Source organism: Zingiber officinale, chromosome 1A (assembly GCF_018446385.1).
Source record: "Zingiber officinale cultivar Zhangliang chromosome 1A, Zo_v1.1, whole genome shotgun sequence".
NCBI lineage: Eukaryota > Viridiplantae > Streptophyta > Magnoliopsida > Zingiberales > Zingiberaceae > Zingiber > Zingiber officinale.
The window spans coordinates 95,810,911-95,882,999 of NC_055987.1; the positions used below are offsets into that span (position 1 = coordinate 95,810,911).

Genomic DNA, 72,089 nt, shown 5'->3' on the forward strand with positions numbered 1-72,089 from the left:
CTTATCTAGCTTAATTAATTTGTTTGCTCCCTCAAAACTTCTACTCTCACTAGAATGATTAACATGACTATCATCATTGTGAAAAATATAACATAAAAAAAAATACAAGCATAAAACATTTGACAATATTATTTTATTTTATTTTGTTTTTACCATTCTACGAGGAATCCTTTGATTCATCGCAGAATTGGCAACGAATTCATGGTTTATCGTAGAATCGTAAAAAAATATTATCAAATATTTGTAGAACAACTTACTCATTCTCAACAAATCTAAATTGATTTACACATCCAAGTCACCCACCTTATTCTCAACATGACTAACTCATTAAACTCATTTGACCTTATTGGCTTGTCTAGCTAGCATACATGATTCCTTTAACCAAGTTAGCTCTTATCAACCTTAATTAATTTGTTTGCTCCCTCAAAACTTCTACTTTCACTAGTATGATCAACACGGCACACATCTTTAGCTTGACTATCCTAAGTAACTTAATTGATCTTTTAAACTCAACCAATGCCTATTTCGAGTAATCTGCGACAAATAAATGGATTTGTTATAAAATCGGCTACGAATTAGTGAATTCATCATAAATTTTTAAAATAATTAAGAATAATTATTACCAAACATTTGAATCTTAGGATGTCTAAAATTTTGCGACAAATCCTTGTATTCATTGATACATTTGCAACGAATTCGATATTCATTGCAAACTCTATGACAAACACTGAATTTGTCTCAAAAGTTTGTGGCAAAAATGATATTCGTCTCAAAATTTACAACGAATCTGAAATTTGTTGTAAATAATACGATGAATTCCTTATTTGTAGCAAAAATCTAAGATGAATGTTATATTCGTTGCAAAAAGCTACGATGAATGTCATATTCGTCGCAAATCTGTGACAAATATTAATTTCATTGTAAATCTGTGACGAATGAATTTGGCACGAATTATACTTTGTTGCTAATATGCGATAAACGTTTTCGTTGCTAATTAGCGACGATTTATTTTTTTGTTATTAAATTTGTTAGAGATTTAGGACAAAAAATTTTTGTTGTTAAATTTCATTCTTAAATCAATGTTTTTTTTTTTTTTTGTAGTGAGCTAGAATAGAAAAGAATGAAAGGAACAGGTTTGAAGGAACCTGACAGGAAGTAATCGAAGTTGAAGGAACCAGAACCGTTGCAATTGTTCATGTCCTATCACATAGAATGATTCAAACTCTATAAAACTCTATTCTGCTCAAACATCCTACACCTACAGAACAGAAATCTTTCTATTTTTGTACTTGCTTTCAAACTACTGTTTGGATATTATGCTACTGCAGAAACAATATACAAACATTCTCAGTATCAAGTTTCAACAAATCCAAAATATTCAGGGTTATTTTCAAGTGTGCACTTTGAAAACAACATTAATGGTATATTATATTCTGGAGAAACTTTTGCTTAGTCCGAATGCATCACCTAGTGGAGTAAATAATTTCTTAAGGAAAACGAATTTAAGAAAAGCCAGCAAGTGATCAGGAAGATAGTGATGCCGGATATCAGGATGATATCGACTTACATTGCATATAAGAAACTATTCAAGATCGGAAATAAAGATGGTGAGGGCGACACCTTACCCAAACCAGCAAGTGATTAGGAAGATAGAGACACCAAGAAAAGTGACGACAAACACTCGTTCATCTTGAACAACATTTACATGACTCATTGTTCTGAGAAGAATACAATCGAAGAACTGATATAGTTATATGAAATGAAAGTAGAAGTTCTAATTACCTTGCTTAATCTAGAAACATATGAGGCAATGGAATTAATACCTCATGTTTTATACAGTTTATTCCCCAAGTTAGACTGCAACAAAAGAGAACAACAGATAAATAGAAACATGGAAGAAGAGCTCAGTTGCTCGAAAACTCAAACACCATGGTGTGCTTGTACTTCTCTCCGGGTTGCACCACAACAGATGGAAAATTCAGTTGGTTGATGGCATTCGGGAACCCCTGCGTCTCCAGGCACAGTCCTGCTTGCTTGCCATACACTGCCCCACCCTTTCCCACAACACCGTCGAGAAAGTTGCCGGTGTAGAACTGCATGCCAGGCGCATCGGTCCACAAGTCAAGCACCCTCATGCTCGAAGGATCCTTCACTCTAGCTGCGTGCTTCAAGCCAGATTTCTCTTCTCCATGGTCCAGTTTGTAGTTGTGATCATAACCGCCAGGTACTTGAAGGATTCTGCTGCCTATCTCGGTTTCTGCTGTGAAATCGAAGGGGGTGCCACTGACTGGTTTGATATTGCCGGTAGGGATTTGGTTGTCATCGACGGGAGTGATATGAGATCCCCATATCTGGATCGAGTGATCAAGGACATTGCCAGAGTTGTGCCCGGCAAGATTCCAGTAAGTGTGTTGAGCAAGACTGACAGGAGTGGCTTTGCTAGCAGGAACAGCTTCCATTTCAAGCTTCAGCGATGTGTTCGAAGGGAGGGAGTACTTGGCAGTGACAGAGAGATCTCCAGGGTAGCCTGTCCAAATATCGATATTAATCTCTGACTAGATGATGAGCAGCACAATGAAACTATTCCTCCTCATCATTTTACCTTCCTCACCATCCTTGCTGTGATACTTCAAGGTGATTGAAGGGAACTGATTATTCTTGTTATATTCAGCAACCTCCCCTAGCACCTTATCAAAACCTGTCTTCCCACCTGAAGAACATGCCGAAGAAGTTCAGTTATTCCAACAACCTGATCAAATCATGGATGAGGTGAAAAAAAAAAGTTGCATGGCTCATACCACATACACAAATCAGCACAATAAGAGTTGCCTTCAAACTGAATATTTGTTCTAGTTGACACTAGCATCGTTGCCCAAATTTTAATAATATAATTCAAGTGAGGAGAAGTTGATAGCATCGGTGCTTGATGACGCTTCAACAATCAAGAGTGGGTTTGCAAACCAAGTTAGATTAATCTGTCCTAACCCTCAGTGCCATAGGACACAGCATGAGATACCATAGTTACATAAGACAAAAGGTCCCAAATATAAAGGATTGTCAGCATGCATCCTTTCAGTATTGCAGTTTAATTTCCACATAAAACTTTAGAGACACAACAGGACAGCTGTAATTGTTAATAAAAGCCAAAAAGTCACAAAGGGTTTGACAACATGTGTCTATTCATATTAATATCCATCTAGATTGGTGCCACACATGAGTTCTGATCATATCGTAATTATTACATCTTTCTAACTTACATTTACACAAGTCACCTAGACCATTTCGTCTTGTTTTATTTGTAATCAGAACTACCCCTCCAAGTAAAAGGTTTTTAACCCATGTCTCCTTAACCAACAGGAAAAACCATTGCATAGGTGCCATGAGTACAATTTAACAAAGATAGTATATAACTACAAACTAAAAAAGCAGCTAATCCAACTCAGGCTAAAGAGTAAGATCATAATCTTTTGAAGTAGTTTATATTTGTTTCACAAGAAAAATAAATGTGATACAGAAACATCACAAATTTGAAATTGACTTCATTTCCAACCATGAAGGCTGTTCGGTCCATTGTTGATAAACAAGGAATGTTCAACGCCGTTGAGAGCAAACTTTCCTTCTTTAATTCTGTTTGCTACCCGCCCAACAATGCATCCAAAGTAAGGAGAAGCGCCTTTCTGATTAGGAACATATGAAAACAACAGACACAAAATAGATAAAGAGCATGCACCGGCAAAGGAAAAGAAAAGATTATCAAGAATGCACCACCAAATGAAAATATGAAAATTCATTCGCAATCCAGGATATTTCAGAACACTCAATAACATAGTAAAAGGAAACAAGATAACAAGGAGAGATTAGATCAATATGGATATTTAAGATTCAAAATCAAGATTAATCGACAATTCTGCAACATATGCATATAAACTATTTTGGGTCAATGCTTATGAGGGACATGGGGCATCTTTATATCAAAATTAGACAGCAACATAAAATTTTAAGAAACAAAAGCAAAATTCTAGATTTATCGTCAGTCATCACAGCATACAGTTCACCAATTAAACAAGGATACCTGTTGTCTTCTCTAGATCTTACCTCTTCATAATTAGGCAGACAAAATCTGGTTCTGAAAGAGACTACTACTCTCGTACCAAATGGAAACAGGCCAACGATTTCTACAGTTCAAGCACAAACCACCTGGCCAGACAAGCTTGAATTTGTACTCGGTGATATTACCGACTCGATGATTCAAATGCTTGTTAATGATTCAATGGTGATAATAACTAAGGTCAGGGAACAAGAAATACAATTTTTACTGAATTTTCTTCCATCTAGGCATAGTCTATAAAATCAAGAAAGCAGGACGCTATTCATTATGAAATTAGCTTCTCAAATAGAAGTATAACCACAAAGAGTATCTTGCTAGCGAAAAACAACAGGTTCGTAGTATTTATAACTAGATGTAAAAATTATAACTCAAGGAAAAAATTCAGACACGTAGAGAAAAAAAATCAGATCTTTTGTTATTACTAATATTGCCCAACAAAAATTATGACTTTAAACAATGATCAAACCCATAGAGAATCTTACCTGATACGGCTCGATGGTATCGAAACCGAGTACTACATCGGCGACATTCCCTGAACCCCATAGCGACAGAGCGGAAAAGAAAACAGACGTAATATTAGGTGAAACCATAAGAAGAAAAAAAACTCGAAAGACCGGCAAAAGATCGAGTACAGAGGAAGGGGGAATCAACTAGGGTACGGAGCAATCACCGTTGGCATCAGGGACGAGGAGCGATGTGATGGTGGCGCCAAAGTTGGATACTTTGACGGTGATGGCGCCGTTGCTGAGTTCGTATATCTCCGCTGCCATTGCTTCGCGTCGTCCGCGACCTCGATCGTGATGCTACGAGCGAGGCGGTAGAATTGTGTTGCTAGGTTCACGTATCGGCGTCCCACGTGCTAGATGGGTTTTTGGAGGCTCCTATGCCAACGGCATCTCAATGAGTGGTTTTTAAAACGGTCATTGTCGAGGCAAAATTTGAGGTTTATAATTTGTTTAATAAGTGTAGTGGAATTTTAAAGTCATTCCAAAATTATCAAGGCAGGTGGTCATTAATTAATGATGAAAGTTATATATAGATATATTAAATAAAAAATAATAAATAAACATATATAATTTAATAATATAGGACATAAAAAAAATTATAGGGACATTTTTTTAATTATAAAGAGGGTGATAGATTTTTTTTATTTTTGACATGATATTAATGTGACATATTAAAAACTATAAAAAAATATTTATACATCTTTAACCATTAAAGATGCTCTTAAGCTTGGACGAGATTATGTAGATTATATATCTTAGCAATACAATTCTAAGGGCATCTCCCAAGCTCTCACAATACCACATCTATGTCATATTAAAAAGTAAAAAAAAACATTACTTTTCTTTCTACTGTAAAAAAAAAAAAAATCAAACTTATAATTAATATATTTATTATATTGTTATTTAGATTTATATATAATTTTTTATAAATAATAATTGATAAAATATGATTAAAATTTTATAAGATTTAAATCCAACATTGAATAACATTAATAATTAAAAAAATAAATTACATAAATATTGCATTATATCAAAGAAAAACATAAATTATAACAACATATATAAAGATCAACTTAAACACATCAAACTATTTTCTCATGTATAAGAAATTATTCTGATGTCATCTTATTAGTATCCTTCATAAGAATTTCATAATCTTTACGAAGAATTTCGACTTCTCGTAAAATCATTTTTTGCATTTGATATTTTTAATATCTTATCAATCTTTGTTGATACTTTATTCCATTATATCACCCTTTCTGATTTTAGATTTTTTTTTTTCCTTTCTCTTCATTGTCTTTTGCCCTGTCAAATAAATGCAAACTTTAGAGTTATCCATATCAACATTCATATCTAGAATTGATGTCGAAGTGTTTCCCTTGATTAAGATGTCCTTGTCTTCTTGTTAGAGTTGGTTTAAATGTTATTTACTTTTTAGTTCAAGTTTGTTTATTGTTTCAAAATTTTATAATTTTAAGCTATTTGATTGATTATTAAGTTTAATAATATGTTTATTTATTTTATTTTATTTTATTTTATGTGCTATTTTTATGAGAGTTTTATTAATAAATATACTCCACAATATTAGGTTATGAATATTAACGAGTTGAATACATATATATTTAAATTTATTTATTTAATTTAACAAGTTATTCAATCCCGCAAAAGGTGATTTCACTTACCTCAAATGGTCCAGTATCACCGGTCCCACGATAATATACAAGCAAGAAAATCATAGTACACAACGACCTCCAGGTAGGAGGGCATAACACAAGGCGATGAAATCCTCAATAATCGACCTGTGCCCAATCTAGTAAATCTGCCATCCAAATATCAATTGCGCTACACCCATGAGAATATTTAACAAACTTTTAACAGGTTTTTACAGAACCATATAAGTAAATTTTTAAAATTACCAAATCGTGTAGGTTATTTTCAAATTACTAAATCACGTACCCACTTTCCGTTTTACTCCTAATTAGTTGACTATTAAAAAAATTAGTCAAATCAATTTCTATTTGAAAATCAATCGATTGAATTTTAACACTAGTTGGATTGATTTATCTTTGTGCCGAAATTTTAAGCAAATCAGTTGACTGATAATGAAAATCAGCCTAATTGCTTCTATATCAAAGTTAATTTTGAACAAAATCAGTTGATGGACCAAACGATTTCGGATAATATGAAACTAGTTCATATGTGCTCAGCTAGTTCTCTTGATTATATCCATGCCCTCAAATTTTAATTTGACCTAATATATTAAGAGCAGTGATTTTTTATCATTTTGAAGTCGTTTGGTCCATCAACTCGATTGATGGACCAAATGACCTCGAATTGACACGAAAGTAGTTCATTTGTATTCATCTACTTCTCTTGATTATATTTATGTTCTCAAGTATCAATTTGACACAATATATTGAGAGTAGTGATTTTTTTTTAATATTAATTGAATTTTTTGAACACATTCATGTTCAAAAAATTACTCATCTTAATATATTGGGTCAAATTAATGTTTAAAGGCATAGATATAATTAGTAGACTTAGCCGAACACATTGGAACTAATTTTATGTTAATCTAAGGTTGTTTGTTCCCCCAATATATTTTTGCCCAAAATCGACTGATGGACCAAACGACTTCGGAATGACATAAAACTATCTTTTATGTGTTCTTCTACTTCTCCTGATTATATCTATACCCTCAAATATCAATTGGACCCAATATTTTGAAAGTAGTGATTTTTTGAATATGAATTAAGTTTTTCAAATACATTTATGTTTAAAAATCACTACTCTCAATATATTGAGTCAAATTGACATTTGAGAACATGAATATAATCAAGAGAAGTAAACGAATACATAGGAGCTAGTTTCATGTCAATCCGAGATCGTTTAGTTCATTAGCCAGTTTTGCTCTTATATATTCGTCTAGTTTTCCTGATTATATTCATGGTCTCAAATATTAATTTGACTTAATATATTGAGAGCAGTGATTTTTTTGAACACGAATACATTTGAAAAATCTAATTTGGGTTTTAAAAAAATCACTACTCTCAATATATTGAGTCAAAATGATGTTTTATGGATATATACAACTCAGAATGACATGAAACTAATTCCTATGTGTCGTCTACTTCTCCTAATTATATTCATGCCCTCAAAGGTTAATTTAACCCAATATATTGAGAGCAATAATTTTTCGGACAAGAATGTATTTGAAAATTTTAATTCATATTCAAAAAATCACTTCTTTAAATATATTCAGTCAAATTGATGTTTGAGGGCATAAATATAATCAAGAGAAATAGGCAAATACATAGGAGCTAGTTTTATGTCAATTCGAAGTTGTTTGGTCCATCAGTCGATTTTAGGCAAAATCAACTAGTGGACCAAACGACCTTAGATTAATATAAAACTAACTCCTATGTGTTGTCTAGTTCTCCTAATTATATCTGATGTGGCGACAGACGAAGGCCCATCTGGCACGGGGTCAACTGCCAAGGAGGAGGCCAAAGTCAAGGTGGTCAACGCTCAGGTGGTAAAAACTCAAATGGAGGACAATTGCAATAGTCGATCGGGTCAGTGGGGGCCAGACCGAAAGGAGACATGTCCAAGCAGACCACCCGTCCAGCTTGGGATGATATATAAGATAGCCAACGCTTAGTACGGAGTAGTAGGACACCAAAGGAAACTAGATAGTTTGTCCGAACGGAGAAGGAGTGCATGTTACTACACAACCATCTCACGAAAGGGCAACTGAGGTCGACGGAGCGGAGGGGTCCCGGCCGAGCGGCTACCCCGGTTGGCCAAGTAACGGGACCTGGCCATAAACAGAGCGAAGGAGTCTCGGCCGAGCAGCTATCCCGCTCGGCCAAGCAACAGGACCACCGTAATCTCTCTTGATATCCTTTTGGGAGATAGTATCGCTGACATGAGGCATGGTCGACAAACAGATTGTACGACGAAAGCTTCTATTGTCTCGTTAGAGATATGCATACCTTGCTAAGGTATGGTGTCAGAGGTACTTTCCTGACAAGTCCTTTCATAAGATCTATTGGAGAATGCACTCATGTCTCGAGAAGCATGCATGTTGCCCATCAAGGCTCTATATAAAGGGGGCCCATCATCGGTGGAGGTACGCACGATTACTATTTGGTGCCTAGTTCTATTGTTGCTCCACTTCTTCTACAAATTTCGACGACTGATTTGAGTATCGGAGGGTCAACACCGGGGACCCCTTCCCTGGCTCGGCACTGATGTTACTTGTTTTGTAGAGCAGAGCAAGGTCCACATCCGGTCAGCGAAGCCGCCACCTCCCCAGCTTTCCACCTTTCTGCTTTCGGATAGGATCATTTTGGCGTCGTCTATGGGAACATAGCCTGCATCTAAACAAGAAGATGGAAGACGCTGGACGATTCACCGTGGTGATGCTGACACAAGAGGAGCTCGACATGCTAGTACAAGCCCGAGCAGCTAAGATAGTGGAGTAGCAACAACAACAGGCGTTGGTCGAACGTCAAGCGCAGGAGCCCGTAGCATCAACCGTTGGTCGAGCTGAGCACGGTGACCGAGTGGACCGAGTATCTGCTCAAGGTAATAGCAAGAAGTCGGCTGGCACGTATTGGGAAGTGCCCAATGCACCTATCTCCTTCCACCGAGCGCTGTTCAAGACCCCGTCAGAGGAACGGGACTGAGCGGATAAGGATCAAGGGTCTTCTTTAGATAATGCGCCCGTTCGGGATGCAAGGAAAGGGAAGACACCAGGGAAGATGATTCGCCTGAGTGAATCAATCAGTAATTTTCGGAAGGGATCCTAAATGACCCTCTGCCAAGGCACTACATCCCATTAGCGATCGAGGAGTATAACGGAACTACCGACCTGGATGACCATTTAGCCAAATTCGACAACATGGTCACACTTCATTAGTACACCGATGGAGTAAAGTGTCGGGAATTTCTCACCACCCTCTGATGTGCGTAGATATTATGATCGTTTATGCATATTTTAATGCACATTCACTTGCTTTATTTGTATATATTCTTCGCACGATCATCTCTCATATTGTTTATTCAGTATTAATTACTCTTTTGTCGGAGGTACTCTTTTGTTTAGTTTTGTGTTGACAGGGATAACTTTTGGAGCAAAAACGGTGATTGTCGACGCGTCGGAGCAAAAGCAGCAAACTTGACACCGGTCGTGCAACCTTATATGACCATGTGGTCATTCCCGAGAGAGAGCAGCATATGGCCGTGCGACCTTGCACGGTCGTGCCTCACGACCAAAGACAAAGGATGACATGGTCGTGCGGATCTCGTACGGTCGTGCCACTCTACTCGAAGAAGGAGAGGAGTTGGTCGTGTGGATCTCACTCAGCCGTGGCACGGGTTGTACGGTGCCCGTGCCCTAGCCTATAAAAGGGCTCTTAACCCTTCCCCTTTGGGAGCCGGAAAAAGGGAGATATACCTTGGTGTCGTTCCACGCCGTCTCGGACCTCTGTTCGACGATCCGAGATCACCTCCATCATCGCATCAACTCCAGAAGCAAAAGATTGGATCTGAAGATCACTTGACGTCATTGAATAAGCATCTCTATTCCATCTCTCTTCTTGTCTGGGGATTGAATGTTTAATTATACTATGTCTTTGGATTTTTCTCCTGCGTCTATGGAGTAGATTCTTTGTTCTAGGATCAGGGAGTAGTTGTGGATAGGTTATGATGTAAGATTCATGCTTATACTTTCACTCTTTGAATGATTTCGCTTGTCTTGTTTCAATTTGATATGCATGAGACTTGTTTGTCATGTCGTATTAATTGATTGTGTTGGGATTGCTAATTTCATAAAGAGAGGATCTTAGATCATATACCCGAGGAGCCCTAGTGACAAGGGTAACCCGTTCACGGACATCTAGGATACTCCCTTGAAAGGAGAGGTAATTCCTCCACAAGGAAGTAAAAAAACCAAACCAAACTCCTATCTCTATCCTTAATGATACCGACCAGGTTTGCATTCTTGTGATTTACCGAGGCGCCCTAGTGACAGGGGTTAACCGTAACAGGATTTCACAGGGATCTTTTCTGTTTAGTGCTTAGGGGTAGTAGCTATAACTTTCGACGAGTACATGTTGATTGACAATGAGGAAAGGATAGAACATGATGCATTAGTTACCACCACAACGAAACTGAACTCCTAGAGCTCTTCCCAAACCAAGTAAAACTCTCTTTCTCTTGCCAGTTCTCACATCTACTTCCCAAGTTCTTTTCTTCTCAAGAAACAGTTCACTTACAACCATCGGTAGTTTAGCTAATTTTACGTGAACAATCACTAGTGCTTATAACCAGTCCTCGTGGGATTGATAATCTTTTATTACTGACGACGTATTCGTGCGCTTGCGGAAGTGTAACACCCTCTCAGATCAGCACAACGTTGGTCAACAGGTTGATAGATAGATCTATCCACGGCTTCAAAGACTTCCGAATGGCGTTCCTACACCACTTTACCAGCAGCCGTCGCCATCAGAAGACGAGTGTGAACTTGTTCTCGCTGAAGCAGGGGCCCAAGGAAGCATTGAGGACTTATATCCAGCGCTTCAATCAAGTGGCCATGGACATCTCAGTGGTCTCCTCAGACATGTTGGTAAATGCCTTCACCCAAGAGCTCACCGAGGGCGAGTTCTTCTAGGGGTGTCAAAAATGAACCCGACCCGATGACCTAACCCGAGTCGACCCGAAAAAAATCAGGTTCGGGTTGGGCATTTTCGGCTTCGGGTCAGGTTCGGGTTGGAGGGTTGGAGAGTAAAAAATTTTCGGGTTGGGTCAGGTCGGGTTCGGGTTGACCTGGGTTGACCCGGGTTGGCTTAAATATAGAGTTTTGTGGATTTTTTTGGGGTTAAATCAAATTTTATTTTAAAATTTTAGATATTTTTATGTATATTTGTATGATAATGATGGAGTATTAAGATAAAAGTGAAGAGTTATAGGGAAAATAGCCCAAAAAAGTCGTTTTGAATCGGATTTTCGGGTTATATGGGTTGGGTTCGGGTTGATCGGGTTGGTCGGGTTCGGGTTCGGGTTTAGGTCTTTTGGGTTGAACTCGGGTTCGGGTCGGGTTCAGGTTGGGTTAAAAAAAAAAAAAAACTCAACCCGACCCAACCCAACCCGACCCGACCCACTCGAATTGACACCCCTAAGTTCTTCAGATCGCTCATTCGAAAGCCGCCAAGGGACTTCAACCACCTATAAAAAAAGGTCACCGAATACATCAACATGAAAGAATCCACACCAAGGAGGAGGGAGATGCCCGCTGAGCGCGCAAACAGAAGCCTCCCCAATTGATCAACTGATAGATTGAGCACTCCCAATCGATCAGCCGATCGATTGGGGGCTATAAATCGCATGTGAAGCGAGAAAGCTGAATCGATCGGTCGATCGATTTAGGCTTTTCCAGCAAAGAGCACAGAGGTGCAGGATGCAAGTTATAGCTACATCAAAAAGAAATAATTTTCAAAAGAAAACATACTGTAGCTACATGATGTATGTATGACATGACATGGTATTTTTATTTTTCATAATAAACATGAATGTAAAATATGATGTAATGACATATGATGGGCAAACAATCATGACACCTTAGCATAAATAAAATATACCTAGATAACCTATCTAAGTATCCTTAATTCTTGCTAAATCTAAAATTGATCCTAGATTTACCCTCATTTTCTTAAGAAAATATCAACCCCCAACTTGGTATTCCTTTTACTCTTGACTTGTTGTGTCAAATAAAATTAAGTTCAATTCCTCAAATTTTGGCACATTTTACTCTTCCAAAGAGTAATTAATATATCCTTTTCATTTTCAAAGGTGAACAAAAACCTTGAAAATGCCTCCAAGTGTCAACTTTATCAAGGTTGGATTAACCACCCTTCTCATTTGGAGTTGACACTCTCTAAACCCATCTAGAGTGTAGAGAATATGCTCTTCAGAACCCAAAATCTATTGATGCTCCTTGGATGTTCTAGGTATTCACTAGAGATAACTTTCCTAGATACCTTCCTAATGACCTTTCTAGGCTTCTTAGGAGCCTTGTTCATTTTCTCTAGGTCAACTCTAGGGATAACTTCCCTTGTGACCTTCTTGGTGACTTTTTTTGACTTCTTAGAAGTCTTAGTCACATTTGTTGTTGCAAAGATACTCCTAGGGATAACTTCCCTTGTATCCTTGACTTAACTCCTAGACCTAGGATTGGTTCCATAGGTACATGGAGCCCTATGATATGAAGCTACATCTTTCTTAGTCTTAGGTTTGCATCCCAAACCTCTATGGTCATTGGATGATTTTTGGTTTCCTAAACCTAGGTTATGCTCTGTTTGCCCCTTAATGATATTTTCCATCCTTTTTGGGTCTTTTCAATTTTGTCAAACCTTGACCTCAAGACTTGATTTTCTTTCTATAAATCCCAAGATTTTGATTTATCATTAAATCCTTGAGCATTTCTATTTCTAGGCTTATAACTAAGGTCCTTAGTATTCTTCCATAGTTTATCTACCTTCCTAATCTTAGGTGAGGTAGTCTTGGCATGAAGAGCTACATATTTTTCTTTAATCCTATCATGCCTTCTATTTTTATGATAAATAGCACTAAAATGATATAAAGTTGAACTAGCATGCTTTTTACCATGATTTAAAGAAATTGGCTCAATAAATGATACCTTGGGTTTGCTCTTACAAGCTCCTCCTTGACTCTTGCTTCCTTCTTTGAGCTTGGTTAGTTTCTTCCCCTTTGAACATTGGCTTCAATAATGTCCATTTTACTTGCACAAGAAACACACAATGTGTTCCTTGCTCTTTCTTATTACGGGGCTAACCTTCTTAGGCTTCTCCTTAGCCTTAGGTGCCACTTGACCATTCTTCTTGATCAATTTGGGGCACTTACTCTTGTAGTGTTCATATTCCCTACACTCAAAGTAAATAATATAATTTTTATTATTAATTGAACTACTTATACCTTCACGTGTAGGGATAACACTTGATCCTCCATTTGATGTCTCTTGATTTTTGGAGGATGCCCCATCTTCTTTTTCTCCACTTGGCCCGGAAGTAGAAGCTTCTCCTTCTTCTTAGTCCGGAGTCACCGGATGTCGCTCCCCCTCAATCCTAGAGGTGGAGACTTCTTCATCTTAATCTTCTACATGGAACAAAGAGTATGCTCCCTCTTTGCCCTTTTCATTGCATTTTGTTAAGGATGAAGCCTCTTCTTCTTCATCCGATGTTGAGCATTTCTCAACTTCGGGCTCCTCTCCTTCTTGATCCAATGAATTGTCCTCTTTGAGTTTTTTTTTAATTGGTACAGTGGAGGATTCCTCATGAACTTTAGCTAATTTGCTTCATAGCTCCTTGGCATCCTTGTATTCTCCAATTTGAGTCAAAATATTGCTCGACAATAAATTAACCAATAGGTTGGTCACTTTATCATTGACCTCACATCTTTGAATTTGCTCTTGACTCCATTTGTTCTTCTTGAGGAGCTTGCCCTTTGAATTTGTTGGAGCTTCAAAGCTTTCCATTAGAGCAAATCATTGCTCTATCTCTATCATGAAGAAGTTTTTGATTCTTGATTTCCAATAATCAAAGATTGTCGATATGTATTGTGGAGGAGGCACCCTTATGTCAAATCCAAGTCCATCTTAGAATTCCATTTAAAATTGAGCCTTTTGATGAAGTCTTTGACTTTTGAAATTTGCTCCAACTTCTTCTCCCTCTAGATCATTGCCCTTTTCGATCGCTCTTCCTTGCTCTGATACCATTTGTTAGGGTCGATTTGTAGCTAGAGGGAGGGGGGTGAATAACTCGTCGCGTTCATTATCTTGATGCTTCGTAATGATGTGCAGCGGAAAAGAACTCAAAGCAAACACTCACAACGCTAACAAGAGGATTTACTTAGTATCCACCTAAAGAAGAGGTGACTAATCCAAGGATCCACACACGACGCTCAGTCCGCTAATAAAACTCTCATTCTTGATAACTACCAGATATGGAGAAACCTTATACAATACTCATACATACAACAACTCAACGCAAGAAGAAAAATACAATGAATACAAATGAAAAACTCTCTTCTTGCTCACTTGTTGCTTGTAGTTGCCTCTTGAACATAAGAAGTGCACCAACACTTGCCCCCAAGAGCTTTCAAGAACTGGCAAGAAGTGTCATAGAAGATCACATGAAGATCAGGAAGCTAAGAAGGATTTGCCACATTTGAAGGCTTCGCCGTCTTTATATCTGCACTTCTAGGGCTTCCAATCGATTGGAGCTCCTCCCAATCGTTTGCTACGTCAGATTCCAGCGATCTTGGTCGTCTAAAACTTACATCCTGCGTAACGGTCGTATCTCATTCGATTGACCAATAGATTGGGGAGGCTTGAATCGATCGGCTGATCGATTCAGAGCGCATCTGTGCTCTTTGCTGGAAAAGCCTGAATCGATTGACCGATCGATTCAACTTTCTTGCGTCTTATGCGATTTCCAACCCTCGAGGCTTCTGTTTGCGTGATAAATGTAGGATCCAAAAGAATTTAGATATCTCCACAATAGCATGATATTGTCCACTTTGGGCCTAAGCCCTCATGGTTTTGCTCTTGGGCTCTACCCAAAAGGCCTCATGCCAATGGAGATATCTTTTCTCTTATAAACCCATGATCTTTCCCATGCGTTTCCAATATGGGACTATGTTTGCAACCTTGCAACCCCAACAATCCCCCCTCAAACAAAGGACCATAGGCTTCCCACGTCTGATCCTCGACCCACCAGGTCTTCCTGCCCCTCGATCCACCCGACCTACTAGGACTTCCTTGCCTAGCCGCAACTAGGACTTCCTGCCTGGTGCACCCACCAGGTCTTCCTGCCCCTCGGTCCACCCGACGTACTAGGACTTCCTTGCCTAGCCGCAACTAGGACTTCCTTGCCTAGCCGCAACTAGGACTTCCTTGCCTAGCCGCAACTAGGACTTCCTGCCTGGTGTCTGGTCCTCTTGATCCGAACATAGGAGCCTCCACTTTCTTTGTTTGAGGTCAATATTGTACCCACATGGTTCAATCAGACCATAGCTCTTGTGCACAGTCGACGGTTAAACCTTCTGGCAGTCAGGGCTCTGATACCAATTGTAGGATCAAAAAGAATTTAGATATTTCCACAATAGCATGATATTGTCCACTTTGGGCCTAAGCCCTCATGATTTTGCTCTTGGGCTCTACCCAAAAGGTCTCATGCCAATGGAGATATCTTTTCTCTTATAAACTCATGATCTTTCCCATGTGTTTCCAATATGGGACTATGTTTGCAACCTTGCAACCCCAACAATAAACACCCCCAATCGATTGACCGATCGATTGGGCTGCTATTTATCGTAGCATTCTCCTAATCGATTAGCTGATCGATTGTGCTTTGATCCAATTGATCGGCTCGATCGATCACCCTTGACTTGCTTAACTCAAGCTCAAGGGTCCCCAAATCCAACATTCGGTCAATCATGACCTGTTAGAACTCCTCGTGCCTAACATCCGGTCAACCTTGATCTGCTGGGACTTCTTCACCAAGTGTCCGGTCAATCCTTTGACCCACTTGGACTTTTCTCCTCATGCCAAGTGTCAGTCGACCTTGACCCACTTGGACTTACCGTCTCATGCCGAGTGTCCGATCCTCCATGACCCACTTGAACTTCCACCAAATGTCCAGTCACCCTTGACCCATCTAGATTTCCTCGTGCTTGGCTTCACTCACTAGGTCTTCCTATCTGCCTAGCTTCACTCACTAGGACTTTCCATCTGCCTGGCTTCACTTATCGGGACTTTCACCTAGTTTCACTCATTAGGATTTTCTCACTGCCCGACTTCACTCACCGGGACTTTCACCTGCTTAGCTTCACTCACTAGGTCTTTCACCTGGCTTCACTCATCAGGATTTTGTAACCGCTTAGCTTCACTCACTAGGTCTTTCACCTGGCTTCACTCATCAGGATTTCCAACCGCCTGGCTTCACTCACCAAGACTTGTCTTTGCCTAACCTCCAGTTAGTGCTTTACCAGTCAAGTATCTGGTCAACATTGACCTACTTGACTTTTCTTTACATCAAACTGGTCAAACCTTTATCAGAGGGGAATTGCACCAAAAAACTCCCCAATCGAATGATTGCACCTGCAATCTTCACATATTGTCAAACATCGAAACCTAAACATCAAGACTTAAGCTTGAGCCAACTTAAGTTTAGTCAACCTGGTCAACCTGACCCAGAGGAAATTGCACTAACATATGTAGGGTCCGATCAGAACCTGGGGAACACATGTAGGGTTTGATCGGTTGCGTAAGACACTGAAGATGATACTTGTCTAGTTAATCAGATTTGCAGCTTCCTTTGACTATACTTGAGAGGGAGACTTATGATACGGTGACTGACGAAGGCCCACCTGGCACGGGGTCAACTATCAAGGTGGAGGTCAAAGTCAAGGTGGTTAACGCTCAAGTGGTTAAGGACTGAATGGAGGACAATTGTAATAGTCGGTCGGGTCAGTGGGGGCCAGACCGGCAGGAGACATGTCCGAGCATACCACTCGTCCAGCTCGAGATGATATATAAGATAGACAACGCTCAGTACGAAGCAGCAGGACGCCAAAAGATACCAGATAGTTTGTTCGAACGGAAGAGGAGTGTATGTTACTACACAACCACCGCACGGAAGGGCAACTAAGGTCGACAGAGCGAAGGGGTCTCGACCGAGCTGCTACCTTGCTTGGCCAAGCAGTGGGACCTAGCCATAGACGAAGCAGAGGAGTCCCGGCCGAGCTGCTATCCCGCTCGGCCAAGCAACAGGACCACCCTAGTCTCTCTTGATATCCTTTTGGGAGATAGTGTCGCTGACACGAGGCATGGTCGACAGGCGGATCGTACGATGAAAACTTCTACTATCTTATTAGGGATATGCATGCCCTGTTAAAGTATTGTGTCAGAGGTACTTTCCTGACAGGTCCTTTCATAGGATGTATTGGAGAACACACTCATTCCTTGAGAAGCGTGCACGCTGCCTATCAGGACTCTATATAAAGGGGGTCCATCACCGACGGAGATACACGTGATTACTATTTGGTGTTAGTTCTATTGTTGCTCCACTTTTTCTACCAATTTCGATGACTGATTTGAGCGTCAGAGGACCAACGCCGAAGGCCCCTTCGCTGGCTCAGCACTGACGTTACTTGTTTTGTAGAGCGGAGTGAGGTCCACATCCGGTCAGCGAAGCTGCCACCTCCCCAGCTTCTGGACTAATCGTACACTTCTTAATTTATCTTGATAGTTAGTGAAAAATTTATACGAGAGTTAGTGAAAAATTTATATGAGATAAAATTAATCATTCAAGAGATAGTCAATTAAATTAATTAAAATTATTATTATTATTTTTATTAACAGCTCAAACATAAGAGAAAAAGTTAAAAACATATGACGTTCGAGGTCTATTTGAACTTTTACCGAACTTTGAACCCATTCGCGTAAGTGTCGGTCCGTTTCCCCCAAAAATACATTTTTTTTTGTTCCTTCGCTTGTTCATCGTCTTTCCATGGCGACTCCCGTTCCCAGGCCTCCTTTCAAGCTCTCCAGGTCCCTTTCCGCATTCCTAAGCCCTCGCAATTCTGCCTCCTTGTCCAAATCTGTACCTTCTTCTTCTTCTTCCTCTTCGATTTCCTCCCATCTCGCCATGGTGGAACTCAACTCGCGTGTCCTCGCTGTGCTCTCCAAACTCTCCGACAGAGACACTCACCAGATCGCCGTCGACGAACTCGAGAAGATCATTCGGACCCTCCCAGATACCGGCGTCCCTATACTCCTCCACGCCCTCATCCACGACCCCGCCGTGCCTTCGCCCGGCCTGCAGGACCTACCCGCGTCCAAGCAGTCTTCATTCCTCGTCGCCCGCCGCGAGTCCCTCCGCCTCCTCACTTTTCTCTGTTCCTGCCATACGGATGCGGCCTCCGCGCACCTCCCCAAGATCATCGCCCACATTGTCCGACGCCTCAAGGACCCTACTTCCGATTCCTTAGTTCGAGAAGCCTGCGGCGACGCCACAGGCTCACTCGCCACGCTGTACCTCCGCCCGTCGGTCGCGGCGGAGACTGCGTCAGAGGACGGCCCTGGCGGAAGTGGAGGAGGAGGATCATCGTCGGTGGTGTGGATGTTCGTGAAACCGTTGTTTGAGGCAATGGCGGAACAGAACAAGGTGGTGCAGGGCGGGGCGGCTATGTGCCTCGCAAAGGTGGTGGAGTGTGGGGGGATAGGAGAAGATGGGAAAATTGCAGCAGCAGGGTCCGCATTCCAGAGGCTGTGCCCGAGGATATTTAAGATGCTTGGTGGCCAGAGCTTTCTAGCCAAAGGAGCATTGCTTTCAGTTGTCTCTAGCCTTGCTCAGGTTTGTCGGCTCCGTAGTTTCCATTAAAACATAAGATCATAAATTTATGTCTGGCTTTGCACACCATGTATCCTTGCATTATGCTTTTAAACATTGCTGACTATGGCATTGAAGAGAATCATATATTGATTTTATGAACTACTGGGATTAGGATACATACCATCTTGCTCTCATCTTCCAGGTCTGTTTCCTTGTCGGAATTATTGAAGCCAACTTATTCTGCCATTTCCCTCCATCTTTTTGTTCTAAATCTTAGAAGTTAACTCGGACATATTTTTTTTGTCTTTATACATCTATTGTTTCATTGAATTTTGTTTTTAAATAGAGACAAAGAATAATCTCTTACATCATATTCATAATTGGTTTTAAAGAACCAAATACTGTTTGTGTGAAACAGACAATTTTATCTTTGATAGTTTGAATAACCTATGCAATTTTGCAACTTCTTATAACTATCTTATCTGATGCTAATTTAGAGTCTTGAAAGGTTGGACCACCATAAATACAAACACATGTCTTGCCTCTTTGAAGTTTAGTTCAAGCATACTTGCTTGGGCTATTGATCTATAACTTTTCAACATTCAATATTCCTGAGGATAGTAATATTTTGCATATGCTTTTATGGTTAATCTGTTCTGTCATTCTTGGTTTTGCTTAGTGCTGATGGTGGACACTGGTGACTGGACATAATTTTATTCTGTCCATGGAGTTAGTTCCATAAACTTCTGAATCAGATTGATTAATGTGGGAAAGACCTCAGTTTGTAAACTTAATGATGAAATCTATCTAGGCATGTTTTCAAACAGAAAATCTGAAGTCTTGAAAGGTTGGACCACCATAAATATAAACACATGTCTTGCTTCTTTGAAGTTAGTTCAAGCACCTGCTTCGGCTATGATCTATGACTTTTCAACATTCAACATTCCCAGAGGATAGTTATATTTTGCATATGCTTTTATGGTTAATCTGTTCTGCCATTCTTGGTTTTGTTTAGTACTAATGGTGGACACAGGTGACTGGACATAATTTTATTGTGTCCGTGGGGTCATAGACTTCTGAATCAGATCTACAATAGGAAAGGCCTCGATTTGTGAACTTAATGATGAAATCTATTTTTGTTTTTCCAATCAGAAAATCATTCTGTCATGTCCTTTTTCAGGTAGGAGCTATTAATCCCGAGAGCATACAACAAATACTGCAAATAATTTGTGAATGCCTTGAGATTAATGACTGGGCTACCCGTAAGGCAGCTGCTGATACATTATGTGTGTTAGCTTCTTACCCAAGTCATTTTCTTGGTGATGGTGCTGCAACAACCATAGCTGCTCTTGAGGCTTGCCGTTTTGACAAGGTAAGCTAGTCAGGTGCCATAACTAATGATGATTTAACATGCAGTGCCTACGTGAATTTCTTTAATTACTAGGTTGATTTTTTTAATCTTGCATTACATTTTCAGGTAAAACCTTGCAGAGATAGCATAACAGAGGCACTACAATTATGGAAGAGGATTAAAGGACAGGATGGAACTTCACCACAAAAAAAAGGTCCGTGACTTTATATTTCCTTCTGAGTTCTGCTATGTATTTGTTGTTCATGACGCTCATCTTACTTTTAAGTATTTAACATTACTGCAGAATCTAGGAAATCCGAATTGGTTGATAACAATGAAAACGAAGATCATGAAGGGTTTGGTCCTATTAAAGTTCAGGATTTATCAAAGATTTCCTATGCTTCTGCTTCATCTGGTGAAACCATGTCTGTATTAAAGGGAAACAGCACTAACATACCAGAGAAAGCAGCTGCACTTATAAAGAAAAAGGCACCTGCTTTGACAGACAAAGAATTGAACCCAGAATTCTTCCAGAAACTCGAGAACAGGAGTTCAGATGACTTACCTATAGAAGTAATGGTACCTCATAGGTGCTTGCAGTCCTCTCATTCACAAATCAAAGGGCAACAAGAAAATTGCAGACATTTGGTAGGAGTGCCAAACTGTGATGGAACGACACTCCCAAAGTTGGATTACTCTGATGGATGTGAAAATTCAAATACATGGGACAAGGGGTCAGAACAAAGGCTGTTGTGGTCGAAAGATTCAAAAGCAAAACTTATTGATGATAGAAGTGAGAGATTTTTGAAGGATTTACCTCCAGGTCATTTAGAGGCCACTAGATCTGATGCCCATACTGAATGGCCATTTATGAGTAATAAAGCTAGTTGGTCAGCCATACAGAGACGATTAGCTCAATTAGAGAGGCAACAAGCCAGTATCACGAATATGTTACAGGTTTATCGATAAACTAAAACTTCTTTTATTATTTCATCATATGTGATTTTCCCCCCTTCCATTCTGTTCATGGCTTTGAATATTGGTGGCTTGTAACTGATTGTTGAAATGTTCTATTTTCCAAATTCCATTAGATTCTCATTCATTTTTTACATCCTAGGTTATGTTTGTTTTTTTTCCTAAAACATATGCTAATATGTCTGCACAGGATATATCTGAAGTTTTTATCAGTTTCTATCTATTGCTGATTTTGCATAACTTTGTCAATTTGTAATTCTCATTTTATTTTGCCTTGTTGTCCCTGAAATACAAGCATCTTCAGTAGCTTTTCCTCTATTATTTTTCATTTCCTTTATGTTGGTTAGTTATGGTTCTATAATAAGCCATGTTTCTTTTATTTTTTTTAATTATAGCAAGTCATATTATCCTAATGTTGTGGGGTCATCTTATGACACCCTCTTTAGATTCATATCTGAAGTGGAAGATTATGGTGGGTTGGAGAACTGGATGTCATAATGTGTATTACTATTACTTATGGCTTATGAATTTTCAGTTGCATGTGTAGGCCTATTAAGTTGGCTTATTTCATTAGTAGTTGAAATATACTGTTCTTTATTGATTATAGAGAATATTATTCAAATATGTTCAAACACCTAAAAGCTCTTATATTCATATGGTTATTATTTTCAACATAATTTCCTTCTAATTGTCTCTGCATCTGGTATTGTCTGAAACTAGTATGCTGGAAATACGTGAAAAGTCCCTAAAGGTTTCTCTACATTTAATCCATGTGAAAAATTCCATGTTTGTAGCATATTTGCAAGCATGATATTGGCATTTGCTGATCATGATCTGAAGAAAATATAATCTTACTGATATAAATATTGAACCATGCACCCCTGTAAAACTATAAAGAAAATTGATGTATGATAAAGACATCCCTTTTCACAAGGCTTCTACAAAAATATCATGCACTTTATATCCTCCTTGAACCATCACCCAGATCTTCATCTTGGATATTGCATTTCCCTCCAGATGCTTCACAACTTAGCCCTTTCAGAAACAAGGTCAATTCTCTCACTTGAGATGTCAGATTTTCACCCATCACATCGTTTGGATTTTGTCTTTTTCTTTCTTACCATCTGATATACCCATTCATTGCTATTAAACTATTCACTAGTTTGTCACAACTTCAGGACTTTATGGGAGGCACCCGTGATAATATGGTGAATCTAGAAAATAGAGTCAGGTGTCTGGAGAGAGTTGTGGAAGAAATGCTTCATGACTTGGCTATGCCATCTGGAAGGAGAGGAGGAAGTATGGCTCTACAATTTGACAATTCTTCAGGTAGATCTTCATATACCAGCTCAAAGTTTAGCAGCATAGTTGAGATGCGATTTCCATTTTCCAAAAGGTTTTTCTCATCAGGCAGTGTAGTTTCTAGTGTAAGAGGAAGAGATTCTACATGGAGGTCTGAATCTGAAGCATGTGATTCATACGGATACACGATGTCAAGAAATGGATTTTTGAACTCAAAGCGGGATTTTGATGCTGTTCCAGTGGATGGTGGGGCACACAGAACTGATCATGACACGGATCAAATCAATGGCAGGAGTTCGTGGAACAAGGGATCAGGATCAATTAAGCTTGGTGAAGGACCTTCAGCAAGAAGTGTTTGGCGCTCCTCAAAGGATGAGGCTACTCTGGAAGCAATTCGGGTAGCTGGGGACGATAATGGTACTTCCAGAAATTCTGCACACATACCTGCTCCCCAATTAGATGCTGAAGCTTTAACAGATGACAATCAATTGTCAGATAAGGGTCCGCATTGGGCATCTTGGACTCGCACCATGGATTTATTTCATATTGGTGATATTGATTCAGCTTATGCAGAGATTCTTTCAACTAGTGATGATTTATTGCTTGTAAAGCTGATGGATAAATCAGGTCCAGTTTTTGACCAACTCTCTAGTGAAATAACAAGTGCAGTCTTGCATGCAATTGGACAGTTTATGCTAGAACAAGGTTTGTATGATATAGCCCTAAGCTGGCTTCAACAGGTACCGATTTTTATCTCTCAACATTAGAGTTTATCCTGTCTGTTAAAAAAATTCATTATATCAAATTCTAAAGTCTAAACTAATTGCGCTAGTAGACTTATTTCACAATCATTTAATTCCTTCCTGTATCTCGAGAGACTCTATTGCTGTGCATATTGTTAACATCGATTGGCAGTTTACTGAGACTATTATGCTCCTAAAGCAGGGAAGCACAGCCATTGATGGCTTTAAGGTTTTCCTGTTTGATTTTAATATCTTTTTTGATTGCTTAATTCTCTATTGGGTTCTGTTCACTGTTCTTGTTCGTTGGTATTGAAGGTTACACTGTTTACATTTGACTTGGCTTCAGAGTGCAAATTGCATAAGTTTCCTTGAATCAATACAGGTTGGGGCAAATAAGTCTGTCTAGAATATTGTTTTCCAATCATGTCAATCTATGAAACGGGTCTTAAGGTATCGAAGATTACTCTGTGTACATTTTGGCATAGCATGGAAGTGTGCAAATTGCAACAGTCTCCCAATTCCTGTCATGCCAATCTATGAAATGCGTCTTAAGGAGTGGTTGGATGACCACCAGAATCATGATCAGACATGGTGCAAGAGAATCATATGACAGCTGAAAATAATGTATAACTATAAATACTTGTTGTTTCAGATAGGTATGGTAATTTAGTCTTAATAAAAATCTTTTTGAGAGCTTTATCATGCAGCAGTATTTTCCACCGAGTTTTCTATATTTTTGCTGTTTACTCTCTCGAAAATATGCGAGTCCATAGGAAAACAAACCAATAGCTAGTATTTTCTTCTGCCTTTCAGGATGATTTGGCATTTCTTATTTACTGTTTCTGAAATCGTATGTAAGCATTTTGTGTTTGATTTGCAGTTGTCAGACCTTGTAGAGAATGATGTTAACTTCCTTAAGGTTCCACTTGAATTGAAAAGGGAGATTTTATTGAATCTCCATGAAGCTTGCAGGCTAAAACTTCCAGACAATTGGGAGGGGGCACTTCCAGACCAACTAATGATGCAGTTAGGTTCAGCTTGGGGTCTCAGTTTGCAACAATTTGTCAAGTAGAGCATCTAACAAAGCTAAAGTGAGGGAAAAAAAAACATATAACAGATCTGTCATTGCTATGTATTTTCTTTTTCAATTTTTGGTTGTATTGGCTTTGTTAGAAATATACGTTGTAATTAAATTCTACAAGGAAAATTGATCCTTTCTTCATTGCACTTAGTAAAAAACAAACATCTCTCTTGGTCTTGTAAATCTTTCATTTTTATTTTACTGTTAATAAACTATTTCAGTATTTCTTTTAAATTTACTTTTGTATACATTATCATGCATAGTATTCTTAATCTTTTTTATTCTACTCTCCCATATTTTTGGAATGTGCCTTAGAAATGATTTTTTTTTTTTTTTGCAGATATGGTTGGAAAGTTTGTACCATATAATCCATATTCAGTGTTATAATTGTAGTTATCATGATACTTGTGTTATCATAATTATTGTGATTGTTTGTCATATTATAGTTTAAAGATATATTTGATGAATATAGTTTTTAAGTTAGGTATCTAAGTTTTAAATAACATACAAGAATTTATTATTATTATTATTATTATTATTATTATTATTATTATTTGGTATGGCTATAATAATAATAACTCTAAAATTATTGTGCAAAAATTAAAATGACACCCTATTTTTTCTAAATCATCAAAGGAACACACTCCTTTTTAATTTTTAATTAAAAAGAGATTCTACTCCACTAACAACCCATGTAAAATGATATTGTCCTCCTCCTCCTCCTCATTATTATTATTATTATTATTATTATTATTATTATTATTATTATTATCTCTGTCATATATAGTAATACAATGTCAAATTGATTTTACTTGTTCAACAACATTCATAACGTAGCGCTATAATATTATAGTAACTACGATTTTATAGCTGCCAACACAAATTCATATTATTTAATAATATTTATATTGTAACAACTATCAAACCATAACTGTTATAACATTATAACAACTATGAAATTATAGTTGTAATAACACATATTTATCTTGTCCAACAATATTGTATTATAGCAGCCACAGACTGTAACTGCTATAACTATCGTAGGAGTTATGAATTCGTAATTACTACAATGGGGACTTATCTTGTTCATACAATCAACAGATGTGGTCAGATGTCATAAGATAATTTTTTTCTATAGAATAGTTGAATAATTATACATGAGTTACTAGTTAAAATGAGACGTCAATCAAAATAAAAGGGGCCTCTTTGATTATTTGAAAAAAATGAGAAGCCCTTTTAATTTTTGTCTAAAATTATTATTATTGTGTTATTAATCCCTCTGTAACATCATATTTGATCTCTCATAAACTACCAATATACACTTACAAAATCATTTAAAAAATCCTAAAATGTACCTAAGCCTTAGATCCATCCACTGAAGTCTTTAAATAGTGATATAATGCAACCTATCTCGTTGTCCCTAAACTGAGCAATTTCCTCCAAACAACATAGCAAAACTGTTTGCTAAAACTAAACATAGCACGTGATTTGGAATACAACAGCACCTCCATAAATGTCACTAATACGACTTCACATGCCAAAATTTGATCACTAGTATATGCATTTGCCCTCATGGGTGTAACTGAGTACTCGGGCAGAGTTTGCCACTAGTGAGACATGGTTCGATTCCCGATAGATGCAAATACTGTTTCGGATTATCTTGTGTCCCCTTTCTAAGAAGACCGCTCGACTAAGGCTGAATAAGCCCCCATAATTTACCCACTTCTAAAATGTGTGGGGCTGCCCTAGAAGGACTGCCAAAGTGACGGCTTTATCTTACCACCAGTAGATTTTACGACCTATAGTTCAGTCAGCTTTGGGTAGAATATGATTTGCTCCAGTTGCCATCTTATACGGATAGAACAGAGATATCAATGCACTGCATAGCGATCACATGATAAGCAAAATTCATGAGTTTTCAGCAAGCATTCAAGTACTAGCACAATCCATTAACTATGTTAAGAGAAACAATGAAAAATAAGGACTTACTACCATATTAGTTTAAACTTACTTCACAATTGTAACAATTTTAGAAGACAAACATCAAGATACAAAAAAAAAAGTCTGTCCAAAGAAAGCTTGAAGCGTAGCCAATGCACTTATAAGCAGCAGAAGAGACTTATATACAAATTAAATTCTTATAATCTCTGAAACATTTCCTTAGTGCTTCAGTTTATTAATTTATCCTAATGATTTTTCAGAACATCAGCTGGCCTTGTTTTAGAGCAATTTTTAATATGATTATGTTGAGAAGTCACTGTATCAATCAACCAACAAGATGAAGCATATACAGTTCAACTGTATTGTTTAAAGTTTTCACTGGACAGATAGTTCAGGATCATATTAATATCAGTGAAAATCAATGTCAAGTTCAAATTGAATGATCTTACACAACTAAATATAACTAAGCAAACCTATGCCTGTAATTCAAATAAGATAGTGGATAGCACGGGAAAAATACCAAACAGCAGTTGAATACTAGAACGGTCAAGTGAAGGCGGAGCACCAGTTGCTGCCCAAGTCGATGTTGATACCCTCAATTCCTATCCCACTGCCTGAACCCTGTTGGTGCAATATCCCTCAGGTCAAGGCTGACCTGGGTAACCAAGCTGAGTCTTGGTTTGGGTTTAGATGTTTGACAATAAGATATTGATTGAAGAAGAGTCAAGTAGGTCAAGGTTGACCGGATACTTGACTGGGAAGTCCTAACTGGGATGTTAGGCAGATGAAAGACCTAGTGAGTGAAGCTAGGCAGTATGAAAGTCCTGGTGAGTGAAGCCAGGCAGAAGAAAAGTCCTGGTGAGTGAAGCCAGGCAGAAGGAAGTCCTAGTGAGTGAAGCTAGGCAGATGGAAATCCTGGTGAGTGAAGCCAGGTGAAAGTCCTGGTGAGTGAAGCCAGGCAGAAGGAAGTCCTAGTGAGTGAAGCCAGGTGAAAGTCCTAGTGAGTGAAGCTAGGCGGAAGGAAAACCCTAGTGAGTGAAGCTAGGTGAAAGTCCCGTGAGTGAAGCCGCAGGGAAAATCCAGATGGATCGAGGATGATCGGACATCCGGTGTGCGAAGTCCAAGTAGGTCAAAGGATTGATGGATACTTGGCATGAGAGAAAAGTCCAAGTAGGTCAAAGGGATTGCGGATACTTGGCACAGAGAAAAGTCCAAGTAGGTCAAAGGATCGACCGATACTTGCACAGAGAAAAGTCCAAGTGGGTCAAAGGATTGGCCGGACACTTGGTAAAGGAGTCCTAGCAGTCGGGGAGTGACTAGATGCTAGGCATGACATACCAACAGTCGAGGTTGACCGGATGTTGGTTTGGGAGGTTTGGGACTTGGTTTTGGGAAAAAATCTGGATCGATCGATGGATCGATTCAGGCTCTGGATCGATCGGGATCGATGCTGCATCGCGCGATAAGCCTCGATCGATCCGTGGATCGATCCAGAGGTCCCAATCGATCGATGGATCGATTGGAGTGGCCGCGCGATAAGCGCCGGATCGATCCGTGGATCGATCCAGCGCTTATCGCGCGAGGCCGGATCGATCCGTGGATCGATCCAAAGCCTCCCGATCGATCGGGAATATTCGAATCGATCGGGATCCGACCGTTGCGTCATTTGGAGCTGGTGGGTTGGTCGCAGCACCTCTTCTCCGATTCACCTGGACTTCTCGCCTCCTCCACGCCTCAAAGATCGATCGCTTGATTCAAGGATCTGGAAGCTTTCAAGTCAAGAGGCGGATCAAAGGCAAGAAGAGAAGCTAGGGTTAGGGTTTTCTGTACTCATTGTAAGCTTTGCGCTTGTATTTTGTTTCCCTTTCCTTTCTTCTTGTACTGAGAGTCTTGTAGGGCTTCTCCGCCCTCGGTAGTTACCGAAAAGGAGTGTTTTCATAGTGGAGGGTGTGTGCGTGGTGTGGATCCTTGGACTAGTCACCTCTTGTGAGGTGGATACCAAGTAAACCAACCGTGTTAGCGTTGTTGTATTTGTTTCTGTATTTTCCGCTGCATATTCTTGAAGAAACAAGCAACGCCGAGCAACGAGCGAACGCCAGACGAGCTATTCACCCCCTCTAGCTACTTTGGTCCTAACAAGTGGTATCGAGCAAGGCCGCTCTTCACCGGAAGGGTCAAGCATATCAAGAAAAGCTAGAGGGTGAAGAAGTTGCAGCAAATTCTTCAAGTTCAAGACTTTATCAAGCTCAACTTCAAGATGCAATTCCAAGATGGACTTGGATTTGACACAAGGGTGGCCTTCGATTCTTGGAAATCAAGAATCGAAAATTTTCTTATGATGGAGATAGAGCAATGGTTTGCTCTCGTGGTTTCAAGCTCCCACAAATTCCAAGGCAAAGTACTCAAAAGGAGCAAGTGGAGCCAAGAGCAAGTCCAAGGTGTGAGGCAATGACAAAGTGACCAAGCTTTTGGTCAATTTATTGAGCACCATCCTTCAAAATGGAGAATTGAAGACGAAAGGAACTATGGAGCAAATCGCTAAGCTTTAAGAGATCCTCCACCTGAGATCGCAAGAATCAGAGGGTGACTCTTTGGAGCAAGACCAAGAGGAGGACTCCGAGGTTGAGATGCTCGACCTCCAAGAAGAGGAAATCCAAGAAGCTTCATCCTCAAGGGAATGCAACGAAGGGAAAAGGAGGGAGCATACTCCTTGTTTCATATTCAAGATGATGAAGCCTCCACCTCTAGGATTGAGGGGAGCAATCCTGGTGACACCGGATCAAGAAGAAGGAGAAGCTTCGACATCCGGGTCAAGAGACGAAGAGGAGGAAGTAGATTCTACCTCCACAAGTCAAGAAAAATCAAATGGAGGAGAATCAAGGTCCGATCAAGAGAAAGCTTCTACCTCCGGATCCAAAGAAAAAGATGTCACCCCTACAAGCAAAGGTATAAATATTTCAATTAATAATAAAAATCATATTATATGCTTTGAATGTAGGGAACATGGGCACTACAAGAGCAAGTGCCCTAAATTGGCCAAGAAGAAGGGCCAAATGGCGAAAAAGGGCAAGGAGAAAAGCAAGGAGCACATTGTGTGCTTTTTGTGTCAACAAAAAGGGCATTACCGAAGTCAATGCCCCAAGGGGAAGAAGATGGTCAAGGCTCAAGGAGGCACTAGTCAAGGGGGAGCCTCCAAGGTAAAAAGGAAGGTAACTTTCATTGAGCCTATTCCCTTGCAAAATGGTAAAAAGCATGCTAGGTCAAATTTTTATCATCTTAATGCGATTTACCATAAGAATAGGAAGCATGAGGGCTTTAAGGAAAAGCATGTGGCCCTACATGCCAAAACTACTATCCCTAAGGCTAGGAATGTAGGTAAAAAACTAGGCGATAACTCTAAGGATGTAAGATACAAGCCTAGAAACAAAAATGCTCATGAACTAAATGGAAAACCAAAAACTAAGGACTTAGTGATGGAAAATCAAGTCTTGAGGTCAAGACTTGATAAAATTGAAAAGACCCTAAAAAGGATGGAAAATATCCTATTAGGGCAAAATGAGCATAGCCTAGGTCTAGGAGCACAAAGGTCATCTAATGGCCATGGAGGTTTGGGATACAAACCAAAGGCTAAGAAGGATGTGCCCTCTTACCATAGAGTTCCATATAGTTATGGAACAAACCCTAGGTCGAGTGGTCAAGCCAAAAATACTAGGGAAGTCATCCCTAAGAGTATTTTTGCAATAAATGTGACTAAGACTTCTAAGAAGTCTAAGAAAGTCACAAACAAGGTCACAAGGGAGGTTATCCCTAGAGTTGACCTAGAAAATGTGACCAAGGCTTCTAAGAAGCCCAACAAGGTCACTAGGAAGGTATCTAGGGAGGTTATCCCTAGTGAATACCTAGAGCATCCAAGGAGCACCAATAGGTTTTGGGTTCCTAGGAGCATCTTCTCTACCCCATAGATGGGTTAGAGAGTGTCAACTCCGATTAGAAGAGTAGTTAACCCAACTTTGAGGAAATTGACACTCAAGGAGCATTTTCAAGGTTGTGTTAACCTTTGAAAATGAAATGGAATTATTATTTACTCCTTGAAAGAGTAAAATGTGCCTAATGGTGGAAGAATTGATTTTAAACTTAAATGGCACATATTGGGAAATTCATAAGAACTATCAAGTTGGGATTTTGGTATGTTCTTAGGCAATTTAAGGCAATCAGAGCCTTAATTCAAAAGTGCTACTCTTAAAGAAAAATGGAATATGCCAACATGTGAGGACATGTCTATTTTCAATTGGCATACATTAAATCAAGGAAATTAGAAATGCCAAATTTAGGCTTTGGCATTCTCTTGTAGCACTTTAGGGCAATCTAGGTTTAAGGTGTAAGTTTAGCTAAGACTTTAAGGATACTTAGATAGTTAATCTAGGAATATTTTATTTATGCTAAATCTTGCCATGATTGTTTGCCCATCATATGCCATGACATCATGTCTAGTTTTGCATTCATGTTTTATTATGAAAAATCCAAAAATACCATGTCATGACATTCATACATCATGTAGTATTAGGATATTTTCTTTTGAAAATTATTTTCTTTTGATGTATGCCATAACATAATCATGCATTTAGTTTAATTCCTTGTAATTAAGGACGAATGGCATTTAACGACACTTATTAACAAGTGACATCCTAGGTGGATGTCTAACATTTCTAAAATGCCTAGATAAATATGCATGATTCCTAGATTAGGGCAAAAACCAAAATCTACATCTCACAAAGACTATAAGGTGACTTGTATGTGTTTTAGTGCATATTATACGCAAGTGAGATGTTAGGATGATGAACAAAGCTCAAGATGTTGATTTAGTGCATTCCTTTGAGTTTTAAATTCATCAAAACACATAGTTATGTGTTTTCCCATCATTGGGAAAGCTAATGTACAAGTCATGTGCATTAAGCCCAAGGAATGTGATGGGATATTGGTTTTGAAAATGTTTTAAAATGTTTTTGGAAAACCTTGGTGAAGGCTATCTTTTGATAGTAATCACCATTGAATAGTTAGACACAAACTTGAAGAAAAACACTAAAGTTTTTGCAAGTTTTCAAGTTTGTGTCAATCTTTGAAAATATGATGTATTTTCATAGAAAACTATTTTTCCGTGATAGTAAACGCCCTAAATAATGTCTACGAAATTTCATAATTTTTGGATTTTGTAGAATTTTCTAGGGGTTTTGATTGAAATGGAATTTCAGCAACTATCGAGTCTCGATCGATCCATGGATCGATTGGAGTTCTGAATCGATCCATGGATCGATTCAAACGGCAATTCCCGCAGGAGGATTTGGATCGATCGACCGATCGATCCAGGAGTCTGAATCGATCGGTGGATCGATTCGAAAGGTTCAATCGATTGGAACCCAACTCCAATTGATCCAAGTTGCTGATTTTGGGAAGGCTTGATTTCAACATCTTTGAACTGTTTGAGTCTAGGTAACCATTCCAAACCCCTTAAATATATTTGTATACATACAAAGGGTGTTTTCATGTTGAAAACAAGGATGGATTGGTTAACGAAGACTAAGTAGAGGTTTAGGTTGAGGTTGTTTCAAATTTTGAATATTTGAACCTCAAAACTTCTAAATTTGGGTTTCTAATGTTTTAGGGATTCCAAGTTGTTGGTGCAATGACGAAGTTACCACCATGTCTTTAGGGGAGGGACTCTTTAAAGACATGAAAATTATTTTTCATGAACCTTGGAAGGTGGTTAACCTTCTGTTGTGAACTTGCTCAAGGTTGAGCATTTAAACTTGAAATGGGAAGAAATGGGGAGTGGATATCCTTATTATTTCAAGTGGACACTCAAGTGGTTGAAAATGCTCAAGGTTGGGTATTTGTCAACATTGAGGGAGAAGTTAAGGATAAATGAAGGGTATGGGACCTTCTTTATCGTGTTGATCACAACGAGTGATGTTGTGAACAACGATGAGCAACTCTTCAGGGGGAGAGTCTTCAACAAATGGATTTGTTGAAGTGTGCCCAGAATTGGAGCATAGGTTGATGTGTGTCCAACGATGGGTTGATGTGTGCCCATAGGGGGAGAATTAAGCTTAGTCCTTCATTACCTATGGGAAGGTCATAGGGGAGAATGAAAGGACTCGTGAAAGGGAGTAAGTTAGGCTTTCATTACCTAGGGAGTTTGCCCTCTTGGGAGAATGAAGAGCTTAATTTATGCTTCATTACCTAGTGGCGTGAAGAAGGAGACTATGGGATTAGCCTAACTACATATGGGATTGTAAGTGTTATAGTGGTATTGTCAAACATAAAAGGGGAGATTGTTGATGCAACATCCGTCGGTGGTGACCAAGCGTGAGTCTTGGTTTGGGTTTAGATGTTTGACGATAAGATATTGATTGAAGAAGAGTCAGTAGGTCGAGGTTGTGGGATGCGAAGTCTAGCGAGATGTTAGGCGGATGAAAGACCCAGTGGTGAAGCTAGGCGGATGAAAGTCACGGTGGTGAGCGGCCAGAAGAAAAGTCCGGTGAGTGAAGCGGGAAGGAAGTCTAGTGGTGGCTAGGCGGATGGAAATCTGGTGAGTGAAGCGGGTGAAAGTCACAGTGAGTGAGGCGGGAAGTCCTGAGTGGTGGTGGCGGATGGAAATCACTGGTGAGTGAAGCCGGTGAAAGTCCTAGTGAGTGAAGCTAGGCGGATGGAAAACCCAGTGGTGAAGCTAGGTGAAAGTCACAGTGAGTGAAGCCGAGCGAGGAAAATCCGGATGGATCGAGGATGATCGGACGTCTGGTTGGGAGAGTCAGTAGGTCAAAGGATTGTTGGATACTTGGCGTGAGAGAAAAGTCCAGTAGGTCAAAGGTTGTGGGATGCTTGGCAGAGAAAAGTCGAGTGGGTCGAAGGTTGGACACTTGGTAAGGGAGTCTAGCAGTCGAGGGTGACTAGATGCTGGCGTACCAACAGTCGAGGTTGGCCGGATGTTGGTTTGGGAGGTTTGGGACTTGGTTTTGGGACAAAATCAAGTCTTTGGATCGATCGATGGATCGATCAGGCTCTGATCGTCGATGGATCGATCCGACTGCCCGGCGAAGCCTCGGATCGATCCGTGGATCGATCGAGGTCCCAATCGATCGGTGGATCGATTGGGACGCTGCTGGATCACCGGATCGATCCGTGGATCGATCCAGCGTTCCCATAAGCGCTCGATCGATCCGTGGATCGATCCAAAGCCTCCCGATCGATTGGGAATATTCGAATCGATCGGGATCCGATGCGTCGTGTTTGAGCCGCAGCGTGGGTTGGGTGCGACACCTCGAATTCATGCACTTCGCGTCCTCCTCCACGTCAAAGATCGATCGCCAGTTCTTGAAGGATCTTGGAAGCTTTCCAAGTCAAGAGGCGGATCAAAGGCAAGAAGAGAAGCTAGGGTTAGGGTTTTCTGTACTCATTGTAAGCTTTGCGCTTGTATTTTGTTTCCCTTTCTTTTCTTCTTGTACGGAGAGTCTTGTAGGACTTCTCCGCCCTCGGTAGTTACCGAAAAGGAGTGTTTTCATAGTGGAGGGTGCGTGCGTGGTGTGGATCCTTGGACTAGTCACCTCTTGTGAGGTGGATACCAAGTAAACCAACCGTGTTAGCGTTGTTGTATTTGTTTCTGTATTTTCCGCTATATATTCTTGAAGAAACAAGCAACGCCGAGCAACGAGCGAACGCGACGAGCTATTCACCCCTCTAGCTACTTTTGGTCCTAACAAATTCGATTAGTCTAATATATGAATGGCATTGTGCCAGTAGCTGCATCTGAACTTAGATATTATTTGAATGGCATTGCACCATCTCTTTCAACTAGATAGGAGCCTTTCACAGGTGCAGAAGCCGGTGTATAGCCATTCCCTTAATCTCTACTAAGTTCACAATCTTACCAGAGACATTAAGTATACCGCTAATTCATCTGATATTTTTTTCACAAGAAAGTTTATTTAGTAAACAGAATAATTTAGTGCATATTACACGTTCAGAAGAGAATCCAGTTACTTAAGAAAATATAACCGGAATAAGAGGACTTTTCCACATGCTTTATGACAAAAACAACTAGAGGCTTCAATTTAGCATGTATCAATTTAGCTTAATAGAATGCTCTCGGTTATTCTCAACTTCTTTTATAATTTTGTAACAAACTCTTAAACTAAAAGTGCATCAATCAAGGTTCAAATTCTTGAATTTCGGTCTTTAATTGGAACGATACTGTTTCAGTATCGTGTCGATGTTCTAATACATGGCGCCGGTGATGGATTGAAGGTTGTAGGAAGAAAGAGATGAGGCACAGGAAAGAGATGTTGTTTGTGTCGAATAGTATTGAGTTTTGCTAATTTATTGGTATGATACATTTCAACAGGTTTCACGGGGCAACGAGACGAGATTTCAAACCATGGTAAAGTTTGCAGTAACTCCTGCTTGAACTAAAGTGTACGTCTTCCCCCACTACTGTGTTTTGCTGGCTGCATACCTCCACTACCTGTTACTTTCTCAACTTTCAGCTAAGCATGCATGAGCAAACCTAAATAATTCCTTAGAAGTGCATAAAAATATAATCACCATGGATATTTCCCCCAAATTTAAAAAAAAAAAAGAAGAAGAGATAAAAGGCTGCTCAATTAGATGAGCACGACAGGACTACCAAACAAAAAATAATGTATTCTGTTATGCAGGCTCATAAGCCTAATATACCAAAAAACATCATGGAAGATCAAAACCTAGGTTGAAGGTTTCTAAGGTGTCCAAAGGATATGATTGTGATATGATTAATATTTTGAGTAGATTACATAGAAAGTAATTTTTACTATCTTATTGATGTCTATTGTAGAGCCAGGGGATATGAATTCCTTGAGTAGATTGATAAGGCCATGTGTGATTGGGCACTAGAGTAGTATGCATCAAAAACTCAAGAAGATTTAAATAAAAACTAAAGATATTAAAATCCACTAAAGAAATAGTGAAAAATAGAGGGCTAAAGAGATGGATTTACCAATTATTTGATTTGTTTATTGTTAACATTATTGGTTGTCATTGGAGCTTGTCATGCAAATAACTAACTAGTGGTAAAGTAGAATTGAACACTCAATGTAGTATGCATAGTTTTTTTTTTTTTTTTTTTTTTGTCTACTGTATTTTGATCGTGTCGTCTTATATCAAACTAATTACTTCTCTTAAATTAATGTTTTAACTATATGAGTTTGTATTTGGAATGTTGTGCTAGATTTTTAAAATCAACTTATTTGGTTGTGTTACAATTGATAGAACTTATATGGTTGTGGTAGATTTGATAGAACTTATATCGGTTTTCTTAAATTTTTTTTTTTTAAAAAAAATTATATTGATTGTGCTAAATTTGATAAAACATACAAAGTGACAAATCTGACTCAAACCGAACCAATACAATATAGGAAGTGTGTGCAACTTGTTAAGTTGGCAAAGTGTCAGCATTTTAATTGAAACTTGATTAATGATGGATACATGAAACTTAAATGTTATGCTAGATTAGGGGGGAAAAAATGAAAAATTCTACTAGATTTGAGAAAAACATTAAAGGTTGTACCATATTCAAGTATTAACTCTATCGAAAAATGAGTGATACAATAGGAATTGTTCCTCCACTTACTTATGGGTCTTGACTCACCCTGCGTATCAACATATAACAAAGCCAAGAATAGAAAATTCATACTAAAGGACATGCATTACATGAGCACCATGGAAACAAGTTTAGGAGGTTCAAACAGGTTAATCCAGCCCCACTTACCAAAAGAAGAAAAATAGTATGAACCCATAATATTGGTCTTAGGGTTAACCAAAATTTTGTTAGGAAGGTTTATTCCTTGGTTCTATTCTTGGCTCTGTACCCAGCTACAGTAATTTTCTATCTCCTTCTATAGTTGTTTGTTGGAACAAAACTTATATGAAACAACCTTCATAGAGTGCATTCATTTAATAATCTGTATTATATACGTGTTCCAGTATATGATATGACAATAATCCAATGGATGGTTTAAGGATAAGTAGTACTTTTCCTTTTCACATTATACATTCAGAAACCAAATATTGATACTGCACGTTCAATTGAACTCTTCCAATGAATCTTGCAACAATTATGTTGAACTCAAGACTCATACATTCCGGTTAGTATAAAACAACTGCACTGCGATCAATTCAGGCATTTCCCTTTTATGGAAAGAAATCACGATAAAAACTGCAAAACATTTATCAAGACTAAACAGTAGAAGCAAGATCCAATTTTTATCAGAGAAACAGTCAAAACAATAGAGAACACGATATACATGAAGACATAAATTTGCAAACCTTTCAGCAAAATCTAGGTTAGCTGAAGCAAGGGAGGGCACTTCTTACCAGTCTCGAGGCCCAAGGCGAAGTAGGAGTTCCGCCGCTTCTCGAAAGCCTTAAGGCTAATGAATTCGGCGAGGAGAAGGACGAGTCCGGAGCCCGCTCCGCCGGCGAGCGACGCCGTGCTCCCCCGTCGCAAATAGCCGACGATACCGACAACGAGGACCAGGAGCCCATAGGGATCGTGAAACAGAAGTCGTGCATCGTTCCAACTCGTCGACGTCGGAGCAAGATCGAGGATGGATTTACGGTGGCGGAATTAGATCTGCCGAGGAGATCGCCTTTTGTTCTGATCGAATGGAGAAGATATTGTTTTGACCAGTGATTCAGTTTCAGCGGCAGTATTTAGCTACTTCGACCGTATCACCGTACAAGTGTACTCACAGGGGGTGCTTGGTTCACATAAGGGAATGTGAATGAGAATGGGATTGAGGGAGTGCTTGGTTGGAGGGAATGGAAATGAGGAATGGGAAAGGGATTGAAAGTTAGTGTTTGGAATGTTAATATTTGGAATGGGAATGGTGGGGCCCACGGATTCAAACCCCCAAATATGGGATTTGGCCATTACCAAGTAAAATGGGGGGAATGGGAATGGTGGGGTCCACGGATTCAAAACTCCTCATTCCCATTCTTACTTCAATGAATCCCATTCCTAATCACATTCCCTTCCACAAACCAAGCACCCCCTGATAGAAGTGGGGAATGGGAATGGGGGGTTTCCCATTCCCCTCCTTTTGCTAGGGAATGGTTCATTCCCATGTTTGGGGTAATGAATCCGTGGGACCCACCACTAATCCTCCCAACCAAACATCCACTTTCAATCCCTTTCCCATTCCCCACTCTCATTCCCTCCAACCAAGCACCCCCTCAGTGTTGTATTTATTTTTTATTTTAAAAATTATTTTGGAATAGCGAGTAAATTTAAGAAGCCAGCTACCGAATAGATGTTATAAAAAATTTAAATTGATTTTAATAAAATTTAAATAATTTTAAGGGAGTTTAAATAAATTTTTTTTGACAAAATTGATAAAGAATATTGATACAGCGATGAGGAGGAGTCCATATACCATGGATTGACGATCACGATGAAGGTCAAAGTCAAAACGATCAACGTCAGGGATCAGAGGCTCAATCGTGTTGCCCGAGCAAGACGGGGATGCATAGGCCGATCGGAGGAACCGTAATCCGGTCGCCCGACTGGAGGAAACAACGTCTGGTTAGCCCGATCGACAGAAGAGAGGGTCGAGCGGGCCACCCGTCTGGCTCGGAGTATGCCATTGATAGTGAAAAATGAACCGGTATAATAAAAGAGGAAAAAATGGATACTTCATAAGTGAAAGAGAACACTCCATCTATCATTGAATGCAAAGAAGCCAAGACAAAAATGTCATCTATCTACAATCAATATCATTAAACAAGGGCATATGACGGGCCACTAAAATAGGTATAAAAGAATATGATAGGTATGAAGAAGGTAACTAGGATCTCGGCCTCTATTATTTTTAATTCCTCTCCTTCTGTTTCTAACTTAAGCGTCGGAGGGTCAACACTAGGGACTCCTTCACTAGTCTGGTTTGTTTTGCAGATAGGAGTGAGGTCTTTATCCAGTCAGCGGAACAACCACCTCCCCGGCTTTCCCACTTCATGCTCTCGGACAGGATCATTTTGACGCCGTTTATGGAAACGTAACTTGCATCCGAACGAGAAGATAGAAGACGCGGGACGAATCACAACGGTGACGCTGACTCAAGAGGAACTTGACACGTTGATATAAGCCCGAGCAACGAAGATAGTGGAACAACAGCAACAACATTCATTGGTTGAGCGTCAACCGATATTATCCAAGTGTCAAGTGCAGGAACTTGCAAACTCCGCGGTAGGCCACCAGGCTGAGCGAGAGGATAGAGACATTCGGGAACAAAACAAGAGGTTGATCGACACCTATAGGGAAGCCCCTCATGCGCCAATCCCATTCTACTAAGCGTCGTTATGGCCTCCAGCGGAAGAGAGGGGTCGAGCGGAAAGAGATCGGGGATCATCCTCGGATGAGGCACCCGCTCGAGACGTAAGGAAAGGGAAGGCACCCTGAGAGGATGATTCACTCGAACGGGTCAATCAACAGTTTTCGAAGGGGATTCTAAACTACACTCTGCCGAAGCATTACACTCCACTGACGATAGGGGAATATAATGGAGTGACTGACCCCGACAACCACTTGGGCAAGTTTGATAACGCGGACACACTTCACTAGTACATGGATGGAGTGAAATGCCAAGTATTCCTCACCACGATCGGCGCAACGTTAGTTCAAATGGTTGTCGAGCAGCTCGATCCACAACTTCAAGGACTTCCGAGCAGCTTTCCTACACCACTTCGCTTGCAGTCGCCGCCACCAGAAGACGAGTGTGAATCTATTCTCGTTGAAGCAGGGGCCCCGAGAGCCATTAAGGGCCTATATCCAGCGCTTCAATCAAATGACGATAGGCATGCCGATAATCTCCTCGGACGTGTTTGTAAACGCCTTCACCCAAGGGCTCACTGAAGGAGAGTTCTTCCGTTCGCTCATACGGAGACCGTCGAAGGACTTTGGCCACTTACAAAAGATGACTAATGAATACATCAACGTGGAAGAAGCCCAGGCGGCAAAGAAGAAGGAGACGCATGTCGAGCCCGTAGGAGTATTTGAACGGCGTCAACCGAGCAGCCATCAACCTCCCAAGGGGCCTCGATCAGGACCGCCGTCACACGAGCCCAGGACACATGCCGTACAGCATGTGGTGACCGCTCGCCCAAAGACTACAAGAGATAAGGTATGTGCGCAGATGTTCTGCTCCTTCCACCAGTCAACGACGCACAATACCCGAGACTGCTATGACCTGACAGCCTGCAGGCCAGCCCCGTGGGGATATCACCATTGATCACCATCACCTAATCGACAACAAAGGCATCGATCACCGTTCGAAGGGAGGGAGAAAGGACAACGCTAGAACCATGCCACCATCAACCTCAGCGTCAGAACGTCTGAAGTCTCGCTTGAGGCTTCACCGAGCAGAACGAACCATCGGCATAGGAGGATGAGAACTGGAGTAACACCGCTCAGGGGGAAATAGGTATGATCGTAAGAGGGTCAACTGACGGAGATTCTAACCGAGCAAGGAAGTCGCATGCTCGGTGACTCAAGATACACGCTATTGGCTGTAGTAAGGAAAAAGCTGAAGGACGCGAAATCAGCTTCGGCCCCAAAGACTTGGAAGGAATAGAGATCTGTCACGACGATGCACTGATCATCCGAGCGGTAATTACCAATTATACAATCCATCGAACTTTTGTTGATACAGGGAGCTCGGTGAATATCATATACAAAAAGACATTCGATCAGTTGTAAATTGACCGGAGCGAATTACTGCCGATGACAACCCCGTTCTATGGTTTCATTGGCAACGAAGTATTGCCGATCGGCCAAACTAGGCAAGCCATTTCACTTGGCTAGGAGCCTCTGAAGAGGATAAGGATCACAAACTTTATTGTGGTAGACACCCCCGTCAGCATACAACGTTATATTAGGCCGATCGACCCTAAATGAGTTTCAAGCGGTAGTGTCCACCTATTGCCAGAAGATTAAGTTCTTAGTGCATAAGGTAGGAGAAGTCAAAAGTGATCAATTGGTCGCTCGACGATGTTACATTGAGATGGTTAGATCAGAAGCAAGGACCGCTCGAAAAAACCCACGCCTGGAGGTAAACACCATCATTGAGAAGCCCCCTGCGATGGTTTATGAAGAAAAAGAAGTCTAAATTCACCTGAACCAGTCGGATGTGACAACCTTCATTGCCACTTATCTAGAGAGCGAGAAAAAGATGGAGTTGTCCCCTTCCTCAGGCAGAATTATGACATGTTCACCTGGTCGACCCGTAAGCTCCTCGAAATCTCGTCAAGCATCGCCCAACACAAGCTTCATATCCAACCGGACGTCCGACCTATGAAGCAGAGGAAAAAGGACTTCAATGCGAAGCAAAACCTGATCATCTGGGCAGAAACTAGAGAAATTACTAGAGGTCGACCTCATCCGGGAAGTCCAGTTCCTGAGTTGGCTCGCTAATGTCGTGCTGGTCTCCAAGCCAGGTAACAAATGGTGGGTGTGCATCGACTTCCACGACTTGAATAAGGCGTGCCCGAAGAATTTCTATCCACTACCTCGGATAGACCAGGCGGTGGATTCTACGGTGGGATGCGAGCTGATCTACATGCTCAATGTATATCAAGGCTACCACCAAGTGTCGCTCGCCAAAGAAGATCAAGAAAAAGTGAGTTTTATCACGACTAATGGAACGTTATGCTACAACGTTATGCCGTTCGGACTAAAGAACGTCGGCGCCACCTACCAAAGGCTCATGAATAAGGTGCTTCGAAAGTAGATCGGTCGCAACTTGGAGGTATACATCGACGACATATTAATAAAGTCTGTCCGAGCTGCTGATCTGTGTGCAGATATAAAAGAGACATGCCAAACCTTGAGGACATACGGAATGAAGCTAAACCCGAGCAAGTGTTTGTTCGGCGCTAAGAGTGGATGCTTCCTTAGATATATCATCACCGAACGGGGTATCGAGGCAAATTCGAGCAAGGTAAAGGCGCTGCAAGACATGCCTCCGCCACGCAACTTAAAGGAGGCCCAACGGCTGACCGGGGCGGATTACAGCATTGTTTAGATTCATATCCAAGTCATCCGACTGGAGCCTATCGTTCTTCAAGGTGCTACGTCGAGTGATAAAATTTCAGTGGGACGCAGAGTGTGATCGAGCGTTGGAAGAGCTCAAGGAGTATCTTAACTCCTTGCTTGTGTTAGCTAAGCCGAGCGTCGGGGAGCCGCTTTGGATCTATTTGCCATCTACCAAGTATGCGATCGGCTCGACATTAGTCAAGCAGAATGACTATGAACAGCAACCCGTGTATTTTTTAAGCCATATATTGAAGGATGTCGAATCCTGCTACACTGGTCTGGAAAAATTAGCTTACGCATTGGTGTTTGTCGCTCGGAGACTCCGCCCGTACCTCCTCGCTCATCCGATCATCGTCATAACCAACAGTACCCTGGAAAGAGTCCTCCTCAACCCAGAGGCATCCGGACCGCTAATCAAATGGGCAACCGAACTAAGCAAGTTTGATATACAACATCAACCCCGAACGACGATCAAAGCTCAGGCCTTGACTGATTTTGTTACAGAGGTCCAGAACGCCGAGCTAGTAACAACTTCGAGAATATATGTTAATAGTTCATCCACTCAACAAGGCAGCGGGATCGACATTCTGCTCATTTCACCACGGGAAGATCGGATGTAACTTTCTGTTCGGCTGGATTATCAAACCACCAACAACGAAGTCGAGTATGAAGCCTTGATAGCCAGCTTACAGGCAGCGCGGCATGTCGAAGCAACAAAAGTCCTCATTCACTTGGACTCTCAGCTGGCCGCCCAATAGCTATCAGGGGCATTCGAGATTAGCAGCTCCTGACTCAAGTTATATGTAGAAGCTTTCGAAAAACTAAAGGCAAATTTTCAAGAGGTCACTATACAGAAAATCCCCCGATCAGACAATTAAGCAGCGAATGAACTGGCTAAGTTAGCTAATTCATGATCACCAGTTGTGATCAGCCAGTCGATCGAGCAGGTCTCATTGGTGGTGCACATCAACCGGATGGAGGGAGTGGTCTTTTGGATCGACTGGAGAACACTGTTGATTAAGTTCCTCTGATCGGGTAGCACACCGACCGACCAGGAGGCCGCATGACTATTAAGGAAGAGGGTCGGACGGTTCACATTGGTCAAAGATCCACTGTATAAGAGAGCCTTCTCTAGGCCCCTACTCAAATGCGTTGGATTAGAGGACTCAGAGTACATCCTGCATGAAGTGCACCAAGGCTCCTGTGGAAATCATTCAAGCGGTCATTCACTGGCTCGAAAGATTCTCTTGGTCGGATACTTTTAGCCAACTCTCCAAAAGGATGCCGCTTGGACACTAAACACATGCTTGCCCTGCCAAATGTATCATAACATCCCGAATCAACCGATCGAGGAGATGAAGATATCCACGGTATCTTGCTTGTTCAACCAATAGGGCATGGACATCGTAGGACCATTTCCCATGGTGACCGGTCAGCGGAAGTTCCTGCTCGTCGCGGCGGACTACTTCTCAAAGTGAGTGGAGACCGATCCACTAGCAAGGATAAGTGAGCAAATGGTCGTAAAATTCATTTAACAAAACATCTTGTGTCGGTTTGGTATCCCCCACCAGTTCGTCTCGGATAACGGAAGGAAATTCGTGAGTCAACAGCTCAGGGAGTGATGTGAAGGCTATGACATCCAGTAGGTCTTCACCTCAGTAGCCTACCCCCAGAGCAACGACCAAATGGAAAGCACAAATCAGGAGATCCTTAGAGGCTCACGAGCTCCCAAGTGTCTTATGGACACTTTGCACGACTCCAAAAGAATCGACTAGCGTAACACCATTCTAGCTGGTGTATGGAGGGGAAGCAGTGGTCTCCATGGAGGTTGGAGTAAAATCCGACCGGGTGCAACTCTATGACGAGGAAAATACCGAGCGGAAGTTAATGGAGCTCGACTTGGTGGATGGATTGTGGGATAAAGCCATCGTTCAACTAATGGATGAGGCAGAACTACAACCGAAGGATGATCTTGAGGTCTTTCCAGGTTGAAGATCTGGTGTGGAAGAAAATCAAGTCGGTCGGTGACGTCACCAAACTCGAGGCGCCATGGGGAGGACGTTACAAGGTCATACAAAAACTAGGCTCAGGGGCCTACTACTTGGAGGATGAAGACAGAAGGTGGCTCTAGCAACCATGGAGCGCAAATCATCTCCAACCCTATAGGGTCGGATGAGAGGTGCGTAAGTAAATATAGATGTATTTGTGCATACAACTTCTAGATGTAGGACAGACATGAATAAAAAACAAGTTTTCCATACTCTTGAGCTGATTGGTCAAGTTAAAAGTCGAGAGACGACTATAAACCTTTATCTCCATCAACAGTCGAGCGACTACCTTAAATTGTTGTCTCCGTCAACGGTCGAGCGGCGACCTTAAACCCTTGTCTCCGTCAACGGTCAAGCCGCGACCTTAAACCCTTGTCACCATCAACGGTCAAGCAGCGACCTTAAACCCTTTTCGTCATCAAAGGTCGAGAGGCGACCTTAAACTCTTGTCTCCATCAACGGGCGAGCAACGACCTTCAACTTAGAACTGATCGATCGGCTATGAAATCAGATAGCCCGTGGCCGATTAGAAGATCATGAAACCACACTTGGGAGCATAAGCGACTTAGTATCAATCTTGTTTGCGCGGTAACACATGAACTAAATGCAAGTTGAAATCGAAAATATTGAACGGCAAGAAAGGGCCAAAAAATAAGGGTTCACCAGATAAATAATCATTCATTAATACTTCAAAAAAATTTTAGAAGTAAAACTCGCATGAATAGGCTCATTCAAGATAATCCAGAACGTCGTCAGACAACGACTTGGTCATTGATAATCATAATTTTACTACATTATTTTGATTAATAATGCATGCTTTTAATGATCTTCTCATAGATTGAACTTATATTTTCATCATGTTTCATTAATTGCATTTAATTTTGGACTTAATTATAAATTAGTTTATTATCATGGTATTTGATGCTAATATTTGTTTATTATTTTGTAGGCGTCAAAAGGGTCATGGACCCGATCAGATCAGACCACATTTAGACTCAAATCTAGGGCTAAATAAGTCGATCAAGTCTTGGAGTGATTTGGACCGTCCATTGAAGATCGCAAGGATCTGGTCCATCCAACCTAATGAGAAGCAGATCTTGTCCGTTGATAAAGATCCAGAGATTTTGATCTAGATCCAAGACGATCTAGCCGTTGATCAAGACCTGAATTGATCTAGACCGTCCGATCAGATTTGAGAAGGGTTTAAAAGCCGCGAGAAGCTACAGTGCCCTTCGAGCTCGGTTTTTGTCTTCGCGACATCGCATTGTTCTTCATCTTCATTTTCGATGCTCCCATTCCACAACCGTATTTGAGGTCGAATTCCATCGTCGACGGTGAGCTTTGAACCAACCGACATCCAATGATCAAGGAGCAAGGCGCAATTTGAGGGTGTTCCCTATTTTGCGATCTTGATTTCAGCGAGCGACATTCAAGCACAAATGCGAGGGTGTTCCCCGATCTGAGCTGCTATCGTTCACCTCAAGTATTCAGATGATTGCATGTTCAATGGGCGTTCCCAGAAGGACAAGAACAACGTCGAAATCAGCTAGGATTTCAGATCTTGCCGCTGATTGCTCGAAGGGTGTTCCCAGAAGAAACTCTTGTGACGACAGAGGGACGGAGCAAACCAACGAACTGAGTTTGTGGAATGAATTCTTTACCTAGATTCTAGATTTGAATTGTAGATTTTAAACTTAGAATTGTTACTTTTCATTCAAACACCACTCAATTTGGATTTGTTAATGTCGAGTACTCGTGCTTAAGATTTGTTACTGAATTTTCATTTAGTTTAGCATGTTTCAATTTTACAACTAGATTTCATTTTTGTAATGGTTGATTGAGCTTATGCAATCCAATTCATCAATTGCTTACAACAAGTTCTGTTTACACTTTGAATTTTCAACTTCAATTCTTGTTTTTAGTTGATTGTCTAAGTTTGTAAGGTAATTGCATCAGTTAGTTAGTTGGTTAAGTAGTTCTTCATTGTGCAGAGACCAGAGGTAAGGATTTAGCTTGTCTCATAACATTGATTCAAATCCTGATCACGACATTGCTGATACCTTGTTTAAATACCTCAATTCTGATTTCTTCTGCATTTCTTTAATTGTTTTCAGTTGTCGTAGTTTAGTTTCAAGTAATTAAGTTTGCATTAAGACACTAGTTTCTTCTTACTTCAATTTAATTTCTGAACTAGTTTAAGTTTTCGTTTAATTAGTTTACTTTGAATTGGTTTTATGATGTTTCGTTACTTGATTGTTTAGGTTTAATCTCTGTAATAGAATACGTTTTGTCAAAATTAAGCACACATTTATTAGTTATCCTTAGAAAAAATACAACTTGGGACTCGTTGCATACATCTCTGTTCTTTAGTACTTTGATTTCTATCTTTATTAATTTGAAGTGCCTTGTGACATGCAAAACGACGACTATCAGTCATCTTTGTCCCGGTTGATGACCTTGCTTGTTAGAGCATTTGAAATGTAGTCGCCATCCTTCAGTTGATCAGCGTCCCGTCGATTACAAGGTTGAAGAGACGGAGTGCCTGATCGGTGACCTTGTCATTGAAAACGTCCGAGCGGAGATAAACCTTCTTCTGTGCCTCGAACCATGTGGATTCGGTGTCTTGATAAACTTGCAGCGTCGCTCGAGAGGCTTCTAGGTTTGCCTTCAACTGCGCCGACTCCTCATCTTTGGCGTTTAGATGGACTTTCGTTGCAGACTGATCAACCAACTTGCCCTCTCGTTCGGCGTCCAGAGACGCCTTCCTATCCTTTAGTTTCTGAGCCAACACCCGAAACTCCTTGTTTTTGATCTCCAAGTCCTCGATGGCTTGGAGCTTCTTGGTGTTGGCCAAGTTGAGCTTGGACTCAAAGGAGCTGACATGTTTGTCCAGCCGAGCCAACTGTGTAACCTGCTCAGTGCCTTTGCTCTTCTCCGCCTCCAGTTGCTCAGAGCTCTTATTCAAATCGGCTCGTAACTGAGCCATCTCAGCGTTCATATGCTCCAGTTGTGCTTGAAAAGCAGATGATTGGCAGCTCGGAGCACGAAGTTGCTGGGCTTCATACTCTAGGTAAGCGAGCCTATGGCACATGGCCAGACTTTCCACCCAGTACGGCAAAAAACACTAAGCATTATACACACCGAGAGGACGAGAGAAAAAAAAAGAAAGGTATACATACCCAATAAACATCTGGGTGTGGCTATTAGCAAGTTTCCCCGGAGCTACAATCGCCGCACGATCTTAGGCATCAACCCATATCTATACAAGTGGCCCTTGTATTCTTATTTGATGCTCGGGGATGAGGGACACTGGGTCGTTCGAATGGCAGTACTCATCAGTCGACAAGTGGATAATTGTTGTTATTGATCTCTGACCACTCGGGCCAGAAGGTGCAGAAATTGCCTGGCCGGTGGGCTGTGAAGAGACTGGCCGAATGCAAGACACTTGTGCCACCGGCAGAACAGGGGGCATGAAGGCGATTGGCGGCGCACAGATTGTCCCTTGAGGCAGCCTGGACAATGTGTTGGTTGCTACTCGGAAAGCCTAGAGGTTCCACTGTACAAAAATTTTGTACAAAAGTCTGAACATTTTCCTAGCTACCATGTGTTCTTTTAAATTAAATTTTGGATCGCCTGCGGAACTTAACACGTTTGATCCAAAACTTAATCTATTTGTTCTTTTAGGTTTTGACTTGGATCTCCTGCGGAACTTAACACGTTCAACCCAAATCACCTTAAGTTATTAATTCCATTAAATATTAATTTTCATAATCGGTTCCCAGTACTGACGTGGCGAGGCACATGGCCTTCTTGGATATGGGAGCAACCACCACCGACTAGACAAAACCTTTTATAGAAAGCTAATATTTAATTTCCTAAAATAACTTTAGGTTAACCGAAAAGAACAATCAAATCACAAGGAAAAGAAAAAAATAAAAGAACACAACATCGAAAAACATATTCGAAATTCTAGAATCGTAAGCCTCTTGTATTTGGTATTATTTCCAAAAATAACTAGTATGATGCGGAAAGAAAAATTACTAGTTATACCTTTTAGAAAGACCTCTTGATCTTCTACCGTATTCCTCTTCTAACCTCGGACGTTGTGTGGGCAACGATCTTCCGAGATGAGAAACCACCAACCACCTTCTTCTCCTCCTAGCTAGGTTCGGCCACAAAAAGCTTAACCAAGGATGCAGAACAAAACACCAACCAAGCTCCAAGAGATGCTAGCTTTCTCTCTTTCTTCTTCTTCTCCAAGTAGTATCCGGCCGCCACAAGAGCTCCAAGCCTTTGAGAGTTTCGGCCACCACAAAGAGGGAGAGAGGAAGAGGATGGCCGGCCACTCCAAGGAATAAAAGAGGGAGAGAAATAATAGAGGTTGTGTCTTGTGAAGGCACCCTCACCCCTTCTTTTATATTCCTTGGCCTAGGCAAATTAGGAAATTTAATTACAATAAAATTTCCTTAATTTCCTTGACATGATTTAATTGAGAAAAATAAAATAAAATCTCCCAATTTAATCTCTAATAGCCGGCCACATTAAAAGAGATAAATTAGACAAGTTTTAATCAACAATTAAAACTTCCTAATTTATTTCCGGAAATTTTAAAAATTAAAATTTCTCTTTAAAAATCTCTTCATGGTTGATAAAAGGAAATTTCTATAATTTTAATTTTACAACATGTGAATAATTTTTAAAGAGAAAATAAAATATCTCACCAATCTACAAATAAGGAAAGAGATCTAATCTCTTTTTAAATCTTTTGTAGATCTTTTACAAGAGAGATATTTTAATTTTAATTCTCTTTAATAAATTATATCTCCCACATAATAAAAATTAAAATTAAAATCTCTTTTTAAATTAATATGGCCGGCCCCTCTAGCTTGGGTTCAAGCTAGGGCCGACCACCCCAATTTATACCTAGGCCGGCCCTAGCTTGGTTCCCAAGCTAGCTTGGTCGGCCCCCTATTGGTGGGTATAGAAGGTGGGTATAGGTGGGTATAGTACTCTATAAATAAGAGGCTACGATAGGGACCGAGAGGAGGAATTGGTTTTGGTCTCCCGATAAAATTAAGCATCCCGTGTTCGCCCCGAACACACAACTTAATTTTATCAATAATAATTCATTCCACTAGAGAACTATTATTGAACTACCGCACCAATCCCAAATTACATTTTTGGGCTCCTTCTTATTATGAGTGTGTTAGTCTCCCTGTGTTTAAAATATCGAATGTCCACTAATTAAGTGAGTTACTGACAACTCATTTAATTAATATCTTAGTCCAAGAGTAGTACCACTCAACTTTATCGTCATGTCGGACTAAGTCCACCTGCAGGGTTTAACATGACAATCCCTATGAGCTCCTCTTGAGGACATTATCAACCTAGTATCTCTAGGACACAGTTTCCTTCTATAATCAACAACACACACTATAAGTGATACCATTTCCCAATTTATCGGGCTTATTGATTCATCGAACTAAATCTCACCTATTGATAAATTAAAGAAATAAATATCAAATATATGTGCTTGTTATTATATTAGGATTAAGAGGACACACTTCCATAATAACCGAGGTCTTTATTTCTTTATAAAGTGAGTATAAAAGAAACGACCTCAAATGGTCCTACTCAATACACTCTGAGTGTACTAGTGTAATTATACAGTCAAGATAAACTGATACCTAATTACACTACGACCTTCTAATGGTTTGTTCCTTTCCATTTTGATCGCGAGCTACTGTTTATAATTTATAAGGTACTGATAACATTATCTTCTGCATGTGACACCACATACTATGTTATCTACAATATAAATTAATTGAACAACTACAACTAAATGTAGACAATTTGACCAAATGTGATTCTTTATTCATAATGAATGTTTACAAAGCTTAGGCTTTCAGTATACACTCCAACACAATGAAGGTGTCCGATCGGAGGACAGGGACGCAGGGAGTTCCCCAAGGCCCTGCTCAAAAGGTGGGAGACAAGTATCACCCTGCTCGGATGGGGTCGAGAGCTAACCATGGTAGGAGTCTGTAAAGCTGAAGTGGCAGTTAGAGAGGAACTTTCCACTCGGCGCCTCTTGCGATGTTGCAGGGGCACGTCGGAAGTTGTTGACTCCAAAGCGACAACGATCAGAACCATAAATGGTCGTTCAGGTAGAAGGTCCACTGTGGCAGCCGCCGCATCGCTCACGGCTATCCGACTTCCTCCAGCACGGCTCCCTAACACTTGAGTTCCCTCCTCCTCATCGAGCGGAACCTCGTGGGAACCGACCGGCTGCAGATCACGTCTCTCCAGCTCGCCCACGGCCGTGACATTGATATCTGCATCCGCAAGCTTACACTTGCCGGCTAGACACACTCGCAACATGATTTGAGATACACAAAAGGAAGAAAAAATAGTTAGATTCAAAGATTGGGGAAAAAAAGAGCATACCTAGGATGGACGGAAGCCTTGTGCGGATTGGGCTCAAGCCGAACACGTAGAGGACGTCCTCCAGCAGCAACTTATGGATATTGTATTTCTGACCGGTCAAGCTGGAAGCTGCATGGAGGTAGTTTGATCGACTCTTATATTTCTTGAGTTCGGGAGGGTTAGACACCTCTAACTACTAGCCAGTCGAAAAATCCAGCCGCACGGGAAAGCGAATAAAGAAGCAGTAGTCCTTCCAATGCTTGTCAGAGGATGATATCTTATCGAAGAAAACTAGGCCCACGGGGGCTTGGAAGAGAAAAGTCTCCGACTCAGATAATTTGAGATAATAGAAATAGTGGAAGAGCCGAGGAGTAAGAGGAATGTCGTGTAGGCGGAACAGAACGACGACCGCACACAATAGCCGAAAGGAGTTCAACACTAGTTGATATAGAGAAATACGAAAATATTTACAAACGGCAGAAAATAAAGGGTGGATTGGGAACCGCAGATCGGCGGTAAATTGGTCCCTAAAAAGCATACAAACCCAGAGGGAGCTCGTTCGGGCAGTCAAAAGCCAAAGGAAGACCAATTTGATAATCGGAGGGAATTTCAAAGGCAGCTCTCAAACTCTTAGCATCGCCTCCGTCAAACCTGGACTCGATGAACATGTACCAGAGCTCAGGGACGAAGACTGGAGGTTGAAAGGAGCTTGCCATCGGGAATAAATGCCAACAAGAAACAACAATGAAGTTTGATTGAAAGAAAGGACACTAAGAACAAAGAACAGAGTCGGTTAAAGGGCACAGAAATCTTACTAGAGAGATCGCTACGATCGTCAGAAAGGAAGAAGAACGCAATGTCGCTGGAAAGTTCGAAGACGAAGGCACAGAGGGAGAAAGATGACAACGCAAGCAAGGTTTATAAACCTCGCGGTTGATCGATCTCAGCCATCCGATCCAAAGCTACGAAAACCTAGAAGCAAATCCCATCGTTGATTTTGAAAAGGTGCATGCCTCGTTACAAGAGAATATCCGCCTGTCACATTGAGCATGCGACGACAGTACGAGACACATGTCCTTCGGTCACCGAATAGTATTTAATGAGCTTAATTAAAAATGTATGGTCACGTGTTCGACCACAACTATCAGGGATTTGCATGATCTTCAAGAAATTTAGATGACGTCAACAGGGACTGAGCTCTCCCGAGGATGCGTAAGTAAAAGGAAAACATGTGCCTAGTGTTGCTGTTCGTCATCCTGATCGACACAAAGAGCGGGTCACAGGTGTTGGTGCAATATTCTCTGGGTCAAGGTTGACCAGATTGACTGAGCTCGAGTTGGCTAAAGCTTAAGTCTTAGGGTTTCGATGTTTGACAATATATGAAGATTGTAGGAGCAATCATTCGATTGGGGAGATTGTTGATACAATTTCCCGGTCAAGGATTGACCAGTTAGTTGTGAAGAAGAGTCAAATAAGTTAAAGGACCAAATACTTAATTGGAAAAGTCCTAACTTGAGGTTAGGCAAGTGGAAGTCCTGGTGAGTGAAGCCAAGCAGTTGGGAAATCCTGGTGAGTGAAGCCAGGTGAAAGACCTAGTGAGTGAAGCTAAGCAGGTGAAAGTACCAGTGAGTGAAGTCGGGCAGTGGGAAAATCCTAGTGAGTGAAGCTAGGTGAAAGTTCTGGTGAGTGAAGTCAGGCAGATGGAAAGTCCTGATGAGTGAAGCCAGACAGATGAAAAGTCCTAGTGAGTGAAACTAGGCAGATGGAAAGACCTAGTGAGTGAAGCCAGACACATGAAAATTCAGGTGGGTCAAGGTTGACCGGACACCTAGTATTGGGAAGTCCAAGTAGGTTAAAGAAGTGACCGGATACTTGGCACAAGGAAATCTAGATATGTCAAGGGTGACCGGACATCTGGTGGAAGGAAGTCCAAGTGGGTCATGGAGGACAAGATACTTGGCACAAGATGGTAAGTCCAAGTGGGTCAAGGTTGATTGGACACTTGGCACGAGGAGAAAAGTCCAAGTGGGTCAAAGGATTGACCAGACACTTTGTGAAGAAATTCCAGCAGGTCAAGATTGACCGGATGCTAGGCATGAAGAGTTCCAACAGGTCACGGTTGGCCGGATGTTGAAATTAGGGACCCTTGACCTTGAGTTAAGCAAGTCAAGGGTGGTTAATCGATCAGTCGATCGATTGAATAAAAGCTCAATCGATCAACTGATCGATTAGGAGAGTGTTACGATAAATAACAGCCCAATCGATCAGCACTACTAATCGATTGGACGATCGATTGGGGTTGAATTTCTTGCGTGACGCAAGGAACGCTGAATCGATTAGGCTATCAATTCAAGCCTTTTCCAACGGAGCACAGAGGCGCTCCGAATTGATCAGTAAATCGATTCAAGCCTCCCCAATCGATTGACCAATCGATTGGGATATGACCTTTGAGATGATGCAAGTTTTGGACGGTTGGGATCGCGCTGATCTAACATGGTAATCGATTGGGACTAAGCGCAATCGATTGGAAGCCCTAGAAGCACACGGTATAAAGTTGTGGTGAGCATTCGTCTTTGCAACTCTTCTCCTGATTCACAGACATTCTTCCTTGACACTCACTGCTAGTTCTTGGAAGCACTTGAAGGCAATTGCAGGTGCACTTCCAAGGTTCAAGAGACATCTGTTGGTTGCTACTCGGAAAACCTAGAGGTTCCACTGTACAAAAATTTTGTACAAAGGTCTGAACCTTTTCCTAGCTACCATGTGTTCTTTTAAATTAAATTTTGGATCGCCTGCGGAACTTAACACGTTTGATCCAAAACTTAATCTATTTGTTCTTTTAGGTTTTGACTTGGATCTCCTGCGGAACTTAACACGTTTGATCCAAATCACCTAAGTTATTAATTCCATTAAATATTAATTTCCAAAATTGGTTTACAGTACTGCCGTGACGAGGCACATGACCTTCTTGGATATGGGAGCAACCACCACCGACTAGACAAAACCTTTTAAGGAAAGCTAATATTTAATTTCCTAAAATAACTTTAGGTCAACCGAAAAGAACAATCAAATCACAAGGAAAAGAAAAACAAAAGAACACTATATCGAAAACAAATTCGAAACACTAGAATCGTATGCCTCTTGTATTTAGTATTATTTCCAAAAATAACTAGTATGATGCGGAAAGAAAAATGACTAGTTATACCTTTTAGAAAGACCTCTTGATCTTCTACCGTATTCCTCTTCTAACCTCGGACGTTGTGTGGGCAACGATCTTCCGAGATGAGAACCACCTAGGCACCTTCTTCCTTCTTCCTTCAAGTTTCGGCCAAGCACAAGAACTTTCAAAGGATGAAGAATTTTCCACCAACCAAGCTCCAAGGGATGCATGCTTTCTCTCCTTCTTCTCCTTCCTTGATCCGACCACATCCTCCAAGCTCCAAGAGATGATAGATTTCGGCCACAACAAGAGGAGAGAAGAGAAAGGGAAGGGCCGGCCACCACACCAAGGAAAAGAGGGAGAAAAATAAAATAGAGTCCTTAGCCTTTTATAATCCTTGATCTTGGCAAATAAGGAAAAATTAATAAAAACTTTCTTAATTCTTTTGCCATTGAAAAGGAAAATTTATTTAATTAAAAACAATTTTTCTTTTCAATTTGTAATGGCCGGCCACCACATAAATTCTCCAAGCAAATAAAATTTTAAACAAAAATTAAAACTTCCTTATTTGCTTCCGGAAATTTATAAAAATTTGTCCAATAATTTTTATCCCTTCATGATTGGTTTATAAAAAGGAAATTTAATAAATTAAAATCTTTCTTTTAAACATGTGGATAAAAAGAAAGTTATCTCTATAAATTAAAAACTCTTTTAATCTACAAATAAGGAAAGATAGCAAATTTTTTCTTAATCTTTTGTAGAAACTTATAAAAGAAAATATTTAATTTTAAACTCTCTTTTAAATCATGAACATGGTTAAAAAGGAAAGTTTTCTTAAAATTTAAAATCCTCCTTTAATCAACAAATAAGGAAAGATTTTTAAATTTTAAACTCTCTTTTAAACATGTAGATGATTTACAAATTAGGAAAGTTTTTACCAAAAATTAAAACCATCCTTTTAAACTACAAATAAGGAAAGAGATTATTCTCTTCTCTTAATCTTTTGTAGAAAGCTATAAAAGGAAATTTTTAATTTTTAAACTCTCTTTTAAAATCATGATATCCACATAAGAAATAATTTTAATAAAAATCCTTTTTAATATTCTAGTGGTCGGCACATGGCTCATCCACTTGGTCTTGGCCGGCCCTAGCTTGGGTTCCAAGCTAGCTTGGCCGGCCCCATTGGATGAGTAAGAAGGTGGGTATGCGGTGGGTATAAATCTCTATATACTAGAGGCTACGATAGGGACCAAGAGGAGGAATTGGTTTTGGTCTCCCGATGAAATTAAGCATCCCGTGCTCGCCCCGAACACACAACTTAATTTTATCAATAATAATTCATTCCACTAGAGAACTATTATTGAACTACCGCACCAATCCCAAATTACATTTTGGGCTCCTTCTTATCATGAGTGTGTTAGTCTCCCTGTGTTTAAGATAACAAATGTCCACTAATTAAGTAAGTTACTGACAACTCACTTAATTAATATCTAGCTCCAAGAGTAGTACCACTCAACTTCATCGTCATGTCGGACTAAATCCACCTGCAGGGTTTAACATGACAATCCTTATGAGCTCCTCTTGGGGACATTCTCAACCTAGATTACTAGGACACAGTTTCCTTCTATAATCAACAACACACACTATAAGTGATATCATTTCCCAACTTATCGGGCTATTGATTCATCGAACTAAATCTCACCCATTGATACATTAAAGAAATAAATATCAAATATATGTGCTTGTTATTACATTAGGATTAAGAGCACACACTTCCATAATAACTGAGGTCTTTGTTCCTTTATAAAGTCAGTATAAAAGGAACGACCTCTAATGGTCCTACTCAATACACTCTTAGTGTACTAGTGTAATTATATAGTTAAGATAAACTAACACCTAATTACACTACGACCTTCCAATGGTTTGTTCCTTTCCATCATGGTCGTGAGCTACTGTTTATAATTTATAAGGTACTGATAACATGATCTTCTGTGTGTGAAACCACATACCATGTTATCTACAATATAAATTAATTGAACAACTACATTTCTCACAAATGTAGACATTTGACCAGTGTGATTCTTATTTCTAGATAAATGTTTTATACCAAAAGCTAGGCTTTTAGTATACATTCTAACAACATCAACAAACAATAAGTGAGCAAGAAGAGAATTTTTCATTTGTATTCATTGTATTTTTCTTCTTGTGTTGAGTTGTTGTATGTGTGAGTGTTGTATGAGGTTTCTCCACCTTCGGTTGTTACCGAGAATGAGTATTTTTATTAGTGGAGTGAGCATCGTGTGTGGATCCTTGGATTAGTCACATCTTCTTGATGTGGATACCAAGTAAATCCTTTTGTTAGCGTTGTGAGTGTTTGCTTCGAGCTCTTTTCCGCTGCACATCATCAAGAAGCATCAAGACAATGAATGCGACAAGCTTTTCACTCCCCCCCTCTAGTACTAACCGACCTTAACAAGTGGTATCAGAGCGAGGTCACTCTTCACTGGAATCATCGTCAGAAAGGGCAATAAGCTAGAGGGAGAAGAAGTTGAAGCAAATTTCAACAAGTCAAAGACTTTATCAAAAGCTCAACTTTAAGATGGATTTTCGAGATGGACTCGGATATGATATAAGGGTGCCTCCACCATACGTATCCACATGTTTCGATTCTTGAAAATCAAAAATAAAAAATTTCTTCATGATGGAGATAGGGCAATGATTTGCTCTGATGGAAGGCTTTGAAGCTCTAAAGAATTCAAAAGGTAAAATCATCAAGAAGAGCAAATGGAGTCAAGAGCAAATTCAAAGGAGCGAGGTAAATGACAAAGTGACCAAGCTTTTGGTCAATTTATTGCCAAGCAATATCTTGACTCAAATTGAAGAATTTGAAGATGCCAAGGAGCTTTGGAGTAAATTGGCTAAAATCCATGAGGTTCCTTCCACTGTACCAAACCAAGAAGAACCAAAAGAGGGTAACTCATTGGATAAAGAGGAAGACGAAGAGAACTCAGAAGTTGTGAGATGCTCAACATCCGAAGAAGAAGTGCAAGAAGCTTCATCTTCAAAAGAATGCAACGAAAAAGGCAAAGATGGAGCATACTCTTTGTTCCATATACAAGATGAAGATGAAGAAGTCTCTGTTGGAACCCCAAGGTGTTTTGATGTGATCAAACAAGTTAAGTTAGGTCCTGTTGTGTTTAACCCTTGTGTCTAAGTGTGCAGGAGCTTAGGAACACAAGAAGTCAAGCGGAAGATGCGGTTAACAAGAAGGATGACACGGGGAGAGAGCCAACGGGCTTGGTGCATCCGAGGGACGAGGTGACCGCGGAAGAGTGCACCGGTGGACGAGAAGAACGTAGGCGTCGTTCGAGGGACGAGAACTCACTAACCGGTGAGCTCTATTCCGGATGGCCGAGATCACCCAAGATAGCGGAGCCGGAGTGGAAGACCCGGACCGAGGCGAGCAGCACCGAAGCAGAAGGCCCGGACCAAAAAGTCAACTGGGTTGACTTAGTGGTCTGGGCGCCCGGATCCATTCCGGGCGCTCGATTGTCCGGGCGCTCGGAGTCGGCTTTTTGACCAGATCGCATCAAGCGTGATCCGTTGCATTGAGGATAAAGTTTTATTCCCCCAGGGCGCCCGAAACCCCTTCGGGGCGCCCCGACCAAGGCTATAAATATAACCTTGGTCTAGAAGCTTTTCATCAATCCAAGCAATTCATTCATTCTACACTTGTGCGCTTTATTTATAGTTTAGCTTCTCTGTTTTGCTCTTCATTGCTGTAAGAGGCTTCTCCGCCTGAAGGAGATATTTAGTGCTACATCTTCCTTGTATTAACAACCTCCCCGATTGTATCCAAGTAAATCTCTGTATGCCTCTTTCTTTAGTTTCTTTTTGTTTAATTATTATACAAGTGTTAGTTTGAAAAGTCGAGAAGAGATTGTTTTATTTTTCAGGGCAATTCACCCCTCCCCTCTTGCCGGCCTCCAAAGGGACCAACAAGTGGTATCAGAACGAGGATGCTTCAGAAGGACTAACCGTCGACCGAAGCAAGCAACCAATGGTCGGACCAAGCATCGTGTTAGAGTGTATACTAAAAGCCTAGCTTTTGGTATAAACATTTATCTAGAAATAAGAATCACATTGGTCAGATGTCTACATTTATGATAAATGTAGTTGTTCAATTAATTTATATTGTAGATAACATGGTGTGTGGTGTCACACACAGAGGATCATGTTATCAGTACCTTATAAATTATAAACAGTAGCTCATGACCATGATGGAAAGGAACAAACCATTGGAAGATCGTAGTGTAATTAGGTATTAGTTTATCTTAACTATATAATTACACTAGTACACTTAGAGTGTATTGAGTAGGACCATTAGAGGTCGTTTCTTTTATACTGACTTTATAAAGGAACAAAGACCTCAGTTATTATGGAAGTGTGTGCTCTTAATCCTAATATAATAACAAGCACATATATTTGATATTTATTTCTTTAATTTATCAATGGGTGAGATTTAGTTCGATGAATCAATAAGCCCGATAGGTTGGGAAATGATATCACTTATAGTGTATGTTGTTGATTATAGAAGGAAACTGTGTCCTAGTAATCTAGGTTGAGAATGTCCCCAAGAGGAGCTCATAAGGATTGTCATGTTAAACCCTGCAGGTGGACTTAGTCCGACATGACAATAAGGTTGAGTGGTACTACTCTTGGAGCTAGATATTAATTAAGTGAGTTGTCAGTAACTTACTTAATTAGTGGACATTTGTTATCTTAAACACAGGGAGACTGACACACTCATAATAAGAAAGAGCCCAAAATGTAATTTGGAATTGGTGCGGTAGTTCAATAATAGTTCTCTAGTGGAATGAATTATTATTGATAAAATTAAGTTGTGTGTTCGGGGCGAACACGGGATGCTTAATTTTATCGGGAGACCAAAACCAATTCCTCCTCTCGGTCCCTATTGTAGCCTCTTAATTATAGAGTACTATACTCACCTATACCCACCTTCTTACCCATCCCATAAGGGGTCGGCCAAGCTAGCTTGGAGACCAAGCTAGGGTCGGCCAAAGTTTGGTTCATGGGTGCTTCAAGGTGGTCGGCCCTAGCTTGGGTTCAAGCTTGGTGTGGCCGGCCCAAATTAAAATAAAAAGGATTTTTATTTTTTAAAATTTTTCTTATGTGGATAACATGTTTTAAAAGATAGTTTAAAAATTTAAATCTTTCCTTTTATAAGATTCTACAAAAGATTAAGAGAAGAGCTAAATCTCTTTCCTTATTTGTAGATTAAAAGGTTGATTTTAATTTTGGTAAAGACTTTCTTTTTTAACCATGTTCATGATTTAAAAGAAAGTTTAAAAAATTAATAATTCTCTTTTATTAGTTTCTACAAAAGATTAAGAAAAGATTTGATATCTTTCCTTATTTGTAGATTAAAAGAAATTTTAATTTTTAGAGATAATTTTCTTCTTATCCACATGTTTAAAAGAAAGATTTTAATTTATTAAATTTCCTTTTTATAAACCAATCATGAAGGGATTAAATTATTGGAGAAATTTTTATAAATTTTCGGAAACAAATTAGGAAGTTTTAATTCTTGTTTTAATTAAAACTTTCCTTGATTTGGGGCTTGAGGTGGCCGGCCATTGTATTTGAAAAAGAAAATTATTTTTAATTAAATAATTTTTCTTTTCAATGGAAAAAGAATTAAGGAAATTTTTATTAAATTTTCCTTATTTGCCAAGACCAAGGATTATAAAAGAAGGGGTAGAGGAGGCTTCAAGGTGAACGACTCTATTCTATTTTTCTTCCTCTTTTCCTTGGTGGTGTGGCCGGCCCTTCCTTCTTCTCTTCTTCTTCTCTTTGTGGCCGAACCTCTTCATGCTTATGGAGTTTTAATTGGTGGCCGGATCTAGCTTGAGGAAGAAGGAGAGAAAGCCTACATCCCTTGGAGCTTGGTTGGTGGAAAAGATCTTCATCTTTTGGAAGCTTTGTGCTTGACCGAAATTTGAAGAAAGGAGAAGGTGCTTTGGTGGTTTCTCATCTCGGAAGATCGTTGCCCACACAACGTCCGAGGTTAGAAGAGGAATACGGTAGAAGATCAAGAGGTTTTTCTAAAAGGTATAACTAGTATTTTTTCTTTCCGCATCATACCAGTTATTTTTGAAAATAATACTAAATACAAGAGGTATACGATTCTAGAGTTTCGAATTTGTTTTCGATATAGTGTTCTTTTGTTTTTCTTTTCTTTGTGATTTGATTGTTCTTTTTGGTTAACCTAAAGTTATTTTAGGAAATTAAATATTAGCTTTCCATGAAATGTTTTGTCTAGTCGGTGGTGGTTGCTCCCATATCCAAGAAGGTCATGTGCCTCGCCACGTCAGTACTGGGAATCAATTATGGAAATTAATATTTAATGGAATTAATAACTTAAGGTGACTTGGGTCGAACGTGTTAAGTTCCGCAGGAGATCCAAGTCAAAACCTAAAAGAACAAATAGATTAAGTTTTGGATCAAACGTGTTAAGTTCCGCAGGCGATCCAAAATTTAATTTAAAAGAACACATGGTAGCTAGGAAAAGGTTCAGACCTTTGTACCAAATTTTTGTACAGTGGAACCTCTAGGTTTTCCGAGTAGCAACCAACACATCGTTCTACCAAAATTCGAGGGGGACTTCGCACACTGGAAGCGTCGTATGGAGGTATTTCTGAAAATTGATTTCGAAATTCATTTAATAATAAAATACGGTTTTATAGCTCCGACAAATCAAAATGGAGAGGAAAAAGAAGAGAGTCTTTGGACGAAGAAGGAGCAGAATGATTCCGTAGCGAATAACCGAGAGGAGTATCACTTGCTGAGCGTGCTGCTGCCTCAAGAAGTCAACCACATCGGAAGCTGCTCATCGGCCAAAGAACTCTGGGAAAAATTCTTGGAGCTTCACGAAGGCACGTTCGAAGCCAAGCTCGCTAGAAGGGATATACTTTGGAACAAGCTGACAAATATTCGTCTGGAAAGAGGTGAGAAAGTAGTTGATCTATATGCTGTTAGCTAGAGCTCTAGAGCCAATCATTTGATAATTGTATTATGAAATTGTTGTATCATATTCTATATAAATAAAAGGCATTTGTTTTGGTTATTATATGTAACGACCCGCCTTCTACTGACTAGGCTGTGAGGCCGATCGCTACATTATGCTGTGCTAAATTACTATTGCGGAAATCTGGATTGATTAAAATTTTACTAAACTGATTACTGTAAAATCTGAACTTAATATTCTAGGTGTACCTAGGAGTTGTACACATGCTAGGGAAGATAATCTATGCCTCTCGGATGTCCTGCTAGCTGTAACCAGGCATTTCAATCGATCCATGAATCGATTGGGATGTCGGATCGATCCAGTGATCGATCCAGCTTGATACTAGCACGGAGAAAAAAACTCTAAATCGGTCAGCTGACCGATGCATAAGCTATATTGCTTCTGTATGCGGCTGGATCGGTCTACCGACCGATCCAGGAGTACACTGATCGGTCGGCTAACCGATCCAGTGGCTTACTGATCGGTCGGCTGATCGATCAGTGAGCTTCTGTACTCTCTGTTCGCATCTGGATCGGTCGGCTGACCGATCCAGTGACACAACCCAATTCTGATCGATCTGTAGATCGATCTGGGTTTCTGACTTCGAATCAGAACCCCTGATTTCAGCACTATCTCGTGCCCAACTCATACACATCAAGTCTATAACAGCTAGAAACATTTTAACATGTATTAGCTAACATTTTAAACATGATATCACGCATGGTTCACTAATTCATGGCATGCAAATCTACTATGTGTAGAATAATAAGGTTCTAACAGTTAACTAATTTTGCTGAAAGTTCTAATGCATAAATAAAGCTTGTTAGATCCCTAAGATCTTTTATTCCAAGTTCCTTCCACACACATCTTCATCGCATTGTCCTCCAGCCTCCGCTAGTCCATTTTCCCTTTACCTTTATCTGCAGTATAAGGAAAAAGTATCTGTAAGCTTAAAGCTTAGTAAGAAACCATCTACCTCACTAAAACATGCATTCGATGCAATATGCTTTTAAAAATATGCTATTTGAAATACAAACTGAATATGCTAAACATGGCATGGCATACAACACATAGAAAGCTAACTGATCATGGCAATAAGAGCTAATCATAAACTATCATGTTGTATGAACAGAAGACTAAACTGATAGAAAAGCTGAACTGAGCTAATTGTAGTTAATACTAAAGCTGTATTGAATTCACCTAGCTATTTGGTGAGAGTCTGAAAACTATATACATATAATAGGTGAAAATACATAATCATGCTGTTGTTTGGGCCCGGCAACTGTACGTGCTATGCGCGCATCCCTAACTAAATCCGGGTTTGCAAGTCCCGAATTTAGTAGGGTTACTAGGTTATCTAAACCTAGGGACGACTGTGGGAGCCCAACCCAATGGATATCTAATCCAGTACAGTGCCATTGAAAAGTAAAATACTGAATACTAGCTAATAAATACTGATCTTGCTTTTACTAGGTTGTCTAAACCCAGAACTAGGTTATCTAAACCTAGAGGCGACTGTGGGAGCCCACCCATTGGACATCTAGTCCGGTAAAAGCTGAAGCAAGACTAAATAAACTGTAAAGATGCTTCTATTGCATTTATCTAAGCTACTAAAATGCCTAAATTGCATTTTACTGAACTACACAATTTATCGAACACTTGGCATGCGCTAATTCGCATCCTTTGTGTCGAAAATCGACGTACTATTAAACTAACACATGGAATTCACACGGAAGCTACTTATACTATAGGTGAGGGGTTTCTTACCTCCTATTCGAAGTTTCTTACGATTCTAATCGCTAGATTTCCGGAGGAGACAATCCTTTCGACGATCTTCTCGCGACTATGCGCTCTTCTCGCAGAGAGGAACGTCCTCGTGTCGAAGTCGTCGCCGGAAAGTGCCCTTGGGCCGAACCCTGACCTTGCTTGTGGTTGGCGCCGAGAGAAAAGAGGAGAGGGAGAGGGCGGCGTGACTAGGGTGAGGGAAGGGTTTTCTCGTTTAAGAAAATATAACAATTCCTCACTTAAATCCCTATTGATATTAAGGAATTAATTCTCCCAACTCTAACTTAAATAAAATTGTTTCCCTTTCCTTTCAGCACGGCCCTGCTGGGTTCACTTGGTTACCATGGTTCACCATAAGTCGTAGGACCCAATAGGTCTCGGGTTCAATTCCCGCTTAGGCTATTTTCGTTTTCTATTTATTTTTGCTACTTCCGCTACTCTAAAAATTCCATAAAAATATTCTAAAATTCCAGAAAAATCATAGAATATTTCTAAAATAATTTTGAGAATTTTCGGGCGTTACATTATACTTACTTGTATTGGGGCCAAATAAACTAAGTATAATAGCGTCCTTGAGTAGAAGGTTCTCACCTATATCAATCGGTTAGTTGAACTGATAATGAGATGATATAGGGAACACTACTCTTAATTATTCCTAGTCGAGTATTAACATTCAGGGACAATGTTAATGCAATAAGACTAGCATGTATGTCAACTCGATGACTTGATCTCACAAGTCATGGATATAGAGATATCAAGTTGACACATGAGTATATATTAGAGAATGTATACTGAATGACCCGTCATGAGAAAGTATCATGGATCGTTATATGAGTGTCGTATACTTTCTCATATGGCTATTAGTATGACTACTAGTCCTTAGACCTGAAGTCACCATGGTTCCCTACATAAAGAGTTATGTACTTTGGTTTCGTCAAACGCCACTCGTAACTGGGTGGACTATAAAGGCGATTACTGGGTATGTAACAAATTATGCGGAGGGATGTGAGTGATGTAGATGAGATCTATCCCTCCTATATGACGGGAGAGATATCGGTATTCTTGATAGAGTGAGACCACGAAGTGCATGGCCATGCCCAAATGAGTCAATATGAGATATTGAGCTCATTTGATTTAGTGAGTCTACTTGGAGTTCAGGATTTAGATTGATCAGAGGATGACACGGTCTATGCCTCATATTAATCAATCTAGATGTCTAGGATAGAAGGACACTTGTCATATTTTGTGAGGAGTCACAATTAGTAGTCACAAGGTGATGTTGGATCTCAACATTCTTGTAACTTTGGTAGTAATAATGTGTTGCTAGATACCGCTCATTACTTATGCTCCTAAATGGGTTTAGGGCATTGCCAACGTTACAAGAACATATAGGGTCACACACTAAGGACAATTAGATGGAGATTAGGTTCATATGATGAACCAAGAGGATTAGATTCATTTGATGAATCAAATTGGATTAAGAGTAATCCTAATTGAGCTAATTGAGTTGGACTCAAGTTGATTCATGTGTTCAATGAGTCTAATTTAGATTATGACTCATTGAATCAATTTAATTAAATGAATTAGATTCATTATATTAAATTGACTTGAATTAAATGGTTGGATTAGATCAACCATGAGAGAGATTAAGTCAAGTTTGACTTGACTTGAGAGGAAGAGGAAAAGTCAAGTTTGACTTGACTTTTTGCCACATCATTAGTGAGTTGATAAGATGTGGACCAATGATGATGCTCCACATCATCATGGTTACTTAAGTGAGATGTCACCTCATGGGGGTTACAATTCTTCACTTTAATGGCTCCACATTAATTGCACTTAATGTGGAAATGGGGGTTACACCTTTTGAAAGTGGTCGGCCACTATTGTGAGGGGATGGAATGAATTTTTCATTCAAGGCACATTCACTTCATCCTCTTCCTCAAGCTCTCCCTCTCCCTCTCCTCCTCTACCATTGCCGAGATCCTTTGGAGTGCTAGCACACTCTAAGGCTCTCTCTCCATTGAGTTGTTTGTGTGGATACATATAGAGAGTTGTGTAAAATACTGAACAATTAATAATTAAATAATAGGGTTATTTAAGAAAATAATCTTATTGGAATTTTTAGAAAATTTTAGAAATTTTATGGGATTTAATCGGACCTCATATGACACGTCTTAAGGGGATCAATTAATGGGTTGTAAGAAAGCCTGTTTGGAATACCCAGAGGCGGGAGTTGATTGAGGAACTTATTCTAGGGTTTAATTGAGAAATCCCTAAGTCCTAAGTTATAAAAGTCCCAACTCTCGAGCCCTCTCCCTCTCATGAATTGCTCGCACCCCGCCGGCTTCTCCTCACGCAATTTCTCCCCGAGCCCTTACCCCGCGACATCGCCGACTTTCCCCTTCTTCTCTCTCGGGTCCGACCGCCCCATCGTCGGACCTCTTCCTCCCCGAGCCACACGTCGGCTGATCTCCTCCTTGCGCGCGAGCACCACAGCAGCCGACGGTCTTCTTCTCTCCCTCACGCGAGCAGCACAACCGGCGATTTTGCTCCCTCGCACGAGCACTATAGACCACAGCCGGCGATCTCATCTCCACGAGCTAAAGCTGTCGGTCCTCTTCTCTTCGATCTGTGCCCTAACTGACATGGTGAGTATTTTCCCCTATGTTTGTACAAGATCCATGAGGTATGAGTTAGGTATTTAGGTAAGATTGATTTGCTCGTCCAAGATGTGTGTTTACTGGCCGGGTCTTGATTTGAGCTCTTTGTGAACAAATTTGGGTTTTGAGGCTTTTGATTGAATTCGATGTTGCTTGGGTTAAGATCATGAAGGATTCGGTTGGGCTGGTTGGTGTGTTGCTCCTTCCCTTAGTTTCTGAAAAGCTTGGATAGTTTGTTATGCTTTGATTGTTAATCTTCTTACTCCTTCCTAAAGCTTCAAAATGTTTGGACAGAATGTTGGTATTTTAACCTTTATTACAGATACCTTTGTTTTCCCTATTGCTTATGAAATGTTAGACTTAATTGGAAGACAGGAGTCTGTTTGGATGTGGTTCTGTTTTCACTGAATCGTAATGGTGTTGTTTGGGTTCAATTCGATCTTGTTGGATCATCGAGTTACAGTGGTTCTGTGTGGTTTTCGGGAATTGATTTGGTGGATTTAGTGGTTCCACGGTGGTTTCATGTTCTCCATGAGTTTTGGAATCTCAGGATAGTGTGGTTGAATTGGATTTAACTTTAATGATAATTTTGGTTTCTTACGAGTCAGATGTGATTTTCGTGGACAGATTTGGAAGATTGTGAGATGATTTCAATGTTGGTTCTATTTTGGCATGCTAGTCTAGGATCTCTGGATGGGTTTGGATGAATCGAGGTTCATAGTTGGATTAGGGTTTTCCCTAATTAGGTTGGGTTTGGGTTTAGCTAGTTGTTATTTATGAAATTAGCTAAATCGTACATCACGTGATTTACAGGACTTTGATTCAGGACGAGCATCTCGACGTGAGACTATTTGACATGATCTACGTATAAAGGCGGGTACTTCTTGCTTTGTTTTCTTTTAGTACTTTGACCTTAGTGCATAAATTATTTTGGATAAGAACTGTTTACCTTGACTCCACTCTTACTTTCCTGCGCTTGATACTTCCACGCAATCTTTGAGAAATTCGTTCCATATCTACACAGTCTCTTGTTGTCGTCCATGATCAGTAGCAGATACTAGATACCATGTTTGTATACTTTGACTGTTGCTTATTTATGTACGATATTGAGCATGCTGGCTTCATGTAGTATACCTGTTTCTGCTTATATATATATGATGACTGTTGCATTGTTCGCGTCACGTGGCGTACATGTCGACCGATTCTCCCTTCGAGAGAGTCGTTAAAGGGTCGCGTCCTCGGCCACTCGAGAGAGTGGTAGGTGGAGTTGAGCTACTATGCTCTGTCCCTTCGGCCACTCGTGTGTGGAGTACGAGCAGCAGGGACCCCGTCGCAGATGTAGCTAGTTAGCTACTATGCAACTGTCCCCTCGATCACTCATGTGAGTGGTAGCTGGAGTGGTGTACAGTCTGTCACTGACCTGGCCTCTCGACCATACAGGGGTCATGGTGCAGAGGGGTGGGTGGGAGTGACCATCCGTGCATATGCTGTTGTTATTATATTTGTTTTGGTTGCTGCTGTCTATATATGTTGTTATTGCTTACTTACTGCTGTTGTTCACATATACTGATATGCTTATTTAGGTTGAGATATATTCTCATTGTAGATGTTTAGTCATTGGAAATTTGTATATACCTTGCTTATTACCTCTATAGTATGAGCAGTACTGTAGCAGGTTAATACCATTTCTGACCTCCTATATCTAGCTTAGGATATGGTCTCAGGTATGAGCATTTATTTTGATTCTATTATAGTATCTGCTATTCTTCTTATGAGGTTGTATACTGTTGACACTCTCTACTTATATATTATGTTCATGCACTATCTCTTTCCTTACCCGCTGAGTTCCAATACTCACCACCCCACAAAATGGTTTTCTTTCGCCAGGTAACAGGTAGATGAGTCATGGATGCTTAGAGAGATGTCGGCCGCCAGTCCTGGGTCCTACGTCACACTCGAGAATAGTTTCTTTTTTGGGGTTTTGTTATCGTTTGGGTGGTATGTTGATTTGGTGTATTTTTGTTTTTCAATAAGTCGATGTGAATTTTGGAGTCAAGTCTGGTGATTTCAGGTATTTTTGTTAGTGTCGTTATTGGTTTTACGTTCGTATCGTTTTATGTCTTCCGCTGCTGTGTGTTTACGTTGTGGTGTGATTTTGTTCCAGCCGAGTGGGCTGATGATATAAACTGTGTGGTTGTGGTTATTTCATTTTTGTCCAGCTGGGTAAGCTGAGTATATTAAACTGCGTGTCATGTTGTTTATATTTTGTGTATATATTCCAGCCGAGTGTGGCTGAGGTATATTTTGTATGTAGTAATGCTTCATATTGTCACCCGTACAGGGGAGATGTTGTCGAAATTTCTTCGGACATGGACTCCTTTGGGGAGTGACAGTTGTCTACGTTGACAACTTCGAGATCTGGCACCATTTGGACGAGCGGGAACGCGAAGGGTTTCGCTTCAAAGGTATAACCTTTTTCCCTTGTAGATCTAAGTGTAGATCAAGGTAAAGTCGTACTCGTAGTTTTTCGAAAAATTTTATTCTTCGCACGGATCCGTTGGCTAGGGAGATTCGGGGTTTCCGCGACGCGAAAAGCGGTTTTCGCGGTCCGAAAAACCCAACATATGCAAAGGTAAAAGAGTCAATTACCGGACTCGGGAATCTCGGTGAAACGATAACCAACCGAGACACCATATGCTATGCACTCAACGCTTTTCACAGAACTCCAGAATGAACGTCAATCATCGACGCCTACTACATTTCGAAGGATCTGGAGGTAACTACACTCGAGGAGGTATTTTCTACTCTTGAATTACATGAAACCAGATGTGCAGGGACAACAAAGGAATCAAGTCAGATAACAGCGCTAAACGAAACTAAGAAGGATGAACTCGAGTCAGACTCAGAAGAAGATCAAGAAGTGTATATGGTAAGGAATTTTAAAAAATTCTTTCGATCTAATAAATTTAAAGAAATGTAGAATAAGAAGAATCTAAGAAATAGAAGAAGGATTCGTTGCTACCAGTGTCAAAAAGAAGGACATTTAAAAGAGGGCTGCCCATAACTCAAGAAGGAAAAGTAAAGATACCCAAAAAGCATAAGAATCTAAAAGCTACTTGGGACGACACTTAATCATCTGAATCCGAAGTACAAGAATATGTCGGACTAGCACTGATGGCGAGCTATGAAGGACAAAGTACTTTGGAACCCAACATCGATGAAGGGGGAACGACCTCAGATGAATGCAGCAAAGCAGGGGGAGAGTCAGGCTTCAAGTCTGATATGGTAAGTGAGGTATGTTTCTTACCTCCTGATCAGCTCTATTTCGGTATTAAGGCTATGACAAAGTCTATGTATAAATTAAAAAGTGAAAATACTAAATTAAAAAATGAAAACTTAGAAATAAAAATAACTTTAGCAAAATCATGTCTAATAGAGGATTTTGATAAAATTAAACTTGAAAATGAAAAATTAAAAGAAGAAATAGAAAAATTGAAAAACTCTACCTGTTCAAATTTTTCTGCTTTTAGAAATGATAAGGGATTAAACTGGTACTATAGGTTTCATAAAAGTCAGATTAGAAAAATATCAAAAGCTTATGTACCTAGAAAATACCTGATTAATCATGTAAGATGGAATCTATATTGGGTTCCAAAGTCATGTTTAACTTGAACTGTTAATTAAATTTAGCGCTTTTCAACGAGAAAATTAAACAGTGAATTTCTTTATAAGGCTTTGTCTAAGGAAGTGGTTGTTGCTCCAATAACTAAGGAATCTATATTGGGTTCCAAAGTCATGTTTAACTTGAACTGTTAATTAAATTTAGCGCTTTTCAACGAGAAAATTAAACAGTGAATTTCTTTATAAGGCTTTGTCTAAGGAAGTGGTTGTTGCTCCAATAACGAAGAAGGCCTAGTGTCTCGCCACGACCTGGAAGCCAAAATATTGAAATAAAATGTTTAATTAACTTTCTGACAAATCATTAAGGTTGAAATTTAATAATGCTTTAAAAAGTCTTTTAAACATTTTTTTCAAAATATTTTCAAAAATATTCATGTTTACGAAAACTTAGGTAATTTTTTTTCGCTTCAACACTTATCAAAATTTTTATTTCCTGTTGAAAATTTTGAAATATGTCTCAAACCTTAAAAAATATATTTTTTTCTTATTCCGTTGCACTAAATTCTTAACTTAGAATTTTTTTGGAAAGTTATTTTAACAAAATATGTTTTACTTATAATTTTTTTTTAAAAAAATTACCTTAGACTTGTTAAAAGCACTCCATTTTTTATGTGATCAAAGGGGGAGAAGAATGTTAAATCTAGAGGGAGGTGTATTTAAATTTTCATTGAAAAAATCTTAATTACACTTATTTTTCATTTTTACGTTATGTTTGTTTTACTTTACCTTAACTTGGGTTGTTCACATCAAAAAGGCGGAGATTGCTGGAACCCCAAGATGTTTTGATGTGATCAAACAAGTTAAGTTAGGTCCTGTTGTGTTTAACCCTTGTGTCTAAGTGTGCAGGAGCTTAGGAACACAAGAAGTCGAGCGTAAGACGCGGCTAACGAGAAGGACGACACGGAGAGAGAGTCGATGAGCTCGGTGCGTCCGAGGGACGAGGTGACCGCGGAAGAGTACACCGGTGGACGAGAAGAACGTACGCGACATTCGAGGGACGAGAAACCGGGGAGGAAGGCTGCTCGAGGAGAAGGCCGGAAGTTGGGTTCGGGTGAGCCCTATTCCGGATGGTCGAAATCACCCAAGGTAGCGGAGCTGGAGCAGAAGACCCAGACCGAGGCAAGCAACACCGGAGCAGAAGGCCCAAACCAGAAAGTCAACTGGGTTGACTTAGTGGTCCGGGCGCCCGAAACCATTCTGGGCGCCTGGAGTCGGCTTTTTGACCAGATCGTATCAAACGCGATCCGTTGCGTTGGGGATAAAGTTTTATCTCCCCCAGGGCGCTCGAAACCCCTTCGGGGCACCCCGACCAAGACCATAAATATAGCCTTGATCTAGAAGTTGTTCATCAATCCAAGCAATTCATTTATTCTACACTTGTGCGCTTTATTTGTAGTTTAGCTTCTCTGTTTTGCTCTTCATTGCTGTAAGAGGCTTCTCCACTAAAGGAGATATTTAGTGCTACATCTTCCTTGGATTAATAACCTCCCCGGTTGTAACCAAGTAAATCTCTATATGCCTCTTTCTTTAGTTTCTTTCTGTTTAATTATTATACAAATGTTAGTTTGAAAAGTCGAGAAGGGATTATTTTATTTTTCATGGCAATTCACCCCTCCCCTCTTGCCGGTCTCCAAAGGGACCAACAGTCTCCACCTCTAGGATTAAGGGGGAGCAACATTCATTGACACCGGATCAAGAAGAAGGAGAAGCTTCTACTTTCGGGTCAAAAGAAGAAGAAGAGGATGAAGCAACCTCCACAAGTCAAGTAAAATCAATTGGAGGATCGAGTGTCATCCCTACATGTGAAGGTATAATTAGTTCAATTAAAAATAAAAATCATATTATATAATTTGAGTGTAGGGAACATGGGCACTACAAGAGTAAGTGCCCTAAATTGGCCAAGAAGAAGGGTCAAGTGGCATCAAAGGGCAAGGAGAAACCCAAGGAGACCGCCTCCACAACAAAGAAGAGTAAGGAGCACATTGTGCACTTTTCTTGTAACCAAAAAGGACATTACCGGAACCAATGCCCAAAGGGGAAGAAATCGGTCAAGCCTAAAGGAGGAAGTTCAAGTCAAGGGGGAGTTTGTAAGAGCAAACCCAAGGTATCATTTATTGAACCAACTCCTTTAAGTAATTGTAACAAACATGCTAATTCTAACTTATATCATTTTAATGCTATTTACCATAAAAATAGGAGACATGATAGTGTTAAAGGAAAACATGTAGCTCTTCATGCCAAGACTACTTCACCTAAGGTTAGGAAGGTAGATAACAATCTAGGCAATAACTCTAAGGACCTTAGGTATAAGCCTAGAAATATAAATGCTCAAGGATTGAATGATAAATCAAAATCTAGGGATTTAAGATTGGAAAACCAAGCCTTGAGATCAAGGCTTGATAGATTGGAGAAGACCCTAAAGAAAATGGAAAATATTATTAAGGGTCAAAATGAGCATAATCTAGGGATAGGAGCACAAAGGTCATCCAATGGTAAGAAGGGTTTGAGATACAAACCTCAAGTCAAGAAAGATGTTCCTTCTTATCATAGGGTTCCATATAGCTATGGAACTAACCCTAGGTCTAATGGTCAAGTCAAAAACACAAGGGAAGCTATCCCTAGAAGTGTTTTTGCAAAGACAAATGTGGCTAAGACTTCTAAGAAGTCTAAGAAAGTCACTAAGGAGGTCACAAGGGAAGCTATCCCTAGAGTTGACCTAGAGAAGGTGACCAAGGCTTCTAACAAGCATAGAAAGGTCATTAGGAAGATATTAAGAGAAGTTATCCCTAGTGAATACCTAGAAGATCCAAGGAGCACCAATAGGTGTTGGGTTCCTAGGAGCATCTTCTCTACCCCCAGATGGGTTAGAGAGTGTCAACTCAAATTGGAAGGGTAGTTAACCCAACCTTGATGAAGTTGACACTTTGAGAGCATTATTTTCAAGGTTAGTGTTAACCTTTGAAAATGTAGTGGATAAAATATTTACTCTTTGGAAGAGTAAAATGTGTCAAAATTTGAGGAATTTAACTTAATTTAAATTGATACACTTAGGAAAAGTATAAAAAATGTCAAGTTAAGATTTTGGTATTTTCTTAAGGAGTTAAGGACAAATTTAAGTCTTAATTTAAGTGATTACTCTTTGGAAGAGTAAAATGTGTCAAACCTTGAGAAAATATACATAATTTAAATTGACACAATTAAGGAAAGGCAAAAGAAATGTCAAGTTGGGTTTTGACATTTTCTTAAAGAAAACGGGGGCAATCTAGATCAATTTTAGGTTTAGCTAAGAATTAAGGATACAATTATATAGATTACTTAGGTAAATTTTATTTATGCTAATTGCCATGAGTGTTTACCCATCATATGTCATGATATCATATTTTACATTCATGCTTATTATGAAAAACACAACAAAAATATCATGTCATGTTATACATACATCATGTAGTTATAGCATGTTTTCTCTTGAAAACCATTTATTTTGATGTATGCCATAAATCATCATGCTTTATTTTTAATTTCTTGCAATTAAGGATAATGACATTTACTAACAAATGACATCGTAGGTGGATCTTGATAATTCAAAATGCCTAGATAGATATGTATGATCCCTAGTTTAGGGAAAAATCAAAATCTACATTTCACAAAGACTATAAGGTGACTTTAAGTGTTTTAGTGCACATTAGGTACAAGTGAGATGTTA

The 72,089-nt window shown here is 40.0% G+C and overlaps 2 protein-coding genes and 1 pseudogene across 4 annotated transcripts; 1 reads left to right on the plus strand and 2 right to left on the minus strand.

The window, feature by feature from the left end:
• Positions 1–1,668: 1,668 nt before the first annotated feature.
• On the minus strand, positions 1,669–5,013 carry LOC122027133 (galactose mutarotase-like). Its single transcript, XM_042586006.1, has 5 exons — positions 4,779–5,013; positions 4,591–4,640; positions 3,551–3,677; positions 2,603–2,710; positions 1,669–2,527 (listed from the first exon to the last, which is right to left on the minus strand). Exons 1-5 carry the CDS (start codon positions 4,876–4,878, stop codon positions 1,905–1,907), a joined length of 1,008 nt encoding a protein of 335 aa, XP_042441940.1. The 5' UTR covers positions 4,879–5,013; the 3' UTR covers positions 1,669–1,904.
• Positions 5,014–18,108: 13,095 nt separating this feature from the next.
• On the plus strand, positions 18,109–24,717 carry LOC122027141 (TORTIFOLIA1-like protein 1). Of its 3 annotated transcripts, none has more exons than XM_042586026.1 (7): positions 18,115–19,052; positions 20,212–20,403; positions 20,509–20,596; positions 20,687–21,339; positions 22,536–22,686; positions 22,768–23,399; positions 24,283–24,717. In XM_042586026.1, exons 1-7 carry the CDS (start codon positions 18,207–18,209, stop codon positions 24,472–24,474), a joined length of 2,754 nt encoding a protein of 917 aa, XP_042441960.1. In that variant the 5' UTR covers positions 18,115–18,206; the 3' UTR covers positions 24,475–24,717. The 3 variants fall into 3 exon arrangements, with proteins under 3 accessions (XP_042441951.1, XP_042441960.1, XP_042441970.1); XM_042586036.1 differs by having other exon boundaries at positions 22,777–23,399; XM_042586017.1 differs by having other exon boundaries at positions 18,109–19,052; positions 22,536–23,399.
• Positions 24,718–34,216: 9,499 nt separating this feature from the next.
• Positions 34,217–37,125, minus strand: LOC122027153 (annotated as a pseudogene).
• Between the last annotated feature and the right edge of the window lie 34,964 nt (positions 37,126–72,089).

Bases quoted from the DNA above. Each gene is read 5' to 3' on its own strand.
- LOC122027141 (XM_042586017.1), top strand. From the start codon at position 18,207: ATGGCGACTCCCGTTCCCAGGCCTCCTTTCAAGCTCTCCAGGTCCCTT. The intron at 21,340-22,535 runs GTTTATCGATAA...TCACAACTTCAG, and splicing joins GTATCACGAATATGTTACAG to GACTTTATGGGAGGCACCCG. The intron at 23,400-24,282 runs GTACCGATTTTT...TTTGATTTGCAG, and splicing joins CCCTAAGCTGGCTTCAACAG to TTGTCAGACCTTGTAGAGAA.
- LOC122027133 (XM_042586006.1), bottom strand. From the start codon at position 4,878: ATGGCAGCGGAGATATACGAACTCAGCAACGGCGCCATCACCGTCAAA. The intron at 3,678-4,590 runs GTAAGATTCTCT...GTTCCTAATCAG, and splicing joins ATACCATCGAGCCGTATCAG to AAAGGCGCTTCTCCTTACTT. The intron at 2,711-3,550 runs GTTGGAAATGAA...CATGTTCTTCAG, and splicing joins TGGACCGAACAGCCTTCATG to GTGGGAAGACAGGTTTTGAT.